Genomic DNA, 72,089 nt, shown 5'->3' on the forward strand with positions numbered 1-72,089 from the left:
AATTTGCTTATTTCTCAGAGGAGCATTGCAGCCTAAAAGTCTTCTCACCCTGGCATGTCAAGCTTGACATGTCACTCTCCGAAAGAGAAACTTTACCCCTTGGATTCTGATAAAAATGAAAAAGTAACTTTTTACTTTTTCCAACAAAAATGTTACTTTAGTCCCAAATTTTGCATTATCACAGGGGTAACAGGAGAAAGTGGACCATATAATTTGTTGTGCGATTTCTCCTGAGTACACTGATACACCATATGTGGTAGAAAACTATTGTTTGGGTCCACGGCAAGGCTCAGAAGGGAAAGAGTACCATTGCACTTTTGAAACTCAAAATTGACTGGAATCAATAGCAGACATCATGTCTAGTGTTGAGCGAGCACTAAAATGCAGTCTAGCATTTTTGCGGCGGCACCCCGGCAGTCCTTTTTTTTTTTTTTTTTTTTTTTTTTTTTTTTTAGGTAGTCTAGCATTTTTGCGGCGGCACCCCCGGCAGTCTTTTTAAAGCCTAACAAGTGCCCAAAACGATAGTGACAGTGCTCAAATGACATGGGGACAGCATGGGGATCGCCCCAGGAAGCATTTCTGACCCCCAGGTCACTGCTGTCAACAATGTGGTCAGAGGTATTAAGCCACTTTTAAGGGCGCACAATAAAACGTTCAAAAACGAAACTGAAACTGCTTTCCTGTGAAATATGTTAAGGAAGTTCCTTTCCAGGGTAAAGACTTGTGTATAAGGTAAAATAAATAACCAAAAAAAAAATACTCCTCCACACCTTGGGCTATGTTCACAAGTAGCATTTTTATGCGTTTTTGCACTTTTGTATTGCTTTCAACCGTGACAAATGCATTCACTGGGAAATGTCATTTTAACATTTTACAACCTTATCTGGCCATGTGCTATGTGAAAACATGCATACAGTGCTGAAAAGACATGGGAACAGCATCAGGAAGACCCCTGGAAGCATCTCTGACACCCAGGTCACTGCCTAAAAGTGTGCCCATCAGAAGTGATCCTTGCCGCATCAGAAGATGCAGACTTGCAACTATCCCCGTGCAAGAATTGTCCCAGGGCAGTGTTCAATTATACCTCCCCCATTCCTTCCAATGCAAGCGCAAATATGCAGCCAACCACCCACCCACTCATCCGCAGGCTGCAATACTATACTGCTAGCTTGCACTTGACATGGGACCTTTTAGTTTGGAGGAGGCCGAGACTGGCAACTACCTCATGGCTGCTTCGGCAGCAAGGTATCCATACTCAGTCCCCAGGCGCCCGGCGGCCGGGTGTCCATGCTCAGTCCCCAGCCGCCAGGGGGCGGCCGGGTGTCCATACTCGGTCCACAGCTGCCCGCGGTCGGGTGTCCACACACGGTCCCCAGCCACCTGGGGGCGGCCGGGTGTCCATAAACGGTCCCCAGCCGCCCCTATTTCTCCTGTCACCTTCCCACACACTTTTCTTAGCCTGGTCTGCTTTAGGGCAGCATTGGACGAGCCCACCAGAGAACCAGACTCCTCCAGTGGTCCTTGGCTTCTGCCACCCACCCACCCCCAGGCTGCAATACCATACTGCTAGCTTGCACATGAAATAGGGCCTTTTAGTTTGGAGGAGGCCGAAGCTGGCCACTACCTCATGGCTGCTTCGGCTGCGAGGTATCCATACTCAGTCCCTAGCCGCCCCTATTTGTTCCGATGTGTCTTATACATAAGATTAAGCGCTCATACCAAAACATTACCTGTGCCCTCCCCAGTGCATTTAGTGGGAAGGACAGCCTATTCCGCTGTAGTGTGTGCATGCAAACCCCTCTTCATGGTACATGCGAAGATGCCTCCCACCCTGCACCTGTTGTTGCAGACTTGCAACTATCCCCGTTCAAGTCCTTTTCCCAGGGCAGTGTTCAATTGTACCTCTCCCATTCCTTGCAATGCAAGCGCAAGTATGCAGCCTGCCATCCACCCCAAGCCAGGCTGCAATACCATACTGCTTGCTTGCACTTTAAATTGGGCCTTTTAGGAATGTGGAGGCAGAATCTGGCCACCACGTCATGGCTGCGTTGTCGGCCTGGTATCCATACTCAGTCCCCAGCCGCCCGGGGGTGGCCGGGTGTCCGTAAAAGGTCCCCAGCCGCCCCTATTTCTCCTGTCACCTTCCCACACACTTTTCTTAGCCTGGCCTGCTTTAGGGCAGCATTGGATGAGCCCACCAGAAAACCAGACACCTCAGGTGGGCCCTGGCTTCTCCATCAGGGGAGTTGAAAGTGAGGTGAGGAGCATGATGATGATGATAGAAGTTAGCATCTGCTTTGTTTTATTGGAATGCAAGCGCATGTATGTAGTAGCGGCTTGGCCTGAGGTGGTCAGCGTTTTGGCGCATATCCTACCTCCTCCGAGGATTGCTGGATGTTTTCCTGCTACTATCCCAGTTCTATGACTCCCGTTAAAACAAAGCTTCAGGAGCTAAATGATGGATGAGGTGGTGGCAAAGGAGAAAGAGCAGGAGGAACATCGACCATTCACATCAATATCAGGCCAGTCAACCACATATGTCTTGTAGGATATGTTTCTGTAACAAAAGGAGCGGTTCGGCTGCACAGTTATAGGGCATACAGTGAGTGCCATGACTACCAAAAATTTCGAGACAACTAAACCACTTATTTAATTTATAGCAACTAGGTCTCCTGTACACTGTTAGTAGTGAATGGAAGGATTTCCAAAAATTATGAGGAATTGCAATGCCCCTTGAAACAGATGTGGATTACAGCGTACTAAAAACCTTCTACCCATTATTGGGGAGTGGGTCTCCCTTAGTTTAAGCATTTGCATTGAAAAGCAAAAGCTGACTAAAATTAGGAGGAAATGCAATGCCCGTTGGAAGAGTTGTGGAGGTTAGAGGTAATTAAAAACAACATTTCAATGCACCTTGGAGGAGCTGTGGAGTTCAGAGTGGTTTAAGAAGACGTTTTTAATGCCCCTTTGAAGAGACGTGAAGGTCACAGTAGCTTAACAAGACGGTTTTAATGCCCCTCGGAAGAGACGTGGAGATCCCAGTAGCTTAACAAGATGATTTTAATGCTCTTCGGAAGAGACGTGGAGGTCACAGTAGCTTAACAGGACGGTTTTAATGCCACTCGGAAGAGACGTGGAGGTCCAGTAGCTTAACAAGACGGTTTTAATGCCCCTCGGAAAAGACGTGGAGGTCACAGTAGCTTAACAAGACGGTTTTCATGCCTCTTGGAATACTGGTGGAGGCCACAGTAGCTTAACAAGACGGTTTTAATGCCCCTTGGAAATGTGATGGAGGTCCCAGTAGCTTAACAAGATGGTTTTAATTCCCCTCGGAAGAGACGTGGAGGTAACAGTAGCTTAACAAGACGGTTTAATGCCCCTCGGAAGAGAAGTGGACGTCACAGAAGCTTAACTAGACGGTTTTAATGCCCCTTGGAAAAGTGGTGGAGGTCACAGTAGCTTAGCAAGGTGGTTTTAATGCCCCTCGGGAGAGACGTGGAGGTCACAGTAGCTTAACAAGACGGTTTTAATGCCCCTTGGAAATGTGATGGAGGTCCCAGTAGCTTAACAAGATGGTTTTAATTCCCCTCGGAAGAGACGTGGAGGTAACAGTAGCTTAACAAGACGGTTTTAATGCCCCTCGGAAGAGAAGTGGACGTCACAGAAGCTTAACTAGACGGTTTTAATGCCCCTTGGAAAAGTGGTGGAGGTCACAGTAGCTTAGCAAGGTGGTTTTAATGCCCCTCGGGAGAGACGTGGAGGTCACAGTAGCTTAACAAGACTGTTTTAATGCCCCTCGGAAGAGACGTGGAGGTCCCAGTAGCTTAACAAGACGGTTTTATTGCCCATTGGAAAAGTGGTGGAGGTCAAAGTAGCTTAACAAGACGGTTTTAATGCCCCTTGGAAAAGTGGTGGTTTTCACAGTAGCTTAACAAGACGGTTTTAATGCCCCTCGGAGGAGACGTGGAGGTCCCAGTAGCTTAACAAGACGGTTTTAATGCGCCTCAGAAGAGACGTGGAGGTCGCAGTAGCTTAACAAGACGGTTTTAATGCCCCTTGGAAAAGTTGTGAAGGTCCCAGCAGATCAACAAGACGGTTTTAATGCCCCTTGGAAAAGTGGTGGATATCACAGTAGCTTAACAAGACTATTTTAATGCCCCTCGAAAAAGTGGTGGAGGTCACAGTAGCTTAAAAAGACGGTTTTAATGCCCCTCGGAAGAGACGTGGAGGTCCCAGTTGCTTAACTAGACCGTTTTAATGCCCATCGGAAGAGACGTGCAGGTCGCAGTAGCTTAAGAAGATGGTTTTAATGCACCTCAGAAGAGACATGGAGGTCACAGTAGCTTAACAAGACGGTGTTAATGCCCCTCGGAAGAGATGTGGAGGTCCCAGTATCTTAACAAGATGGTTTTAATGCCCCTCGGAAGAGACGTGGAGGTTCCAGCAGCTTAACAAGTTGGTTTTAACGCCTCTTGGAAAAGTGGTGGAGGTCACATTAGCTTATGAAGACGGTTTTAATGCCCCTCGGAAGAGAAGTGGAGGTCCCAGTAGCTTAACAAGACGGTTTTAATGCCCCTCGGAAGAGACATGGAGGTCGCAGTAGCTTAACAAGAAGGTTTTAATTCCCCTCGGAAAAATGGTGGAGGTCGCAGTAGCTTAACAAGATGGTTTAATGACCCTTGGAAGAGTGGTGGAGGACACAGTAGCTTAACAAGACGATTTTAATTCCCCTCGAAAGAGACGTGGAGGTCACAGTAGCTTAACAAGACGTTTTTAATGCCCCTCGGAAGAGCCGTGGAGTTCACAGTAGCTTAACAAGACTGTTTTAATGCCCCTCGGAAGAGACGTGGAGGTCATAGTAGCTTAAGAAGACAGTTTTATTGCCCCTTGGAAAAGTGGTGGAGGTTGCAGAAGCTTAACAAGACGGTTTTAATGCTCCTTGGAAAAGTGGTAGAGGTCACAGTAGCTTAACAAGACGGTTTTAATGCCCCTCGGGAGAGACGTGGAGGTCACAGTAGCTTAACTAGACGGTTTTATTGCCCATCGGAAGAGATGTGGAGGTCCCAGTAGCTTAACAAGATGGTTTTAATGCCCCTCGGAAGAGAAGTGGAGGACACAGTAGCTTAACAAGACGGTTTTAATTCCCCTCGAAAGAGACGTGGAGGTCACAGTAGCTTAACAAGATGGTTTTAATTCCCCTTGGAAAAATGGTGGAGGTCACAGTAGCTTAACAAGACGGTTTTAACACCCCTTGGGAAAGTGCTGCAGGTCACAGTAGCTTAACAAGACTGTTTTATTGCCCCTCGGAAGAGATGTGGAGGTCCCAGTAGCTTAACAAGACGGTTTTAATGCCCCTCGGAAGAGACGTGGAGGTCACAGTAGCTTAACAAGACGGTTTTAATGCTCCTTGGAAAAGTTGTCGAGGTCACAGTACCTTAACAAGATGGTATTAATGCCCCTTGGAAAAATGTTGGAGGTCACAGTAGCTTAACAAGACGGATTGAATGCCCCTCGGAAGAGACATGGAGGTCCCAGGAGTTTAACAAGACAGTTTGAGTGCCCCTCGGAAGAGACGTGGAGGTCAAAGTAGCTTTACAAGACGGTTTTAATGCCTCTCGGAAGAGATGTGGAAGTCTCAGTAGCTTAAGAAGACGCTTTTAATGCCCCTCGGAAGAGACTTGGAGGTCCCAGCAGCTTAACAAGACAGTTTTAATGCCCCTCGGAAGAGAGGTGGAGGTCCCAGCAGCTTAACAAGACGGATTTAATGCCCCTTGGAAAAGTGTTTGAGTTCACAGTAGCTTAAAAAGACAATTTTAATGCCCCTTGTAAAAGTGGTGGAGGTCACAGCAGCTTAACAAGACAGTTTTAATGCCCCTCGGAAGAGACGTGGAGGTCACAGTAGCTTAACAAGACTGTTTTAATGCTGCTTGGAAAAGTGGTGGTGGTCACAGTAGCTTAACAAGACGGTTTTAATTCCCCTCGCTAGAGACGCGGAGGTCACAGTAGCTTAACAAGACGGATTGAATGCCCCTCGGAAGAGACATGGAGGTCACAGTACCTTAACAAGATGGTATTAATGCCCCTTGGAAAAGTGTTGGAGGTCACAGTAGCTTAACAAGATGGTTTTAATGCCCCTCGGAAGAGACGTGGAGGTCACAGTAGCTTAAAAAGATGGTTTTAATGCTCCTTGGAAAAGTGGTGGAGGTCACAGTAGCTTAACAAGACGGTTTTAATTCCCCTCGCTAGAGACGCGGAGGTCACAGTAGCTTAACAAGACGGATTGAATGCCCTTCGGAAGAGACATGGAGGTCCCAGGAGCTTAACAAGACAGTTTTACTGCCCCTTGGAAGAGACGTGGAGGTCACAGTAGCTTAACAAGACGGTTTAAATGCCTCTCGGAAAAGATGTGGAAGTCCCAGTAGCTTAAGAAGACGGTTTTAATGCCCCTCGGAAGAGACATGGAGGTCCCAGTAGCTTAACAAGACAGTTTTCATGCCCCTCGGAAGAGAGGTGGACGTCCCTGCAGCTTAACAAGACGGATTTAATGCCCCTTGGAAAAGTGGTTGAGGTCACAGTAGCTTAACAAGACGGTTTTAATTCCCCTCGGAAGAGACGTGGAGGTCACAGGAGCTTAACAAGACTTTTTTAATGTCCCTCGGAAGAGACGTGGAGGTCACAGTAGCTTAACAAGACAGTTTTAATGCACCTCAGAAGAGACGTGGAGGTCACAGTAGCTTAACAAGACGGTGTTAATGCCCCTCGGAAGAGATGTGGAGGTCCCAGTAGCTTAACAAGATGGTTTAATGACCCTTGGAAGAGTGGTGGAGGACACAGTAGCTTAACAAGATGATTTTAATTCCCCTCAAAAGAGACGTGGAGGTCACAGTAGCTTAACAAGACGTTTTTAATGCCCCTCGGAAGAGCCGTGGAGTTCACAGTAGCTTAACAAGACGGTTTTAATGCCCCTCGGAAGAGAAATGGAGGTCCCAGTAGCTTAACAAGACGGATTTAATGCTCCTTGGAAAAGTGGTTGAGGTCACAGTAGCTTAAAAAGACAATTTTAATGCCCCTTGTAAAAGTGGTGGAGGTCACAGTAGCTTAACAAAACGGTTTTAATGCCCCTCGGAAGAGACGTGGAGGTCACAGTAGCTTAACAAGACGGTTTTAATGCTCCTTGGAAAAGTGGTGGAGGTCACAGTTCCTTAACAAGATGGTATTAATGCCCCTTGGAAAAGTGTTGGAGGTCACAGTAGCTTAACATGACGGTTTTAATGCCCCTCGGAAGAGACGTGGAGGTCACAGTAGCTTAACAAGATGGTTTTAATGCTCCTTGGAAAAGTGGTGGAGGTCACAGTAGCTTAACAAGACGGTTTTAATTCCCCTAGGTAGAGACGCGGAGGTCACATTAGCTTAACAAGACGGATTGAATGCCCCTCGGAAGAGACATGGAGGTCCCAGGAGCTTAACAAGACAGTTTTATTGCCCCTCGGAAGAGACGTGGAGGTCACAGTAGCTTAACAAGACGGTTTTAATGCCTCTCGGAAAAGATGTGGAAGTCCAAGTAGCTTAAGAAGACGGTTTTAATGCCCCTCGGAAGAGACATGGAGGTCCCAGTAGCTTAACAAGACAGTTTTCATGCCCCTCGGAAGAGAGGTGGACGTCCCTGCAGCTTAACAAGAAGGATTTAATGCCCCTTGGAAAAGTGGTTGAGGTCACAGTAGCTTAACAAGACGGTTTTAATTCTCCTCGGAAGAGACGTGGAGATCAGAGGAGCTTAACAATAGTTTTTTAATGTCTCTTGGAAGAGACGTGGAGGTCGCAGTAGCTTAACAAGACGGTTTTAATGCACCTCAGAAGAGACGTGGAGGTCACAGTAGCTTAACAAGACGGTGTTAATGCCCCTCGGAAGAGATGTGGAGGTCCCAGTAGCTTAACAAGATGGTTTTAATGCCCCTTGGAAGAGACGTTGAGGTTCCAGTAGCTTAACAAGTTGGTTTTAATGCCCCTTGGAAAAGTGGTGGAGGTCACATTAGCTTAAGAAGACGGTTTTAATGCCCCTCGGAAGAGAAGTGGAGGTCCCAGTAGCTTAACAAGACGGTTTTAATGCATCTCGGAAGAAACGTGGAGGTCGCAGTAGCTTAACAAGACGGTTTTAATTCCCCTTGGAAAAATGGTGGAGGTCGCAGTACCTTAACAAGATGGTTTAATGACCCTTGGAAGAGTGGTGGAGGACACAGTAGCTTAACAAGATGATTTTAATTCCCCTCAAAAGAGACGTGGAGGTCACAGTAGCTTAACAAGACGTTTTTAATGCCCCTCGGAAGAGCCGTGGAGTTCACAGTAGCTTAACAAGACGGTTTTAATGCCCCTCGGAAGAGACATGGAGGTCCCAGTAGCTTAACAAGACAGTTTTAATGCCCCTCGGGAGAGACGTGGAGGTCACAGTAGCTTAACAAGACGGTTTTATTGCCCCTCGGAAGAGATGTGGAGGTCCCAGTAGCTTAAAAAGACGGTTTTAATGCCCCTCGGAAGAGACGTGGAGGTCACAGTAGCTTAACAAGACGGTTTTAATGCTCCTTGGAAAAGTGGTGGAGGTCACAGTACCTTAACAAGATGGTATTAATGCCCCTTGGAAAAATGTTGGAGGTCACAGTAGCTTAACAAGATGGTTATAATGCCCCGCGGAAGAGACGTGGAGGTCACAGTAGCTTAACAAGATGGTTTTAATGCTCCTTGGAAAAGTGGTGGAGGTCACAGTAGCTTAACAAGACGGTTTTAATTCCCCTCGGTAGAGATGCGTAGGTCACAGTAGCTTAACAAGACGGATTGAATGCCCCTCGGAAGAGACATGGAGGTCCCAGGAGTTTAACAAGACAGTTTTAGTGCCCCTCGGAAGAGACGTGGAGGTCAAAGTAGCTTAACAAGACGGTTTTAATGCCTCTCGGAAGAGATGTGGAAGTACCAGTAGCTTAAGAAGACGCTTTTAATGCCCCTCGGAAGAGACATGGAGGTCCCAGTAGCTTAACAAGACAGTTTTAATGCCCCTCGGAAGAGAGGTGGAGGTCCCAGCAGCTTAACAAGACGGATTTAATGTCCCTTGGAAAAGTGGTTGAGGTCACAGTAGCTTAAAAAGACAATTTTAATGCCCCTTGTAAAAGTGGTGGAGGTCACAGTAGCTTAACAAGACGGTTTGAATGCACCTCGGAAGAGACGAGGAGGTCACAGTAGCTTAACAAGACGGTTTTAATGCCCCTCGGAAGAGACGTGGAGGTCACAGTAGCTTAACAAGACGGTTTTAATGCCCCTTGGAAGAGACATGGAGGTCCCAGTAGCTTAACAAGACGGTTTGAATGCCCCTCGGAAGAGACATGGAGGTCCCAGTAGCTTACCAAACGGTTTTAATGCCCCTCGGAAAAGAGGTGTAGGTCCCAGCAGCTTATCAAGACAGATTTAATGCCCCTTGGAAAAGGGGTGGAGGTCACAGTAGCTTAACAAGACGATTTTAATGCCCCTTGTAAAAGTGGTGGAGGTCACAGTAGCTTCACAAGACGGTTTTAGTGCCCCTTGGAAAAGTGGTGGAGGTCGCAGTAGCTTAACAAGACTGTTTTAATGCCCCTTGAAAAAGACGTGGAGGTCACAGTAGCTTAAACAGACGGTTTTAATGCCCATTGGAAAGGTGGTGGAGGTCACAGTAGCTTAACAAGGCGGTTTTAATTCCCCTTGGAAGAGACGTGGAGGTCACAGTAGCTTCACAAGACGGTTTTAGTGCCCCTTGGAAAAGTGGTGGAGGTCGCAGTAGCTTAACAAGACTGTTTTAATTCCCCTTGGAAAAGTGATGGAGGTCACAGTAGCTGAACAAGACGGTTTTAATGCCCATTGGAAAGGTGGTGGAGGTCACAGTAGCTTAACAAGGCGGTTTTAATTCCCCTTGAAAGAGACGTGGAGGTCACAGTAGCTTCACAGGACGGTATTAGTGCCCCTTGGAAAAGTGGTGGAGGTCGCAGTAGCTTAACAAGACTGTTTTAATTCCCCTTGGAAAAGTGATGGAGGTCACAGTAGCTTAACAAGACGGTTTTAATGCCCCTCGGAAGAGACGTGGAGGTCACAGTAGCTTACCAAGACGGTTTTAATGCTCCTTGGAAAAGTGGTGGAGGTCACAGTAGCTTAACAAGACGGTTTTAATTCCCCTTGGAGGAGAAGTGGAGGTCACAGTAGCTTAACAAGACGGTTTTAATTCCCCTTGGAAAATTGGTGGAGGTCGCAATAGCTTAACAAGACGGTTTTAATTCCCTTTGGGAAAGTTGTGGAGGTCACAGTAGCTTAACATGACAGTATTAATGCCCCTCGGAAGAAACATGGAAGTCACAGTAGCTTAACAAGACGGTTTTAATTCCCCTTGGAAAATTGGTGGAGGTCGCAGTAGCTTAACAAGACGGTTTTAATTCCCTTTTGAAAAGTGGTGGAGGTCACAGTAGCTTAATATGATGGTTTTAATGCCCCTCGGAAGAAACATGGAGGTCACAGTAGCTTAACAAAATAATTTTAATGCCCCTTACAAGAGCCATAGAGTACAGCATCTTAAAAACATTATTCCCATTATTGGGGAGTGGGTCTCCCATAGTTATTGCTTATGCCTTCCAAGCAAAAGCTGCCAAAAATTAGGACAGAGGAACTTGCAATGCCCCTTATAAGAGCCATGGAGTACAGCATATTAAAAACATTATTCCCATTATTGGGGAGTTGGTCTCCCATTGTCTTTGCTTATGCCTTACAAGCAAAAGCTGCCAAAAATTGGGACGAAGGACCTTGCAATGCCCCTTACAAGAGCCATGCAGTACAGCATATTACAAACATTATTCCCATTATTGGGGAGTGGATCTCCCATAGTCTTTGCTAATGCCTCCCAAGCAAAAGCTGACAAAAGTTCGGATGGAGGAACTTGCAATGCCCCTTACAAGAGCCATGCAGTACAGCATATTACAAACATTATTCCCCTTATTAGGGATTGAGTCTCCCATATCTTTGCTTATGCCTTCCAAGCAAAAGCTGACAAAAATTAGGATGGAGGAACTTGCAATGCCCCTTACAAGAGCCATGCAGTACAGCATATTCCAAATATTATTCCCATTATTGGGGAGGGGGTATCCCATAGTCTTTGCCTATGCCTTCCAAGCAAATGCTGCCAAAATTAGGGGGAAATGCAATGCCCGTTCGAAGAGTCGAGGCAGTTAGATTTAATTAAAAACAACATTTCAATGCCCCTTGGAAGAGCTGTGGAGTTCAGTGTCGTTTAAAAGACGCTTTTAATGCCCCTCGGAAGAGACGTGGAGGTCCCAGTAGCTTAACAAGACGGTTTTAATGACCCTTTGGAAAAGTGGTGGAGGTTCCAGCAGCTTAGCAAGACGGATTTAATGTCCCTTGGAAAAGTGGTTGAGGTCACAGTAGCTTAAAAAGACAATTTTAATGCCCCTTGTAAAAGTGGTGGAGGTCACAGTAGCTTAACAAGACGGTTTGAATGCACCCCGGAAGAGACGAGGAGGTCACAGTAGCTTAACAAGACGGTTTTAATGCCCCTCGGAAGAGACGTGGAGGTCACAGTAGCTTAACAAGACGGTTTTAATGCCCCTTGGAAGAGACATGGAGGTCCCTGTAGCTTAACAAGACGGTTTGAATGCCCCTCGGAAGAGACATGGAGGTCCCAGTAGCTTACCAAACGGTTTTAATGCATCTCGGAAGAAACGTGGAGGTCGCAGTAGCTTAAGAAGACGGTTTTAATGCCCCTCGGAAGAGAAGTGGAGGTCCCAGTAGCTTAACAAGACGGTTTTAATGCCCCTCGGAAGAGACGTGGAGGTCACAGTAGCTTAACAAGATGGTTTTAATTCCCCTTGGAAAAATGGTGGAGGTCACAGTAGCTTAACAAGACGGTTTTAACACCCCTTGGGAAAGTGCTGCAGGTCACAGTAGCTTAACAAGACTGTTTTATTGCCCCTCGGAAGAGATGTGGAGGTCCCAGTAGCTTAACAAGACGGTTTTAATGCCCCTCGGAAGAGACGTGGAGGTCACAGTAGCTTAACAAGACGGTTTTAATGCTCCTTGGAAAAGTTGTCGAGGTCACAGTACCTTAACAAGATGGTATTAATGCCCCTTGGAAAAATGTTGGAGGTCACAGTAGCTTAACAAGACGGATTGAATGCCCCTCGGAAGAGACATGGAGGTCCCAGGAGTTTAACAAGACAGTTTGAGTGCCCCTCGGAAGAGACGTGGAGGTCAAAGTAGCTTTACAAGACGGTTTTAATGCCTCTCGGAAGAGATGTGGAAGTCTCAGTAGCTTAAGAAGACGCTTTTAATGCCCCTCGGAAGAGACTTGGAGGTCCCAGCAGCTTAACAAGACAGTTTTAATGCCCCTCGGAAGAGAGGTGGAGGTCCCAGCAGCTTAACAAGACGGATTTAATGCCCCTTGGAAAAGTGTTTGAGTTCACAGTAGCTTAAAAAGACAATTTTAATGCCCCTTGTAAAAGTGGTGGAGGTCACAGCAGCTTAACAAGACAGTTTTAATGCCCCTCGGAAGAGACGTGGAGGTCACAGTAGCTTAACAAGACTGTTTTAATGCTGCTTGGAAAAGTGGTGGTGGTCACAGTAGCTTAACAAGACGGTTTTAATTCCCCTCGCTAGAGACGCGGAGGTCACAGTAGCTTAACAAGACGGATTGAATGCCCCTCGGAAGAGACATGGAGGTCACAGTACCTTAACAAGATGGTATTAATGCCCCTTGGAAAAGTGTTGGAGGTCACAGTAGCTTAACAAGATGGTTTTAATGCCCCTCGGAAGAGACGTGGAGGTCACAGTAGCTTAAAAAGATGGTTTTAATGCTCCTTGGAAAAGTGGTGGAGGTCACAGTAGCTTAACAAGACGGTTTTAATTCCCCTCGCTAGAGACGCGGAGGTCACAGTAGCTTAACAAGACGGATTGAATGCCCTTCGGAAGAGACATGGAGGTCCCAGGAGCTTAACAAGACAGTTTTACTGCCCCTTGGAAGAGACGTGGAGGTCACAGTAGCTTAACAAGACGGTTTAAATGCCTCTCGGAAAAGATGTGGAAGTCCCAGTAGCTTAAGAAGACGGTTTTAATGCCCCTCGGAAGAGACATGGAGGTCCCAGTAGCTTAACAAGACAGTTTTCATGCCCCTCGGAAGAGAGGTGGACGTCCCTGCAGCTTAACAAGACGGATTTAATGCCCCTTGGAAAAGTGGTTGAGGTCACAGTAGCTTAACAAGACGGTTTTAATTCCCCTCGGAAGAGACGTGGAGGTCACAGGAGCTTAACAAGACTTTTTTAATGTCCCTCGGAAGAGACGTGGAGGTCACAGTAGCTTAACAAGACAGTTTTAATGCACCTCAGAAGAGACGTGGAGGTCACAGTAGCTTAACAAGACGGTGTTAATGCCCCTCGGAAGAGATGTGGAGGTCCCAGTAGCTTAACAAGATGGTTTAATGACCCTTGGAAGAGTGGTGGAGGACACAGTAGCTTAACAAGATGATTTTAATTCCCCTCAAAAGAGACGTGGAGGTCACAGTAGCTTAACAAGACGTTTTTAATGCCCCTCGGAAGAGCCGTGGAGTTCACAGTAGCTTAACAAGACGGTTTTAATGCCCCTCGGAAGAGAAATGGAGGTCCCAGTAGCTTAACAAGACGGATTTAATGCTCCTTGGAAAAGTGGTTGAGGTCACAGTAGCTTAAAAAGACAATTTTAATGCCCCTTGTAAAAGTGGTGGAGGTCACAGTAGCTTAACAAAACGGTTTTAATGCCCCTCGGAAGAGACGTGGAGGTCACAGTAGCTTAACAAGACGGTTTTAATGCTCCTTGGAAAAGTGGTGGAGGTCACAGTTCCTTAACAAGATGGTATTAATGCCCCTTGGAAAAGTGTTGGAGGTCACAGTAGCTTAACATGACGGTTTTAATGCCCCTCGGAAGAGACGTGGAGGTCACAGTAGCTTAACAAGATGGTTTTAATGCTCCTTGGAAAAGTGGTGGAGGTCACAGTAGCTTAACAAGACGGTTTTAATTCCCCTAGGTAGAGACGCGGAGGTCACATTAGCTTAACAAGACGGATTGAATGCCCCTCGGAAGAGACATGGAGGTCCCAGGAGCTTAACAAGACAGTTTTATTGCCCCTCGGAAGAGACGTGGAGGTCACAGTAGCTTAACAAGACGGTTTTAATGCCTCTCGGAAAAGATGTGGAAGTCCAAGTAGCTTAAGAAGACGGTTTTAATGCCCCTCGGAAGAGACATGGAGGTCCCAGTAGCTTAACAAGACAGTTTTCATGCCCCTCGGAAGAGAGGTGGACGTCCCTGCAGCTTAACAAGAAGGATTTAATGCCCCTTGGAAAAGTGGTTGAGGTCACAGTAGCTTAACAAGACGGTTTTAATTCTCCTCGGAAGAGACGTGGAGATCAGAGGAGCTTAACAATAGTTTTTTAATGTCTCTTGGAAGAGACGTGGAGGTCGCAGTAGCTTAACAAGACGGTTTTAATGCACCTCAGAAGAGACGTGGAGGTCACAGTAGCTTAACAAGACGGTGTTAATGCCCCTCGGAAGAGATGTGGAGGTCCCAGTAGCTTAACAAGATGGTTTTAATGCCCCTTGGAAGAGACGTTGAGGTTCCAGTAGCTTAACAAGTTGGTTTTAATGCCCCTTGGAAAAGTGGTGGAGGTCACATTAGCTTAAGAAGACGGTTTTAATGCCCCTCGGAAGAGAAGTGGAGGTCCCAGTAGCTTAACAAGACGGTTTTAATGCATCTCGGAAGAAACGTGGAGGTCGCAGTAGCTTAACAAGACGGTTTTAATTCCCCTTGGAAAAATGGTGGAGGTCGCAGTACCTTAACAAGATGGTTTAATGACCCTTGGAAGAGTGGTGGAGGACACAGTAGCTTAACAAGATGATTTTAATTCCCCTCAAAAGAGACGTGGAGGTCACAGTAGCTTAACAAGACGTTTTTAATGCCCCTCGGAAGAGCCGTGGAGTTCACAGTAGCTTAACAAGACGGTTTTAATGCCCCTCGGAAGAGACATGGAGGTCCCAGTAGCTTAACAAGACAGTTTTAATGCCCCTCGGGAGAGACGTGGAGGTCACAGTAGCTTAACAAGACGGTTTTATTGCCCCTCGGAAGAGATGTGGAGGTCCCAGTAGCTTAAAAAGACGGTTTTAATGCCCCTCGGAAGAGACGTGGAGGTCACAGTAGCTTAACAAGACGGTTTTAATGCTCCTTGGAAAAGTGGTGGAGGTCACAGTACCTTAACAAGATGGTATTAATGCCCCTTGGAAAAATGTTGGAGGTCACAGTAGCTTAACAAGATGGTTATAATGCCCCGCGGAAGAGACGTGGAGGTCACAGTAGCTTAACAAGATGGTTTTAATGCTCCTTGGAAAAGTGGTGGAGGTCACAGTAGCTTAACAAGACGGTTTTAATTCCCCTCGGTAGAGATGCGTAGGTCACAGTAGCTTAACAAGACGGATTGAATGCCCCTCGGAAGAGACATGGAGGTCCCAGGAGTTTAACAAGACAGTTTTAGTGCCCCTCGGAAGAGACGTGGAGGTCAAAGTAGCTTAACAAGACGGTTTTAATGCCTCTCGGAAGAGATGTGGAAGTACCAGTAGCTTAAGAAGACGCTTTTAATGCCCCTCGGAAGAGACATGGAGGTCCCAGTAGCTTAACAAGACAGTTTTAATGCCCCTCGGAAGAGAGGTGGAGGTCCCAGCAGCTTAACAAGACGGATTTAATGTCCCTTGGAAAAGTGGTTGAGGTCACAGTAGCTTAAAAAGACAATTTTAATGCCCCTTGTAAAAGTGGTGGAGGTCACAGTAGCTTAACAAGACGGTTTGAATGCACCTCGGAAGAGACGAGGAGGTCACAGTAGCTTAACAAGACGGTTTTAATGCCCCTCGGAAGAGACGTGGAGGTCACAGTAGCTTAACAAGACGGTTTTAATGCCCCTTGGAAGAGACATGGAGGTCCCAGTAGCTTAACAAGACGGTTTGAATGCCCCTCGGAAGAGACATGGAGGTCCCAGTAGCTTACCAAACGGTTTTAATGCCCCTCGGAAAAGAGGTGTAGGTCCCAGCAGCTTATCAAGACAGATTTAATGCCCCTTGGAAAAGGGGTGGAGGTCACAGTAGCTTAACAAGACGATTTTAATGCCCCTTGTAAAAGTGGTGGAGGTCACAGTAGCTTCACAAGACGGTTTTAGTGCCCCTTGGAAAAGTGGTGGAGGTCGCAGTAGCTTAACAAGACTGTTTTAATGCCCCTTGAAAAAGACGTGGAGGTCACAGTAGCTTAAACAGACGGTTTTAATGCCCATTGGAAAGGTGGTGGAGGTCACAGTAGCTTAACAAGGCGGTTTTAATTCCCCTTGGAAGAGACGTGGAGGTCACAGTAGCTTCACAAGACGGTTTTAGTGCCCCTTGGAAAAGTGGTGGAGGTCGCAGTAGCTTAACAAGACTGTTTTAATTCCCCTTGGAAAAGTGATGGAGGTCACAGTAGCTGAACAAGACGGTTTTAATGCCCATTGGAAAGGTGGTGGAGGTCACAGTAGCTTAACAAGGCGGTTTTAATTCCCCTTGAAAGAGACGTGGAGGTCACAGTAGCTTCACAGGACGGTATTAGTGCCCCTTGGAAAAGTGGTGGAGGTCGCAGTAGCTTAACAAGACTGTTTTAATTCCCCTTGGAAAAGTGATGGAGGTCACAGTAGCTTAACAAGACGGTTTTAATGCCCCTCGGAAGAGACGTGGAGGTCACAGTAGCTTACCAAGACGGTTTTAATGCTCCTTGGAAAAGTGGTGGAGGTCACAGTAGCTTAACAAGACGGTTTTAATTCCCCTTGGAGGAGAAGTGGAGGTCACAGTAGCTTAACAAGACGGTTTTAATTCCCCTTGGAAAATTGGTGGAGGTCGCAATAGCTTAACAAGACGGTTTTAATTCCCTTTGGGAAAGTTGTGGAGGTCACAGTAGCTTAACATGACAGTATTAATGCCCCTCGGAAGAAACATGGAAGTCACAGTAGCTTAACAAGACGGTTTTAATTCCCCTTGGAAAATTGGTGGAGGTCGCAGTAGCTTAACAAGACGGTTTTAATTCCCTTTTGAAAAGTGGTGGAGGTCACAGTAGCTTAATATGATGGTTTTAATGCCCCTCGGAAGAAACATGGAGGTCACAGTAGCTTAACAAAATAATTTTAATGCCCCTTACAAGAGCCATAGAGTACAGCATCTTAAAAACATTATTCCCATTATTGGGGAGTGGGTCTCCCATAGTTATTGCTTATGCCTTCCAAGCAAAAGCTGCCAAAAATTAGGACAGAGGAACTTGCAATGCCCCTTATAAGAGCCATGGAGTACAGCATATTAAAAACATTATTCCCATTATTGGGGAGTTGGTCTCCCATTGTCTTTGCTTATGCCTTACAAGCAAAAGCTGCCAAAAATTGGGACGAAGGACCTTGCAATGCCCCTTACAAGAGCCATGCAGTACAGCATATTACAAACATTATTCCCATTATTGGGGAGTGGATCTCCCATAGTCTTTGCTAATGCCTCCCAAGCAAAAGCTGACAAAAGTTCGGATGGAGGAACTTGCAATGCCCCTTACAAGAGCCATGCAGTACAGCATATTACAAACATTATTCCCCTTATTAGGGATTGAGTCTCCCATATCTTTGCTTATGCCTTCCAAGCAAAAGCTGACAAAAATTAGGATGGAGGAACTTGCAATGCCCCTTACAAGAGCCATGCAGTACAGCATATTCCAAATATTATTCCCATTATTGGGGAGGGGGTATCCCATAGTCTTTGCCTATGCCTTCCAAGCAAATGCTGCCAAAATTAGGGGGAAATGCAATGCCCGTTCGAAGAGTCGAGGCAGTTAGATTTAATTAAAAACAACATTTCAATGCCCCTTGGAAGAGCTGTGGAGTTCAGTGTCGTTTAAAAGACGCTTTTAATGCCCCTCGGAAGAGACGTGGAGGTCCCAGTAGCTTAACAAGACGGTTTTAATGACCCTTTGGAAAAGTGGTGGAGGTTCCAGCAGCTTAGCAAGACGGATTTAATGTCCCTTGGAAAAGTGGTTGAGGTCACAGTAGCTTAAAAAGACAATTTTAATGCCCCTTGTAAAAGTGGTGGAGGTCACAGTAGCTTAACAAGACGGTTTGAATGCACCCCGGAAGAGACGAGGAGGTCACAGTAGCTTAACAAGACGGTTTTAATGCCCCTCGGAAGAGACGTGGAGGTCACAGTAGCTTAACAAGACGGTTTTAATGCCCCTTGGAAGAGACATGGAGGTCCCTGTAGCTTAACAAGACGGTTTGAATGCCCCTCGGAAGAGACATGGAGGTCCCAGTAGCTTACCAAACGGTTTTAATGCCCCTCGGAAGAGAGGTGTAGGTCCCAGCAGCTTATCAAGACAGATTTAATGCCCCTTGGAAAAGGGGTGGAGGTCACAGTAGCTTAACAAGACGATTTTAATGCCCCTTGTAAAAGTGGTGGAGGTCACAGTAGCTTCACAAGACGGTTTTAGTGCCCCTTGGAAAAGTGGTGGAGGTCGCAGTAGCTTAACAAGACTGTTTTAATGCCCCTTGAAAGAGACGTGGAGGTCACAGTAGCTTAACCAGACGGTTTTAATGCCCATTGGAAAGGTGGTGGAGGTCACAGTAGCTTAACAAGGCGGTTTTAATTCCCCTTGGAAGAGACGTGGAGGTCACAGTAGCTTCACAAGACGGTGTTAGTGCCCCTTGGAAAAGTGGTGGAGGTCGCAGTAGCTTAACAAGACTGTTTTAATTCCCCTTGGAAAAGTGATGGAGGTCACAGTAGCTGAACAAGACGGTTTTAATGCCCATTGGAAAGGTGGTGGAGGTCACAGTAGCTTAACAAGGCGGTTTTAATTCCCCTTGAAAGAGACGTGGAGGTCACAGTAGCTTCACAGGACGGTATTAGTGCCCCTTGGAAAAGTGGTGGAGGTCGCAGTAGCTTAACAAGACTGTTTTAATTCCCCTTGGAAAAGTGATGGAGGTCACAGTAGCTTAACAAGACGGTTTTAATGCCCCTCGGAAGAGACGTGGAGGTCACAGTAGCTTACCAAGACGGTTTTAATGCTCCTTGGAAAAGTGGTGGAGGTCACAGTAGCTTAACAAGACGGTTTTAATTCCCCTTGGAGGAGAAGTGGAGGTCACAGTAGCTTAACAAGACGGTTTTAATTCCCCTTGGAAAATTGGTGGAGGTCGCAATAGCTTAACAAGACGGTTTTAATTCCCTTTGGGAAAGTTGTGGAGGTCACAGTAGCTTAACATGACAGTATTAATGCCCCTCGGAAGAAACATGGAAGTCACAGTAGCTTAACAAGACGGTTTTAATTCCCCTTGGAAAATTGGTGGAGGTCGCAGTAGCTTAACAAGACGGTTTTAATTCCCTTTTGAAAAGTGGTGGAGGTCACAGTAGCTTAATATGATGGTTTTAATGCCCCTCGGAAGAAACATGGAGGTCACAGTAGCTTAACAAAATAATTTTAATGCCCCTTACAAGAGCCATAGAGTACAGCATCTTAAAAACATTATTCCCATTATTGGGGAGTGGGTCTCCCATAGTTATTGCTTATGCCTTCCAAGCAAAAGCTGCCAAAAATTAGGACAGAGGAACTTGCAATGCCCCTTATAAGAGCCATGGAGTACAGCATATTAAAAACATTATTCCCATTATTGGGGAGTTGGTCTCCCATTGTCTTTGCTTATGCCTTACAAGCAAAAGCTGCCAAAAATTGGGACGAAGGACCTTGCAATGCCCCTTACAAGAGCCATGCAGTACAGCATATTACAAACATTATTCCCATTATTGGGGAGTGGATCTCCCATAGTCTTTGCTAATGCCTCCCAAGCAAAAGCTGACAAAAGTTCGGATGGAGGAACTTGCAATGCCCCTTACAAGAGCCATGCAGTACAGCATATTACAAACATTATTCCCCTTATTAGGGATTGAGTCTCCCATATCTTTGCTTATGCCTTCCAAGCAAAAGCTGACAAAAATTAGGATGGAGGAACTTGCAATGCCCCTTACAAGAGCCATGCAGTACAGCATATTCCAAATATTATTCCCATTATTGGGGAGGGGGTATCCCATAGTCTTTGCCTATGCCTTCCAAGCAAATGCTGCCAAAATTAGGGGGAAATGCAATGCCCGTTCGAAGAGTCGAGGCAGTTAGATTTAATTAAAAACAACATTTCAATGCCCCTTGGAAGAGCTGTGGAGTTCAGTGTCGTTTAAAAGACGCTTTTAATGCCCCTCGGAAGAGACGTGGAGGTCCCAGTAGCTTAACAAGACGGTTTTAATGACCCTTTGGAAAAGTGGTGGAGGTCCCAGCAGCTTAGCAAGACGGATTTAATGTCCCTTGGAAAAGTGGTTGAGGTCACAGTAGCTTAAAAAGACAATTTTAATGCCCCTTGTAAAAGTGGTGGAGGTCACAGTAGCTTAACAAGACGGTTTGAATGCACCCCGGAAGAGACGAGGAGGTCACAGTAGCTTAACAAGACGGTTTTAATGCCCCTCGGAAGAGACGTGGAGGTCACAGTAGCTTAACAAGACGGTTTTAATGCCCCTTGGAAGAGACATGGAGGTCCCAGTAGCTTAACAAGACGGTTTGAATGCCCCTCGGAAGAGACATGGAGGTCCCAGTAGCTTACCAAACGGTTTTAATGCCCCTCGGAAGAGAGGTGTAGGTCCCAGCAGCTTATCAAGACAGATTTAATGCCCCTTGGAAAAGGGGTGGAGGTCACAGTAGCTTAACAAGACGATTTTAATGCCCCTTGTAAAAGTGGTGGAGGTCACAGTAGCTTCACAAGACGGTTTTAGTGCCCCTTGGAAAAGTGGTGGAGGTCGCAGTAGCTTAACAAGACTGTTTTAATGCCCCTTGAAAGAGACGTGGAGGTCACAGTAGCTTAACCAGACGGTTTTAATGCCCATTGGAAAGGTGGTGGAGGTCACAGTAGCTTAACAAGGCGGTTTTAATTCCCCTTGGAAGAGACGTGGAGGTCACAGTAGCTTCACAAGACGGTTTTAGTGCCCCTTGGAAAAGTGGTGGAGGTCGCAGTAGCTTAACAAGACTGTTTTAATTCCCCTTGGAAAAGTGATGGAGGTCACAGTAGCTTAACAAGACGGTTTTAATGCCCATTGGAAAGGTGGTGGAGGTCACAGTAGCTTAACAAGGCGGTTTTAATTCCCCTTGAAAGAGACGTGGAGGTCACAGTAGCTTCACAAGACGGTTTTAGTGCCCCTTGGAAAAGTGGTGGAGGTCGCAGTAGCTTAACAAGACTGTTTTAATTCCCCTTGGAAAAGTGATGGAGGTTACAGTAGCTTAACAAGACGGTTTTAATGCCCATTGGAAAGGTGGTGGAGGTCACAGTAGCTTAACAAGGCGGTTTTAATTCCCCTTGAAAGAGACGTGGAGGTCACAGTAGCTTCACAAGACGGTTTTAGTGCCCCTTGGAAAAGTGGTGGAGGTCGCAGTAGCTTAACAAGACTGTTTTAATTCCCCTTGGAAAAGTGATGGAGGTTACAGTAGCTTAACAAGACGGTTTTAATGCCCCTCGGAAGAGACGTGGAGGTCACAGTAGCTTACCAAGACGGTTTTAATGCTCCTTGGAAAAGTGGTGGAGGTCACAGTAGCTTAACAAGACGGTTTTAATTCCCCTTGGAGGAGAAGTGGAGGTCACAGTAGCTTAACAAGATGGTTTTAATTCCCCTTGGAAAATTGGTGGAGGTCGCAATAGCTTAACAAGACGGTTTTAATTCCCTTTGGGAAAGTTGTGGAGGTCACAGTAGCTTAACATGACAGTATTAATGCCCCTCGGAAGAAACATGGAAGTCACAGTAGCTTAACAAGACGGTTTTAATTCCCCTTGGAAAATTGGTGGAGGTCGCAGTAGCTTAACAAGACGGTTTTAATTCCCTTTTGAAAAGTGGTGGAGGTCACAGTAGCTTAATATGATGGTTTTAATGCCCCTCGGAAGAAACATGGAGGTCACAGTAGCTTAACAAAATCATTTTAATGCCCCTTACAAGTGCCATAGAGTACAGCATCTTAAAAACATTATTCCCATTATTGGGGAGTGGGTCTCCCATAGTTATTGCTTATGCCTTCCAAGCAAAAGCTGCCAAAAATTAGGACAGAGGAACTTGCAATGCCCCTTATAAGAGCCATGGAGTACAGCATATTAAAAACATTATTCCCATTATTGGAGAGTTGGTCTCCCATTGTCTTTGCTTATGCCTTACAAGCAAAAGCTGCCAAAAATTGGGACGAAGGACCTTGCAATGCCCCTTACAAGAGCCATGCAGTACAGCATATTACAAACATTATTCCCATTATTGGGGAGTGGATCTCCCATAGTCTTTGCTAATGCCTCCCAAGCAAAAGCTGACAAAAGTTCGGATGGAGGAACTTGCAATGCCCCTTACAAGAACCATGCAGTACAGCATATTACAAACATTATTCCCCTTATTAGGGATTGACTCTCCCATATCTTTGCTTATGCCTTCCAAGCAAAAGCTGACAAAAATTAGGATGGAGGAACTTGCAATGCCCCTTACAAGAGCCATGCAGTACAGCATATTCCAAATATTATTCCCATTATTGGGGAGGGGGTATCCCATAGTCTTTGCCTATGCCTTCCAAGCAAATGCTGCCAAAATTAGGGGGAAATGCAATGCCCGTTCGAAGAGTCGAGGCAGTTAGATTTAATTAAAAACAACATTTCAATGCCCCTTGGAAGAGCTGTGGAGTTCAGTGTCATTTAAAAAGACGCTTTTAATGCCCCTCGGAAGAGACGTGGAGGTCCCAGTAGCTTAACAAGACGGTTTTAATGACCCTTTGGAAAAGTGGTGGAGGTCGCTGTAGCTTAACAGGACGGTTTTAATGCCCCTTGGAAAAATAGTGGCGGTCACAGTAGCTTAACAAGATGGTTTTAATACCCCTTGGAAAAGTGGTGGATGTCATAGTAGCTTAACAAGACGGTTTAAATGCCCCACGGAAGAGACGTGGAGGTCACAGTAGCTTAACAAGATGGTTTTAATGCCCCTTGGGAAAGTGGTGGAGGTCACAGTAGCTTAACAAGACGGTTTTAATGCCCCTCGGAAGAGACGTGGAGGTCCCAATAGCTTAACAGGACGGTTTTAATGCCCCTCGGAAGAGACGTGGAGGTTGCAGTAGCTTAAAAAGACGGTTTTAATGCCCTTCAGAAGAGACGTGGAGGTCGCAGTAGCTTAACAAGATGTTTTTAATGCCCCTTGGAAAAGTGGTGGAGGTCCCATCAGCTTAACAAGATGGTTTTAATGCCCCTTGGAAAAGTGGTGGAGGTCACAGTAGCTTAAAAAGACGATTTTAATGCCCCTTTGAAGAGTGGTGGAGGTCACAGTAGCTTAACAAGATGATTTTAATTCCCCTCGGATGAGACTTGGAGGTTACAGTAGCATAAGAAGATGGTTTTAATGCATCTCGGAAGAGACGTGGAGGTTAGAGTAGCTTAACAAGACGGTTTTAATGCACCTCGGAAGAGACGTGGAGGTCACAGTAGCTTAACAAGACGGTTTTAATGCCACTCGGAAGAGATGTGGAGGTCCCAGTAACTTAACAAGACGGTTTTAATGCCCCGCGGAAGAGACGTGGAGGTCCCTGTAGCTAAACATGACGGTTTTAATGCCTCTTGGAAAAGTGGTAGAGGTCACAGTAGCTTAACAAGACGGTTTTAATGCCCGTTGTAAAAGTGTTGGAGATAACAGTAGCTTAACAAGACGGTTTTAATGCCCCTCGGAAGAGACGTGGAGGTCACAGTAGCTTAACAAGACGGTTTTAATGCTCCTTGGAAAAGTGGTGGAGGTCACAGTAGTTTAACAAGACGGTTTTATTGCCCCTTGGAAGAGACGTGGAAATCCCAGTAGCTTAAAAAGATGGTTTTAATGCCCCTCCGAAGAGACATCGAGGTCCCAGTAGCTTAACAAGACGGTTTTAATGCCCCTCGGAAGAGAGGTGGAGGTCCTAGCAGCTTAACAAGATGGATTTAATGCCCCTTGGAAAAGTTGTGGAGGTCACAGTAGCTTAACAAGACGGTTTTAATGACCCTTGGAAGAGACGTGGAGGTCACAGTAGCTTAGCAAGATGGTTTTAATGACCCTTGGAAAAGTGATGGAGGTCACAATTTCTTAACAAGACGGTTTTAATGCTCTCGGAAGAAACGTGGAAGTCACAGTAGCTTAACAAGACAGTTTGAATGCCCCTGGGAAGAGACATGGAGGTCCCAGAAGCGTAACAAGATGTTTTTAATGCCCCTTACAAGAGCCATACAGTACAGCATCTTAAAAACATTATTCCCAATATTGGGGAGTGGGTCTCCCATACTTATTGCTTATGCCTTCCAAGCAAAAGCTGCCAAAACTTAGGACGGAGGAACTTGCAATGCCCCTTACAAGAGCCATGCAGTACAGCACATTACAAACATTATTCCTATTATTGGGGAGTGGGTCTCCCATAGTCTTTGCTTATGCCTTCCAAGCAAAAGCTGCCAAAACTTAGGACGGAGGAACTTGCAATGACCCTTATAAGAACCATGCAGTACAGCATATTACAAACATTATTCCCATTATTGGGGAGTGGGTCTAACATAGTCTTTGCTGATGCCTTCCAAGCAGAAGCTGCCAAAAATTAGGACGTAGGAACTTGCAATGCCCCTTACAAGAGCCATGCAGTAAAGCATATTTCAAATATTATTCCCAATTATTGGGGAGTGGGTCTCCCATAGTGTTTGCTTATGACTTCCAAGCAAAAGCTGACAAAAATTAGGATGGAGGAACTTGCAATGCCCCTTACAAGAGCCATGCAGTACAGCATATTACAAACATTATTCCCATTAATGGGGAGTGGGTCACCCATAGACTTTGCTTATGCCTTCCAAGCAAAAGCTGCCAAAAATTAGGACGGAGGCACTTGCAATGCCCCTTACAAGAGCCATGCAGTACAGCATGTTACAAACATTATTCCCATTATTGGGGAGTGGGTATCCCATAGTCTTTGCTAATGCCTTCCAACCAAAAGCTGCCAAACATTAGGAGGAAATGCAGTGCCCGTTCGAAGAGTCGAGGAGGTTAGAATTAATTAAAAACAACATTTTAATGGCCCTTGGAAGAGCTGTGGAGTTCATTCAGTGTGGTTTAACAACACACTTTTAATGACCCTCGGAAGAGACGTGGAGGTCCCAGTAGCTTAACAAGACGGTTTTAGTGCCCCTTGGAAAAGTGGTGGAGGTCACAGTAGCTTAACAAGACAATTTTTATTCCCCTCGGAAGAGACATGGAGGTCACAGTAGCTTAAAAAGACCGTTTTAATGCCCTTCGGAAGAGACGTGTAGGTCACAGTAGCTTAACAAGATGGTTTTAATGCACCTCGGAAGAGACGTGGAGATCCCTGTAGCTTAACAAGACAGTTTTAATGCCCCTCGGAAGAGATGTGGAGGTCCCAGTAGCTTAACATAACGGTTTTAATGCCCCTTGGAAAAGTGGTGGAGGACACAGTAGCTCAACAAGACGGTTTTAATGCCCGTTGGAAAAGTGTTGGAGGTCGCAGTAGCTTAACAAGACAGTTTTAAAGCCCCTCGGTAGAGACTTGGAGGTCACAGTAGCTTAACAAGACGGTTTTAATGCTCCTTGGAAAAGTGGTGGAGGTCACAGTAGCTTAACAAGATGGTTTTAATTCTCTTTGGAAAAGTGGTGGAGGTCACAGTAGCTTAACATGACAGTTTTAATGCCCCTCGGAAGAAACGTGGAGGTCCCTGTAGCTTAACAAGACGGTTTTAATGCCCCTTACAAGAGCCATACTGTACAGCATCTTAAAAACATTATTCCCATTATTGGGGAGTGGGTCTCCCATAGTCTTTGCTTATGCCTTCCAAGGAAAAGCTGCCAAAAATTAGGAGGAAATGCAATGCGCGTTCGAAGAGTCGAGGCGGTTAGAGTTAATTAAAAACAACATTTCAATGCCCCTTGGAAGAACTGTGGAGTTCAGTGTGGTTTAACAAGACGCTTTTAATGCTCCTCGGAAGAGACGTGGAGGTCCCAGTAGCTTAACAAGACTGTTTTAATGCCCCTTGGAAAAGTGGTGGATGTCGCAGTGGCTTAACAAGACGGTATTAATGGCGGTTGGAAAACTGGTGGAGGTCACAGTAGCTTAACAAGACGGTTTTAATGCCCCTCTGAAGAGACGTGGAGGTCCCAGTAGCTTAACAAATGGTTTTAATGCCCCTCGGAAGAGACGTGGAGGTTGCAGTAACTTAACAAGACGGTTTTAATGCCCCTCGGAAAAGACGTCGAGGTCACAGTGGCTTAAAAAGACTGTTTTAATAGCCCTTGGAATAGTGGTGGAGGTCCCAGTAGCTTAACAAGATGGTTTTAATGCGCTTTGCAAAAGTAATAGAGGTCACAGTAGCTTAATAAGACGATTTTAATGCCCCTTGGAAAAGTGGTGGAGGTCACAGTAACTTAACAAGACGTTTTTAATTCCCCTCGGAAGAGACGTGGAGGTCACAGTAGCTAAAGAAGACGGTTTTAACGCCCCTCAGAAGAGACGTGGAGGTCACAGTAGCTTATCAAGACAGTTTTAATGCACCTCGGAAGAGACGTGGAGGTCACAGTAGCTTAATAAGACGGTTTTAATGCCTCTCGGAAGAGACGTGGAGGTCCCAGTAGCTTAACAAGACGGTTTTAATGCCCCTCGGAAATAAACGTGGAGGTCCCAGTAGCTTAACAAGACAGATTTAATGCCCCTTGGAAAAATGGTGGAGGTCACAGTAGCTTAAAAATACGGTACTAATGTCCGTTGGAAAAGTGTTGGAGGTCACAGTAGCTAAACAAGATTGTTTTAATGCTCCTTGGAAAAGTGGTGGAGGTCACAGTAGGTTAACAAGACGGTTATAATGCCCCTCGGAAGAGACGTGGAAATTCCAGTAGCTTAACAAGGCAGTTTTAATGCCCAACGGAAGAGACATGGAGGTCCCAGTATCTTAACAAGACGGTTTTAATGCCCCTCGGAAGAGAGGTGGAGGTCCCAGCAGCTTAACAAGATGCATTTAATGCCCCTTGGAAAAGTGGTGGAGGTCACAGTAGCTTAACAAGACGATTTTTATGCCCCTTGGAAAAGTGGTGGAGGTCACAGTAGCTTAACAAGATGGTTTTAATGCCCCTCGGAAGAGACGTGGAGATCCCAGTAGCTTAACAAGACGGTTTTCATGCCCCTTTAAAGAGACTTGGGGGTCGCAGTAGCTTAACAAGACGGTTTTAATACCCCTTGAAAAAGTGGTGGAGGTCACAGTAGCTTAACAAGACAGTTTTAATGCCCCTTGGAAGAGACGTGGAGGTCACATTAGCTTAACAAGACGATTTTAATGCCCCTTGGAAAAGTGGTGGAGGTCGCAGTAGCTTAACAAGACGGTTTTAATTCCCTTTGGAAAAGTGTTGGAGGTCACAGTAGCTTAACAAGATGGTTTTAATGCTCCTTGGAAAAGTGGTGGCGGTCACAGTAGCTTAACAAGACGGTTATAATGCTCCTCGGAAGAGACGTGGAAGTTCCAGTAGCTTAACAAAACAGTTTTAATGCCCTCTCGGAAGAGACATGGAGGTCCCAGTATCTTAACAAGACGATTTTAATGCCCCTCGTAAGAGAGGTGGAGATTCCAGCAGCTTAACAAGATGGATTTAATGCCCCTTGAAAAAGTGGTGGAGGTCACAGTAGCTTAACAAGACGATTTTAATGCCCTTGGAAAAGTGGTGGAGGTCACAGTAGCTTAACAAGACGGTTTTAATGCCACTCGGAAGAGACGTGGAGATCCCAGTAGCTTAACATGATGGTTTTAATGCCCCTTGAATGAAACTTGGGGGTCACAGTAGCTTAACAAGACGGTTTTAAAGCCCCTCGGAAAAGTGGTGGAGGTCTCAGTAGCTTAACAAGACGGTTTTATTTTCCCTTGGAAGAGACGTGGAGGTCACAGTAGCTTAAGAAGACGGTTTTCATGCCCCTTGGAAAAGTGGTGGAGGTCGCAGTAGCTTAACAAAACGGTTTTAATTCCCTTTGGAAAAGTGGTGGAGGTCACAGTACCTTAACATGACGGTTTTAATGCCCCTCGGAAGAAACGTGGAGGTCACAGTAGCTTAACAATATGGTTTGAATGCCCCTTGGGAGAGACGTGGAGGTCCCAGTAGCTTAACAAGACGGTTTTAATGCCCCTTACAAGAGCCATACTGTACAGCATCTTAAAAACATTATTCCCATTATTGGGGAGTGGGTCTCCCATAGTTATTGCTTATGCCTTCCAAGCAAAAGCTGCCAAAAATTAGGACGGAGGAATTTGCAATGCCCCTTATAAGAGCCATGCAGTAAAGCATATTACAAACATTATTCCCATTATTGGGGAGTGCGTCTCCCATAGTCTTTGCTTATGCCTTCCAAGCAAAAGCTGCCAAAAATTAGGACGGAGGAACTTGCAATGCCCCTTACAAGAGACATGTAGTACAGCATGTTACAAACATTATTCCCATTATTGGGGAGTGGGTATCCCATAGTCTTTGCTAATGCCTTCCAAGCAAAAGCTGAGAAAAATTAGGACGGAGGAACTTGCAATGCCCCTTACAAGAGCCATGCAGTACAGCATATAACAAACATTATTCCCATTATTGGGGAGTGAGTCTCCCATATCTTTGCTTATGCCTTCCAAGCAAAAGCTGCCAAAAGTTAGGACGGAGGAACTTGCAATGCCCCTTACAAGAGTTATGCAGTACAGCATATTACAAACATTACTCCCATTATTGGGGAGTGGGTATCCCATAGTCTTTGCTTATGCCTTCCAAGCAAAAGCTGCCAAAAATTAGGAGGAAATGCAATGCCCGTTCGAAGAGTCGAGGCGGTTAGAGTTAATTAAAAACAACATTTTAATGCCCCTTGGAAGAGCTGTGGAGTTCAGTGTGGTTTAACAAGACGCTTTTAATGCCCCTCGGAAAAGTAGTGGAGGTCCAAGTAGCTTAACAAGATGGTTTTAATGCCCCTTGGAAAAGCGGTGGAGATCACAATAGCATAACAAGACGTTTTATTGCCCCTTGGAAAAGTGGTGGAGGTCACAGTAGCTTAACAAGATGGTTTTAATGCCCCTTGGAAAAATGGTGGATGTCACAGTAGCTTAACAAGATGGTTTTAATGCCCCTCTGAAGAGACGTGGAGAACCCAGTAGCTTAATAAGACGGCTTTAATGCCGCTCGAAAGAGACGTGGAGGTCACAGTAGCTTAACAAGATGGTTTTAATACCACTTGGAAAAGTGGTGGAGGTCACAGTAGCTTAGCAAGACGGTTTTAATGCCCCTTGGAAGAGACGTGAAGGTCACATTAGCTTAACAAGACAGTTTTAATGCCCCTTGGTAAAGTGGTGGAGATCCCAGTAGCTTAACAAGAAGGTTTTAATGCCCCTCGAAAGAGAAGTGGAGGTCACAGTAGCTTAACAAGACGGTTTTAATTCCCTTTGGAAAAGTGGTGGAGGTCACAGTAGCTTAACATGACGGTTTTAATGCCCCTCGGAAGAAACGTGGAGGTCACTGGAGCTTAACAAGACGGTTTTAATGCCCCATGGATGAGACGTGGAGGTCTCAGTAGATTAACAAGATGGTTTTAATTCCCCTTAGAAGAGCCATACAGTACAGCACCTTAGAAACATTATTCCCATTTTCGGGGAGTGGGTCTCCCATAGTCTTTGCTTATGCATTCCAAGCAAAAGCTGACAAAAATTAGGATGGAGGAAATTGCAATGCCCCTTACAAAAGCCATGCAGTACAGCATATTACAAACATTATTCCCATTATTGGGTAGTGCATCTCCCATATTCTTTGCTTATACCTTTCAAGCAAATGCTGCCAAAAATTAGGGCGGAGGAACTAGCAATGCCCCTTACAAGAGCCATACAGTACAGAATATTGCAAACAATATTCCCATCATTGGGGAGTGGGTATCCCCTAATCTTTGCTTATGCCTTCCAAGCAAAAGCTGCCAAAAATTAGGAGGAAATGCAATGCCTGCTCGAAGAGTCGTGGAGGTTAGAGTTAATTAAAAGCAACATTTCAATGCCTTTTGGTAGAGCTGTGGAGTTCAGTGTGGTTTAACAAAACGCTTTTAATGCCCCTCAGAAGAGAAGTGGAGGTCCCATTAGCTTAACAAGGCAGTTTTAATGCCCCTTGGAAAAGTGGTGGAGGTCGCAGTAGCTTAACAAGACGGTTTTAATGCCCCTTGGAAAAGTGGTGGAGGTCACAGCAGCTTAACAAGACAGTTTTAATGCCCCTTGGAAAAGTGGTGGGTGTCACAGTAGCTTAACAAGACGGTTTTAATGCCCCTCGGAAGAGACGTGGAGGTCACAGTAGCTTAACAAGACGGTTTTAATCCCCATTGGAAAAGTGTTGGAGGTCACAGTAGCTTAACAAGACATTTTTAATGCCCCTCGGAAGAGACGTGGAGGTCACAGTAGCTTAACAAGACGGTTTTATTGCTCCTTGGAAAAGGGGTGGAGGTCACAGTAGCTTAACAAGACGATTTTAATGCCCCTCGGAAGAGACGTGGAAGTCCCAGTAGCTTAACAAGATGGTTTTAATGCCCCTCAGAGGAGACATGGAGGTCCCAGTAGCTTAACAAGATGGTTTTAATGCCCCTCGGAAGAAAGGTGAAGGTCCCAGCAGCTTAAAAAGACGGATTTAATGCCCCTTGGAAAAGTGGTGGAGTTCACAGTAGCTTAACAAGACGATTTTAATGCCCCTTGGAAAAGTGGTGGAGGTCACAGTAGCTTAACAAGACGGTTTTAATGCCCCTTGGAAAAGTGGTGGAGGTCACAGTAGCTTAACAAGACGGTTTTAATGCCCCTCGGAAGAGACGTGGAGATCCCAGTAACTTAACAAGACGGTTTTAATGCCCCTCGAAAGAGACGTTAAGGTCACAGTAGCTTAACAAGACGGTTTGAATGCCCCTTGGAAGAGACGTGGAGGTCACAGTAGCTTAACAAGACACTTTTAATGCCCCTTACAAGAGCCATACAGTACAGCATCCTAAAAACATTATTCCCATTATTGGGGAGTGGGTCTTCCATAGTCTTTGCTTATGCCTTCCAAGCAAAAGCTGCCAAAAATTAGGAAGGAGGAACTTGCAATGTCCCTTACAAGAGCAATGCAGTACAGCATATTACAAACATTATTCCCATTATTGGGGAGTGGGACTCCCATAGTCTTTGATTATGCCTTCCAAGCAAAAGCTGCCAAAAATTAGGAGGAAATGCAATGCCCGTTCGAAGAGTCGTGGAGGTTAGAGTTAATTATAAACAATAATTAAATGCCCCTTGGAAGAGCTGTGGAGTTCAGAGTGGTTTAACAAGACGGTTTTAATGCCCCTCGGAAGAGACGTGGAGGTCCCAGTAGTTTAACAAGATGGTTTTAATGCCCCTTGGAAAAGTGGTGGAGGTCGCAGTAGCTTAACAAGACGGTTTTAATGCCCCTTGGAGACGTTATGGAGGTCACAGAGACAAGAAACACGGAGACAAGATGATGTAGTCCCGGGGTCTTTACTCACGGTTATCAGTTTCCAAGTTACACTGCAGATCATAACTTCCCACGTCTTGCTGTGCGTTCTCAGTGAGGGGCTCAGTCCACCCTCAGGTATCTCCAGAGCACTTTTCAGGACCCCGTTCTGTGTACCTTTTTTCTGGCCTCTCTCCTTGTACCTCACACCTAGCGGCACCTCTGTCCAGTGTCCTCGGGCCTTGGCGGGCGACGTGTGTTCTGTCCCCTAGTCCTATGTTGCTACCTTCCTGATGGCTGGTGTGGGCAGCTTGCTGTACTTAAAGTGCTGCAGCCTCCGGTTCCCAGTTGAGCCCTGTAGTCTCTGCTGGCTGAGGGATCCGGTTCCCTTTCTTCTGGCCTGACCCCCCTACCTCCTGGCAGCGGCGGGCGTACGGGTAGCAGCTGCACGGCCCGTACCCCTGGGGTCCCTTCTGTTCCTTTCCTGGAGCCTTCCTGCTCCCTCTGTCCTTCTTCAGGCTCTTGCCTCTTGACTAGGCCTGCCTGTGGAGCAGAGCTCGTACAGAGCCCCAGCTCCTGTCACTTCTCCACACTCTTCTCTCTTCCCTTCTCCCTTGAACCAAAATGGTTCCTTACTTTTATATACTCCTGCTCAGTGCGCCCAGGATCTACGTCCTCCACCCATCCACTACCTAGTTCCCCCTCTCTAGGTGGTTCCTCCCAACTCCAGCCAGGGATCAGGGACAGTTGTGCTTCCCCACAGGAGCATTGTCACCCTGTCCCCTGGAAATGTGGTGTAGTGGATGCAGTATTAGGGTCCTGAGCCATACTCCTTCCTTACCTGAGAGTGAGATACCACACCTCTGGGTGAGATGCAATACCTCTGTGGCGACCGAACCCTCAGGGGCGCCACACACCATCCTGGTAAAACACAGCACGTCCGCGGGCTGGAACAGAGTAAAAGACAGGGTAAATTAGGACATGCAAAACTTTTAGGATGCATCCACATATAAGATTGTAAAGAACACATCTTCCCTTTATGGGAGGCTCTTTTTCTTTTAACGTTACTAGTTATCAAAACATTATAAATGCACTTTTAATAACATTTTTCTTTCACACATAAGCCATTCTGGAACTCTTTTTCTCTGATATCTTATAAAACACTTTCTGCATATAAAACTTTTCATATAAAACATTTCTTCACATATATTAAACATTATAAACATTTCTTTTGCGTATAAAACACTTCCGTCATAGACATTCTTTATATCAACACATTTGTCATATCAAAAACAATTTTCCCATAAACTTTTCAAGTAAATTTTTTGTCAACCGGTCATAGTGATGTCTGCAACCAGGTGTCCATTTTGTAACAAGGTGCAAACTTGCAAACAGGAACATGAGGGACCCGTCCCAAACCCTCAACGGAAACCCGCGGGTGGCTGCAGGGCTTAGATGATCCAGATGCTGGACCTCGTCTTCAGCCACCTCCAATGGGTTATTGTTCTGAGGTGCTCGTTGTAGTTCTTATAAAACCAATAAGGGGCACCTGAAGAGGTGCAACTATTTACAAGAAGTGGCTGCTCCCAGTCCTCAGCCGGTTAGTCTCTGGACCCGTTCCGGGTAACTAAGTGCACACAAGAAAACATTAACTTTTTGCAGTGTCCCTGCATACCCTAACGGGTAACTTATTTACATTTTAGGTGCTCAGTTCCTCTTACAGTACTTAGTAAGGGTGCTCCCTGCGGGGAGGCTCTGGTGCATCACTGGCTGACCCAGCCTGGTCTTCAGCACGGTTGGACTCTGGCTCCATCCGGTGGACATTGAGGGCATACCAGCCCCTGACTCCTCGGTGCCTGGTGTAGGACACGGTGTCCCCGGGATACAGGTCTCGATCTGGGTGTCCCTCTGGCAGGCGGGACTCCACATCCCTCCTGTTTACAAAGAGGTCTGTGTCCGATGGCGGGTCCCAGACAAAACCCCATCCTGACTCAAAGTCGAACTTCACCACGGTCCCAGTAATTCTGGGACCATGAGCCGCTCGCTTGTCATGGCGGGTCCAGGCCTTGTCTTCCAGATTGCTGGCCTCAAGTCGCGCCCATCGCTCACGCCGTTGCTTCCGCTCCTTCTCAAACTTGAGCAGCTGTTGGCGGCAGAATTCCTTGCGGCGTGCTGCAGCTGCCCTGGTCTCCTGGGAGAACCCCATTAGATCTTCCCCTGAGTGCTCCCACTCAAATTGGGCCTCCTCATCCGGTACCTGGGAAGCGGCGACGGGCTGCGGAGCGGACAGGAGTGAAGGCCGCTGGTCCTCCACCTCCGTGGACCAGTCCCAGGGGGAGCGCCCACACACCCGTTCGGGCGTCGGAGGGGGCGGCTTTTGCAAGGGGCCGAGGAGCGGACCGGCGTCGCTGGTGGCTGGAGCTGGTTCCGGGGTCTGGAGGGCATTTGGAGCTTGCGCATCCTGGTACGCGCATGGTGGGCACGTGGCGGTCTCGCCCTGGTTTAAAGGGCCTGGCTCTGGCGTTGGGAGTGGGGCTGCTTCGGTGACGCCTGGGATCTGCGATTCCACCAGGGGGCCCAGGGGCAGTTCGACGCTTACAGCGTCCGGCACAGGAGAACTTCTCCTACCTGCTCCTGCGGCCGCTCCTGCGTCAGACGCGGTCTCCTGATCCCGATCCTCGGAGGCTGGGGCGCTGCCGGTGCTGGGCAGCGTCGCTGGCTGCCGGGCCGCATCCTGTGCTCCATCTCCTTCTTCCAGTCCGTAATGGCATCTCGCTGTGCCCTGGCTATCCTCCGGCCCAGATCTTCCTTGCCGGCGCGGAGGAATTTGGTATCCTCCCGGGGAAGCTTGGCCACTAGCTCCTCCAGGGTATAAGGTGCGTCGACCGGCAGCATGGCGCTGGCAGAGTCTCTGGAGCTGTCACGGTCCATCTCCTTTCCCGGGTGCGGCCTGCCTGGACTGGTCCAGACCACACCTTGTCTCTCAGTTTTCTTGCCTCCCCTCCCCTTTCGGGAGCGGTTCCAGGGCAGTCTGCTGTCGGTCACCTCCAAGGGCAGCCCCCCCATGTCGATGGACACATCCACATACATGATCACTTCTGGTGGGGACGGGCTCCGCTTTTGGCGCCATTCTGGGACCTGGCCCACGATGGGAGGTGACCTTTGGTTGTTGTTTGGCTGACACATAATGGCGTCCATTCTTCAGGGGTGGACGCCACATTCAGTAGAAAACACAGTCTCTTAGGCACACAATACCCGATGGTAACGGGTGAGTTACGTATCCTGCCGACTACGCCAAAGTTGACGCGCCCCCTGGGCCGTGGGGATACCCGGAACCGGGCCTGTATATGGCTGGGAGTTGTAGTCACCGTGGCGGCGACCCGGTCCATGACCCAGGGCGGTCAAACCAGTGGCAGTCTATGTGTATTTGATTTAAATGTCCGACTACGCCACCTGTGGATTGCGGTTATTGGTAACCGCCACTGCGGAGCAGTTCACTGAAGCTGGTGATATGCGCAGCAAGTGTAGTATAACTCCCCACAGGAAGAGTGTAGCTTCAGGGCAGCGCAGGTGAATGATGGTGGTGATTGTGCGGGGCATCCCAGTGCAGTGAGTGCGGGTGCAGTAAGAAACACGGAGACAAGATGATGCAGTCCCAGGGTCTTTACTCACGGTTATCAGTTTCCAAGTTACACTGCAGATCATAACTTCCCACGTTGTGCTGTGCTTACTCAGTGAGGGGCTCAGTCCACCCTCGGGTATCTCCAGAGCACTTTTCAGGACCCCGTTCTGTGTACCTTTCTCTGGCCTCTCTCCTTGTACCTCACACCTAGCGGCACCTCTGTCCAGTGTCCTCGGGCCTTGGCGGGCGACGTGTGTTCCGTCCCCTGGCCCTATGTGGCTACCTTCCTGATGGCTGGTGTGGGCGGCGTGCTTTACTTAAAGTGCTGCAGCCTCCGGTTCCCAGTTGAGCCCTGTAGTCTCTACTGGGAGGGACTACAGGGCTCTATTTTATATAGTGCCATTTTATGTACGGTGCTGTACATAAGGGTAAACTTTGCGCTGCGCGCTGTGTGCACCGCTGTCTTTGTCCATCTACAGATGTGTACAAGCGCACCTATGTGTTACTTTTCTTGGTCATGCCCCTCAGCACTCTCTTAAATGAGTTATTTGAGAGCCACAAGTGAATGTCGCAGCAGTGCGCATGATCAACCACAGCTCCATTTATCTTTTCACAGTTCCGTTTCTCGGGATCATGGTGGTCCCAGTGGTTAGGTCCGCAGTGATCAGAAAGTCATCCCCTATCCATAAGAAAGGGGATAACTTCCAAACTTGGGATAACCCATTTAAACAGGATTTCAAAATGTATTTTTATTTGCCCATAGGAATGTAGAAAATTATAAACCAATAATGACTCTACCTAACTGTAATACAGTCTCTCCAACAATAGGACAGAGGAAATGGCACTGTGCAGTCTATATGTATACAGAATAATACAAATACTGAAAATTACACTCCGTATACAGGACAGGAGAAGTGGTACTGTGCAGTCTATATACAGTATATACACAGAATAATACTGATACTGAGAATTAAAACCAGTATACAGGGCAGGAGAAGTGGTACTGTGCAGTGTATATATACAGAATAATAAAGATGCTGAGAATTGCACCCAGTATAGAGGGCAGGAGAAGTGGTACTGTGCAGTGTATATATACAGAATAATAAAGATACTGAGAATTACACCCAGTATAGAGGGCAGGAGAAGTGGTACTGTGCAGTATATATATACAGAATAATAAAGATACTGAGAATTACACCCAGTATAGAGGGCAGGAGAAGTGGTACTGTGCAGTGTATATATACAGAATAATAAAGATACTGAGAATTAGGCCACGGCCTCACTATCAGTGTTTAGTCAGTATTCGGTCAGTATTATTTCCACAGTATCTGTATTATTCTGTATATACAGTATACACTGCACAGTACCACTTCTCCTGTCTGTATGCTGGTTGTAATTTTCAGTATCTGTATTATTCTGTATATATACAGTACACTGCAAAGTACCACTTCTCATGTCCTATATATACTGTGTGTAAGGCCACGGCTCCAGTATCAGTATTTGGTCAGTGTTTTTCTTAGGAGTGGGAGCCAAAACCAGGTGAGGAACAATCAGAGAAAAGGTGTAATAGAAACAAGTCACCAATTTTGGATTTATCACCCACTCCTGGTTTTGTCTCCAACTCCTGAGAAAAAATACTGACCGAATACTGATAGTGGGGCCGTTGCCATAGGGAGAATTATACACAGCATACATTGCTCCAAAATATATGCTACAAACATCTAAAATATATATATACCCACACAAACACTGGGACCATTGTATATACATGTAGTAAATATTATAGTATATATATTATAGTATGAACTATGGAGCTGTGTATATAGTTATTTAGTGTGGTGCTGTGCCTGAGTACATAACTTTTAGTGGGAAGTCCACACCATATACAGAGCTCCACACTATATACTGTGTTATAAAACATGGTATGGAGCTGTGTGTATACTATGTAGTATAGAGATGTGCCTTTTATATAAAATGTGCAGCCCACACTATATGCTATACACACATATTATATTCACATCACATCTACACTACATATTACACACAGCACCTCACTACATGCTATATACACAGGTCCACACTATATACAGTACTTAATTATGCTGTCTACATCAGATAGTATAATCTGGGGCCGATGCATATACATTACATAGGATACACTGGGGATGATATATATACATTACATAGGATACAATGGGGCCGATGTATATACTTCTGAGGGGATGTGCTGGGGGCGATCTATATACATCACATAGGATACGCTGGGGCCGATGTATATACATCAGATGGGATACGCTGGGAACGATGTATATACATCACATGGGATACACTGGGGCTGATGTATATACGGATTATAATGAGGGAAATTTGGGCTACCGCCCGGGGTCCGAGGGTTCAGGGGGACCCATGGCCAGATTGCCCTCATGATAATGTTTTGTGCGGATGCAGGGGCAGGTTTGGCAGGGGGACCGCACTATACCTTTTAGACGCCGGCCACATCACAGGGAGGCAGACACGCACCCTGCACGCTGTGTGCTGCGTCTCCAGGACTGACATCACACAGCGGCGCCTGGAGCTTCTTTATCCTGTGGGAGAGGAGCTGGTGGATCAGGTCAGTGAATGGCGGTAAATATGAGGTCTGGAGAGGATGTCTGGAGTGAGGAGGGGGCTGCAGGACGCTGCTCCCCTCCTGATGAGTTTGTGACTCGCCCCCTGGGCCGTGGGGCACGCGGATCCGGGCGATAGGGGAACGATGGGGGTAGTAGTGGCGGCCCGGTCCCGCGGCTCAGGGTGGTCAGACCAATGGTAGTCTGCTACGTGCTTCAGATAATGTCCGACTACGCCACCCGTGGATTGCGGTTATTAGGAACCGCCGCTGCAAGGCAGTCCACTGGGGCTGATGATGTGTGCAGCTGGGATGGTGTGACTCCCCACGGGAAGAGTGCGGCCCCAGGGCAGTGTAGTGGATGGTGGGAGTGATGGTGGTGAGAGTCCCAGTACCGGTAGTGTTGGAGGCGCGAAGCAGCACACAGACAACAAGTTACAGTCTAGGGTCTTTACTCACAGTTCATTTGTTCCGGGTCACTTCTGTCAGCAGTGACCGCCCGAGCCGTGCTGCGTCCACCAGGTGTGGGGCTCGGTCAACTCCCAGGCAGTTCAGGAGCATGGCACAGGACCCCCTTTAATCCTTTCTCTGGCCTGCCTCACCAGTGACCCACTTTTGTCCAGCTGCCGCGGACTTGTGCGGTTAAACGTGGGCCCCGTCCTCCGCTGTCCTATATGGCGCCTTTCTAGCAGGTTTGATGAGGTGTCGCACCAATAGATGATCACGACGACCGGTCTTTGGCTGAGGGTAGTTTCTCCTCCACCAACTTGGGATCCGGTACCCTTAATCTTCCTGACCCTTCACCCTGGATTCTCGTGGGTTCTTAGGGTCCCTTCCACCTTCTTGTTCCTGAGCCCTTCTGTTTCTCTGTCTCTCCTTCTCTTTCTCTGTTCCTTTCTCGTGGAGCTGGGATGAGACTTAATCACAGCTCCCTTTCACCTCCTCTCTCTCTCTTCTCCGGCCTCTCTCTAGGCCCGCTCCTGAGTGGAGCTCCTACAGAGCCTCCACTCCCAGTCTTCTCCTCTGACTGAACGAACCAAGATCTAAGATGGTGCCCACCTTTTATACCTCCCTCTGACCATGAGCCCAGGTGACCAGCAACCAATGGGCTCCTTCCTATGCTCAGGAACCAACCCCTATCTGCCCCTACAGCACTGGGTGTTCCACCCCCCCTCCCCACTCCAGGCAGGGACATAGTCGGTCGTGCCTGCACTTCTGTCTAGTGGGAGCACCGTTGAGCTGTCCCTCGGAAATGGGGTGTGTGTGCTGTATGCAGCTAACTGAGCCCTGGTCCACACTCCATCCTTACCTGGGAGTGGAATATCACACCTCTGGGCTGAGGTGCAATACCCCTGTAGCGGCCGAACCCTCGGGGCGCTAGATTCCCCCCTGGTAAAGCACAGCACGTCCTCGGGCTGGAAAAGAGCAAAAACAGTTAATTACAGGACATGCAAAATTTTTTTAAAACTTTTCACATTAGAAAACAGGCAACATGGTTCAATTCCTTTTATGGGAAACGCTTTTCTTTTCTTGTCACACTATTATAAAACACATACTAATACTTCTGGAACTCTTTTGACTTATAAACGCTATTAGAAAACATTCACATTACTATCTAGCAGCATATAAAAACTTTTCATATAAAACATTTGCAGGAAAACATTTTTTACAACACATTCTTGGATCCTGGCGGCGGTGCAACTTGCGACCAGGTGTGCACTCTTCTTGTAAGTGCAGGAACTTTGGCAAACTTATAAACACGAGGGACTTGCTGTCCCGAGGTAGACGTGGTAGTCTTTTTATAAAACCAGTAGGGGGCGCTTGAGGATGCGCAACTATATACAAGGGATTGGCCGCTCTCAGTCCTCGGCCAGTTTTGGGAAGGGAATGGCTGCTCACAGTCCTCAGCCTGGTAGGGGATGAGGGGCACACAGGTAACAGTCTCTTAACAGTAATCAGTTCTCTGTACCCTGACGGGTAACTATGTACACAGGTACTTTGCTACTTACTAGTAGCGGTGTCCTCCATATGCTCCTTCTTCCTCCTCATATGGTTCTTCAGACCCGTCCGGGTCCTCTTGGCTCTCCTCATAGCCGCGGTGTTGTAGCTCCTCCTCAGTGAGCCGATGAACATGTAGGGCGTACGGTCCTTTTGCGCCTACGTGGCGGGTAAAAGCGACCACATCACCAGGGTACAAGTCACGGCCACGATGTCCCTCAGGTAGATGACTCTCAACGTCCCTGCGGGTCACAAAGACGTCGCCTGCGGTTTCTGGGCCCCTGATGAAACCCCAGCCGTTTTCCATGTGAAATTTGACTATGGTCCCGGTGATTCGGGGACCACGGGCAGCTTGGGGGTCTTGGCGGGCCTTACGTTTTTGTTCAGCACTCTGGGCCTGGAGCCGTTCCTCTCTGATGCGTCTCTCTCGTCGCTCCCGCTCAAAGGTCGCCAGTTGCTGATGACAGGCCTCCAGATGACGGACCGCGTCTGCCCGGGTCTCTTGAGAGAACCCGATCAAGTTCTCGCTGGTGGGGTCCCACGCAAATTGGACGTCCTCCAGTGGGGGTAGGGTGACCTCTACGGGTTCTGGAGCTGGTATCAGAGGCTCGCGCGGGGGCTGGGACTTCCATGGCTGATTGCTGGTCACTTCCGCCGGCCACTCCAGCGGCAGTCCATCCGGACCGGTATGATGTGCCAATAGGTCCACGCCCAGCGATGGTATAGTGGGGGGACCTGATCTGGGAGGAGCGCCCGGGGGCACTCGGCCTTGCGACAAGGCCGGGGGTCTTTTGGCTGCACTAGGTGGCAGTCCCATCCGGGACAGGGGCGCAGGCTTAGCGATGGTGCCCGGGTCATCCAGGCCTTGCGACCGGGCCGATGATGCTTCTTGCTTTACGGCGCCCGGGGTCAAGGGGCGTGGCGTGGCCACGGCGCTCGCCGCTTGAGGCCTAGCTGGGAGCAGTGGCGGCGCGGCAACAGGTGCGGTGAGTGGGGCTTCGGGTGCTGCGATGGGAGGCTGGGGCAGGCTTGCGGTTGCTGGGCTTGGGGTGGTGACGTCTCCTTCACTTGCCTCAGTCCTCGTGGCTCCCTCCGCGGCGTCGCCTCCGGTCCTCTCTCCTCCTGCGCCGTCCTCAGAGGCAGGCAAACTCCGGGGTGCGGTTGAGGCCTGTCGCTGGTGGGTCTCGGCCTGCCGGGCCAGTTCCTCTCTGCACTCAGTGAGTGCACCCCGCTGCGCCCGGACCATCCTCCGCTCCAGGTCCTCCAGTGCAGCTTGCGCACGCTCCGGGTCTCTGGGGAGCTGCGCTAGGACTTCTGCTAGGCTGCAGAGCGGTTCGGCCTGCAGCAGGCTTCGGGCCAGGAGGATGGTGCTGCTGAGGGCGTCCATCCCCGGGTGCGGTCTGTCTGGACTGATCCAGACCACCCCCTGCCCCGCAGTTTTCTTCTCTTTCCGCCCCCATGGGGGGTGGTCCTGGGGCATTCTACTGACAATCACTCTCAGGGGCAGCCCCCCCACGTTGACGGGCATTTCCACAGCCGTGCTCATGGTTGTTGGGGGCGGGCTTCCTCTTTGGCTCCATTCTGGGACCCGGCCCACGATGGGAGGCGGCCTCCTGTGGTTTTTTGGCGCGCACATTATGGCGCTCGTTCTTCTAGGGCGGGCGCTATCTTTAGTACAACGAAACAGTCTCTTTTCAGGCGCGCAGTACCCGTGGTTAGCGGGCACGAGATCCTGCCGACTACGCCAAAGCTGACTTGCCCCCTGGGCCGTGGGGCACGCGGATCCGGGCGATAGGGGAACGATGGGGGTAGTAGTGGTGGCCCGGTCCCGCGGCTCAGGGTGGTCAGACCAATGGTAGTCTGCTACGTGCTTCAGATAATGTCCGACTACGCCACCCGTGGATTGCGGTTATTAGGAACCGCCGCTGCAAGGCAGTCCGCTGGGGCTGATGATGTGTGCAGCTGGGATGGTGTGACTCCCCACGGGAAGAGTGCGGCCCCAGGGCAGTGTAGTGGATGGTGGGAGTGATGGTGGTGAGAGTCCCAGTACCGGTAGTGCTGGAGGCGCGAAGGAGCACACAGACAACAAGTTACAGTCCAGGGTCTTTACTCACAGTTCATTTGTTCTGGGTCACTTCTGTCAGCAGTGACCGCCCGAGCCGTGCTGCGTCCACCAGGTGTGGGGCTCGGTCAACTCCCAGGCAGTTCAGGAGCATGGCACAGGACCCCCTTTAATCCTTTCTCTGGCCTGCCTCACCAGTGACCCACTTTTGTCCAGCTGCCGCAGACTTGTGCGGTTAAACGTGGGCCCCGTCCTCCGCTGTCCTATATGGCGCCTTCCTAGCAGGTTTGATGAGGTGTCGCACCAATAGATGATCACGACGACCGGTCTTTGGCTGAGGGTAGTTTCTCCTCCACCAACTTGGGATCCGGTACCCTTAATCTGCCTGACCCTTCACCCTGGATTCTCGTGGGTTCTTAGGGTCCCTTCCACCTTCTTGTTCCTGAGCCCTTCTGTTTCTCTGTCTCTCCTTCTCTTTCTCTGTTCCTTTCTGTTCCTTTCTCGTGGAGCTGGGATGAGACTTAATCACAGCTCCCTTTCACCTCCTCTCTCTCTCTTCTCCGGCCTCTCTCTAGGCCCGCTCCTGAGTGGAGCTCCTACAGAGCCTCCACTCCCGGTCTTCTCCTCTGACTGAACGAACCAAGATCTAAGATGGTGCCCACCTTTTATACCTCCCTCTGACCATGAGCCCAGGTGACCAGCAACCAATGGGCTCCTTCCTATGCTCAGGAACCAACCCCTATCTGCCCCTACAGCACTGGGTGTTCCACCCCCCCTCCCCACTCCAGGCAGGGACATAGTCGGTCGTGCCTGCACTTCTGTCTAGTGGGAGCACCGTTGAGCTGTCCCTCGGAAATGGGGTGTGTGTGCTGTATGCAGCTAACTGAGCCCTGGTCCACACTCCATCCTTACCTGGGAGTGGAATATCACACCTCTGGGCTGAGGTGCAATACCCCTGTAGCGGCCGAACCCTTGGGGCGCTACATTTGCATAAGATTCCATAGTGTCAGTTCAGCGGCCGCTCTGATAGGGCTCTGTATAAGTTATTGCAGGACTTTCACCTTTGCTGCAGATCAGGTCACTCTGGGTCATCGGCTCCAGCATCACCAGATCTGCAGGAAAATTCAGAGTCCTGTAATAAATCCCACTGAGCCCCAGCAGAGCGACCACAGACATTGCATAGAGGATCCTGCACTGACTGATCAACCCTGAACCTGCAGGACATCACATACTGTACTGATCCATATATGATATGTGAGGTCCTGTAGGCAGGTGTGATCAGTACAGAGTATATCCCTGTACAAAATGTCACATCCAGTAAACAGATTAGTGTATGGTATACTGTGGTACAGACATCAGATGGGATATAACAATGTGTATAGTATAACATCTAATGTCTGTATCACGGTATATTATACTAGCTATTGAACCCGTTCTACACCCGGGTCACAAGCCTTTTTAGTGATACATTTCTGGCGCCATTTTTTTTAAGACACTGTGTCTGCGAATTCTCATAAACAGTATCTTCAATAAAATGGCGCTGGATAGCGTGGTAAGCGCATGCACTGACTCCGGCTCCACTTCATTGAAGTAATGTGCTACAAAATTAAAGGGATCCTTTCATCCAAAATAACGCTATTAACCTGCGTTCAGGCAAACAGCGTTATTATACTGCCCAGTAGCTGAATGCAGTGGGAGAAAATGATCTTTATTCTCCTCGCCAGCATTCGGTTTCAGTCATGAGGGCAGTGCCGGTTCGGTCACCACTCTGAGTATACAGAGCGTCCTCTGCAACCGAGCCCCCGTCCCTGACTGACACTGACTCTACATTGAGACCGGCTGTCAGTTAGGGCCAGGATTACAGCAGTTGCTCTGTTTACTCAAAGTAATGACTGAACCGGCGCCGGGCCAGACCCCATTACTAAAACCGAATGCTCCCCCATCCTGGTATATGCTCCCTCCCCATCCTGGTATATGCTCCCTCCCCATCCTGATCCCCCATCCTGGTATATGCTCCTCCATCTTGTCTGCTCTGATGTTCTTCCATCCATACAAAAAAAAAACAACACTCCTACTCGCCTTTTCCCCTCTCCCTTGCAGCGCATCCTCGAACACCGGCAAGGCTGGAGGAGTGTGGCACCGGAGTTCGCACCAGCGCATGCATGAACCACAACGCCACACTCCTCCAACCTCGCCGGACATCAAGGTATGTGTCCTAATGGCGCCGAAGATGGCAGTATGAAATCAGCGTTTACGCACCCCGTGATCTCCGGCATCACAATCCTTTATCCTCGTCCTCCTCCCTGTCACCTGTAACATCTGATGTGTTCTTCTGCCTCTAGCCAGACTGTGCAAACGCATTGCGTGCACAGTCTATAGAGGCTTCGGACAGACGGACACATCCCTGATTATATTATAGATAGTCATGTATTCTCATATAGACTCCACAGGGCCTAGGGCAAGAGGAGGAGCATGTGACCTGGGTACAGCCGTCAGGGGGGTGCCTTCGGGCCACCTCATGCGGTGGTCAGAGGTGTCTCCCAGGCAGCTGCAATTTGCCGCCCCCAGAGTGGGAGTCGACCATTCTCTGAGCTTGCTGTGGAACCGACAGTCGATCAGAGAAGGGAGCTATGTGAGGGCTCATACTGTATATAGGGAGCTATGTGCGGGCTCATACTTTATATAGGGAGCTATGTGCAGGCTCATATTGTATATAGGAAGCTATGTGCGGGCTCATACTGTATATAGGGGCTATGTGCAGACTCATATTGTATCTAAGTAACTATGTAGGGGCTCATACTGTATGTAGGTGGCAGTGTGTTGGCTCATACTATATGTACAGGGCTCTGCGGGGGCTCATATTGTATCTAGGCAGCTAAGTGCGGGCTCATACTGTATGTAGGGAGCTATGTGCGGGCTCATACTGTGTATAGGGAGCTATGTGCGGGCTCATATTGTATATAAGAAGCTATGTGCGGGCTCACACTGTATATAGGGAGCTATGTGCGGGCTCATATTGTATATAAGGAGCTATGTGCGGGCTCATACTGTATATAGGGGCTATGTGCAGACTCATTTTGTATCTAAGTAACTATGTAGGGGTTCATACTGTATGTAGGTGGCAGTGTGTGGGCTCATACTGTATGTACAGGGCTATGTGGGGGCTCATACTGTATGTAGAGGGCTGTGTGGGGGCTCATACTATATGTACAGGGCTGTGCGGGGGCTCATACTGTATCTAGGGAGCTATGCGGGGCTCATACTGTATATAGGAGGCTATCTGGGGGCTCATACTGTATAGAGAGGGGCTATGCGGTGGCTCATACTGTATCTAGGGAGCTATGCGGGGGCTCATACTGTATATAGAGGGATGTCAGCATACTTAATTCTGCTCAATATTAAGTCACACAATTAATATAATTTTTTTTTATTATTTTGTTAATATTAATATGGAGCAGAATTAATTTCAGCCTATTGGATCGGCCTCCATAACAGTCACGATCTCTCATGTGGCCCCTCGGGAAAATTAATCTCCCACCCTGCTCTACTATATATAGTGCTATGTTATGGAATTTTTTTCCCTCATTCTCTGTCTATAGATGTGATCAGAACATCTGTGTGTTGATCACATGACCAATCACATGACCTATCAAAGGGGATCATGTGACATGTCACGTGATACATCCGGTACCTGGGGGGGGGCCACACCTTTTAAACTGCCCGGGGCCCTGGCTACTCTTAATCAACCCCTGTGTATATACATCATATAGGATACGTTGGGGACAATGTATATACATTACATAGGATACGTTGGGGACAATGTATATACATCACATAGGATACGTTGGGGACGATGTATATACATCACATGGGATACACTGGGGCTGATGTATATATAGGTGCATCTCACTAAATTAGAATATCATCAAGAAGTTAATTTATTTCAGTTCTTCAATACAAAAACTGAAACTCATATATTATATAGAGTCATTACAAACAGAGTGATCTATTTCAAGTGTTTATTTCTGTTAATGTTGATGATTATGGCTTACAGCCAATGAAAACACAAAAGGCATTATCTCAGTGAATTAAAATAATTAACAAAAACACATGCAAAGGCTTCCTACGCATTTAAAAAGGTCCCTTAGTCTGTTTCAGTAGGCTCCACAATCATGGGGAAGACTGCTGACATGACAGATGTCCAGAAGGCAGTCATTGACACACTCCACAAGGTCCCAGAGTTCCAATTTTCATTTGGAAATCAAGGTCCCAGAGTCTCGAGGAAGAGTGGAGAGGCACACAATCCAAGCTGCTTGCAGTCTAGTGTGAAGTTTCCACAATCAGTGATGGTTTGGGGAGCCATGTCATCTGCTGGTGTAGGTCCACTGTGTTTTATCAAGACCAAAGTCAGTGCAGCTGTCTATCAGGACATTTTAGAGCACTTCATGCTTCCCTCTGCCGACAAGCTTTTTGGAGATGGAAATTTCATTCTTCTGCAGGACTTGGCACTAGTGTTGAGCGAGTATGTTCTACTAACCCTTTCGCCGAGTATGCTCAGGCCGAGCTCCGAGTATTTACTGCTCGGTGATAAGGTTAATACCGCTTAGATTCTCTATAGGGTTAAGGTCAGGCGAGTTTGCTGGCCAATCAAGCACAGTGATACTGTTGTTTTTAAACCAGGTATTGGTACTTTTGGCAGTGTGGACAGGTGCCAAGTAGGGTTGAGCGAGTATGTTCTGACCGAGTATGCTCGGGCCGAGCTCCGGTGTATTTACAGCTGCTCGGTGATAAGGTTAAATCGCTCCCGTGTGCATGATTTGCAACTGTTTGACAGCTTTATTACATGTGAGGAATGTCTATTTCTTACACATTCCTCACATGTAATAAAGCTGTCAAACAGTTGCAAATCATGCAAACTCGCCTGACCTTAACCCTATAGAGAATCTAAGCGGTATTTTCAAGAAGAAGATGAGACACCAGACCCAACAATGCAGACGAGCTGAAGGCTGCTATCAAAGCAACCTGGGCTTCCATAACACTTCAGCAGTGCCACAGGCTGATCGCCTCCATGCCACGCCGCATTGATGCAGTAATTCATGCAAAAGGAGCCCCGACCAAGTATTGAGTGCATTTACTGAACATACATTTCAGTAGGCCAACATTTTGGATTTTAAAAACATTTTTCAAGCTGTTGTTATAAAGTATTCTCATTTACTGAGATAATGAGTTTCGTGTTTTCATTGGCTGTAAGCCATAATCATCAACATTAACAGAAATAAACACTTGAAATAGATCATTCTGTTTGTAATAACTCTATATAATATATGAATTTCACTTTTTGCATTGAAGAACTGAAATAAATTAACTTTTTGATGACATTCTAATTTAGTGAGATGCACCTGTACATCATATAGGATGCTGGGGCTGATCAGTATACATAATGTAAGATACACTGGGGCTGATGTATATACGTCATGTAGGATACACTGGTGATGATGTACATACATTACATAGGATATGCTGGAGACTATGTATATACATCATATAGGATACGCTTGTGCCAATGTATATGCATCATATAGGATACCTTGGGAGCGATGTACAGAGATCATATAGGATACGCTGGGGCCGATATATATACATCATATAGAATACACTGGGGCTGTGTCATGGTGTGACTGTGGGATAGCACGTGTGCTCCTATTCTGACCCTCAGGCTAGGGGTCCCTAGCTATATCTGTTCCCAGGATTACTCCTGAATGTGGAGATGCCCGAGCCTCGTTCCTTACTATGCTCCTAAGCAGCACTAGTTTGTACAGTGTATGGGGGGAATACAAAACAAGATAGGACAGAACTGAAGCACAGTCACACAACACGCTCTCAGGGAAATACACAAAGGAATATAAAGTCTAAAACCCGAGAGGCAACAAAGTAATATAAAGACACCTAGGGAAAAAGGAAAGGGTTACCAAACACCGCTTGCAACAACTTTAGCAATAACCACTAAACCAGTATATGTTCACCTTTCCAGAACAGGATAGAGAAAAACTATACTGACATTGCCAGCAAAGCAAAGCCAGCTTAAATGGAGAAACAGCAGACACGACTGGTTCTCCTGTAGCATGTGATCAAAGGCAGTCAGCAACCTCAGCCCAGCAAAGACTAACTTTTGCTCACTTGCCAAGGAGCTGCAGCTCTAAGAGTCGATGCCCTAGTCACCCTGCACTGACCATAGCTATCAATGGAGTTACAAGGAGCAGTATATGAATCTGTGGAATCCACAGACTTGGACGCCGCCATCACAGTTGGTGATGTTGGAGAAAACCTCCTTGTGACATGCTGATGTACAAACATCATATAGGATACACTAGGGCTGATGTATATATAGTACATCTTAAAGGATATACGTGTGCTAATGTACAGTATATACATCATATAGGATACACTAGGGCTGATGCATATACATTATATAGGATATACTGGAGCTAATGTACAGTATATACATCATATAGGATACACTGGGGCTGATGTATATACATCATATAGGATACACTAGGGCTGATGTATATACATCATATAGGATATACTGGTGCTAATGTACAGTATATACATCATATAGGATACACTGGGGCTGATGTACAAACATCATATAGGATACACTAGGGCTGATGTATATATAGTACATCATAAAGGATATACGGCTGCTAATGTACAGTATATACATCATATAGGATACACTAGGGCTGATGTATATATAGTACATCTTAAAGGATATACGGCTGCTAATGTACAGTATATACATCATATAGGATACACTAGGGCTGATGTATATACATCATATAGGATACACTGGGGCTGATGTATATACATCATATAGAATATACAGGTGTGATGTACAGTATGTACATCACATAGGATACACTGGGGCTGATGTATACACATCATATAGGATACATTAGGGCTGCTGTATATACATCATATAGGATATACTGATGCTAATGTACAGTATATACAGTACAGACCAAAAGTTTGGACACACCTCATTTAAAGATTTTTCTGTATTTTCAAGACTATGAAAATTGTACATTCACACTGAAGGCATCAAAACTATGAATTAACACATGTGGAATTATATACTTAACAAAAAAAGTGTGAAACAGCTGAAAATATGTCTTATATTCTAGGTTCTTCAAAGTAGCCACCTTTTGCTTTGATGACTGTGTTTCACACTCTTGGCATTCTCTTGATGAGCTTCAAGAGGTAGTCACCGGAAATGGTTTTCACTTCACAGGTGTGCCCTGTCAGGTTTAATAAGTGGGATTTCTTGCATTATAAATGGGGTTGGGACAATCAGTTGTGTTGTGCAGAAGTCTGGTGCATACACAGCTGATAGTCCTACTGAATAGACTGTTAGAATTTGTATTATGGCAAGAAAAAAGCAGCTAAGTAAAGAAAAACAAGTGGCCATCATTACTTTAAGAAATGAAGGTCAGTCAGTCCGAAAAATTGGGAAAACTTTGAAAGTGTCCTCAAGTGCAGTTGCAAAAACCATCAAGCGCTACAAAGAAACTTGCTCAGATGAGGACCGCCCCAGGAAAGGAAGACCAAGAGTCACCTCTGCTTCTGAGGATAAGTTTATCCGAGTCACCAGCCTCAGAAATCGCAGGTTAACAGCAGCTCAGATTAGAGACCAGGTCAATACCACACAGAGTTCTAGCAGCAGACACATCTCTCCAACAACTGTTAAGAGGAGACTTTGTGCAGCAGGCCTTCATGGTAAAATAGCTGCTAGGAAACCACTGCTAAGGACAGGCAACAAGCAGAAGAGACTTGTTTTGGCTAAAGAACACAAGGAATGGACATTAGACCAGTGGAAATCTGTGCTTTGGTCTGATGAGTCCAAATTTGAGATCTTTGGTTCCAACCACCATGTCTTTGTGCGACGCAGAAAAGGTGAATGGATGGACTCTACATGCCTGGTTGCCACCGTGAAGCATGGAGGAGGAGGTGTGATGGTGTGGGGGTGCTTTGCTGGTGACACTGTTGGGGATTTATTCAAAATTGAAGGCATACTGAACCAGCATGGCGACCACAGCATCTTGCAGCGGCATGCTATTCCATCCGGTTTGCGTTTAGTTGGACCATCATTGATTTTTCAACAGGACAATGACCCCAAACACATCTCCAGGCTGTGTAAGGGCTATTTGACGAAGAAGGAGAGCGATGGGGTGCTACGCCAGATGACCTGGCCTCCACAGTCACCAGACCTGAACCCAATCGAGATGGTTTGGGGTGAGCTGGACCGCAGAGTGAAGGCAAAAGGGCCAACAAGTGCTAAGCATCTCTGGGAACTCCTTCAAGATTGTTGGAAGACCATTTCCGGTGACTACCTCTTGCAGCTCATCAAGAGAATGCCAAGAGTGTGCAAAGCAGTTATCAAAGTAAAAGGTGGCTACTTTGAAGAAGCTAGAATATAAGACATATTTTCAGTTGTTTCACACTTTTTTGTTAAGTATATAATTCCACATGTGTTAATTCATAGTTTTGATGCCTTCAGTGTGAATGTACAATTTTGATAGCCAAGAAAACACAGAAAAATCTTTAAATAAGAAGGTGTGTCCAAACTTTTGGTCTGTACTGTACATCATATAGGATACACTGGGGCTGATGTATATACATCATATAGGATACATTAGGGCTGATGTATATACATCATATAGGATATACTGGTGCTGATGTACAGTATATACATAATATAGGATACACTAGGTCTGATGTAGAGTATATACATCATATACAGTAGGATACACTAGGGCTAATGTAGAGTATATACATCATATACAGTAGGATACACTAGGGCTGATGTACATACATTACATGGCCTTAGCTTGTTAACTCACCCATAGCCTGGAGATGAATCAGTGTAGCATGCAGCCCTCCCAGAGCTTGAAGATGAGCCTGCAGGAAAGTAAGGAGCCGACGCGCAGAGAGCGGCAGCCCCTCCCACCAAGAACATCCTGATAACACTATCTGGCACTAGGCCTGTCAAAGAGTACGCCACTGCGGTGTACTGAACGCTGTGCGTGTGAGTCATGCATGGGCGCGCATGGGCGGGTACACACGACATAGACATGAAAAAATATTAAAAGGCCAGCAGCTGCAAAAACACCACAATGTAGTTGAGGGCTGCAGCCCAGTGAGCATGTGCCTGTTGGGGCAGATGGCCTGTGCGGGCTTGTAGTAGTGGCATGGTTCTAGAGGTCAATATATCTTTGAACATAAGTATGAGATATACAACCAATACCATTTTAATGGCAACTCTCATATAAAGATGACTAGCCCAGGGGATGGGGATGACTTGGTACCCGGGCCTTTGCCTGGCCTAGGGGATGTCGTGGTGCTCGGCTCCCGGGCCCGTACCCTGAGGTCAGCTTTAAAAGGGGATGGTTTGTTAATTTTATGAAAGTTCGTGACGCCACCTGTGGTTCCTGGTGAGAATCACCAGCGCTGCGGCAGTCCACTGAGGCCGGTGATAAGGCAGCTCGATGGTATAGCTCCCCACAGGTGGAGCTACGCCTCAGGGCAGCATACGGAGAGGGGGATGCAGGACAGGTGAGACCCAGCCGGGTCAGAGCAAGAACGGGGACGGACACGGTAGTCACTTCAGTACCTTTTACTGATGGAAATTCAGGCACATCCCAGAGCATTGTAGGGTGAAGGGTGCATATCAGGATCCTCCCCAATGAGCGGGTGTAGGGCCTCCTGTTTCTTGCCTCTGTGTAGTAAGTTTCTGACCTGCCTGAAGCTAGGCCTAACTTTACCTCTGTCCTGCACCGGCTGACGTTGTGATAGGGCCTTCTTTTGGAGTCCACGCTCCCAGCTTACGGGGCCTAAGTGTCTCCTGGCTCTGTTACGTATCAGCTCTCTGGTGAACCTGAGACCTGTAGTTCTCCAGGGATTCCAGTTATGCCTTACTGGGTCGTAGAGATCACGGTAATCTCGGACCCAGTGTCCGGTATATGTTTCGGGGTGAGCTGGGTAAGCTCCTCTGCCCCCACCTCTACTCACTTTCCACTTGCCTTCGGCCACGCTAGGGCCCTCACTAGGCTACTCACACTAACGGCAGCTTGCCGCGCTTCACCCATCTTATGGCGCCGGCACACCTTAAGCTCTAACTGAGCTCCCTGAATCTAGCTAGCCTCGTGCTCCACTGCTGACTGACCTGTTTCTGTGTCTCACCCTGCAGGAACTCTCCACAGGAACTCTACTGCCTAGCTCCACCTTCCCTATTTATATCCCTAACGGGCTTAGGTGGAAGGTGGAGATGTGTGAATGTTTATGGGGGCCTCTTGTGGAGGAATCCGGTAATACACCCTTCTAGGATCTGTGGTACCAAGCGCAGCTGGGCGCCACATTTATATATATATATATATATATATATATATATATATATATATATATATAGACAGTGTCGGACTGGGGTGTCTGGGGCCCACAGGAGGAATTAATCCTCAGGGCCCACCCTACAGCTATATGTAAATACCTGATAGCCGATATCCCCGTTATAGTGGAGCGTCTGCTGTAAATCACAGGGGCTCCTGCACATCTACTGTGCACATGCTATAACTAGGATGTACAATTACGGTAGTTTGCAGTAAAGGGGTTCTTTGGTTAAAACAAGTTATCACCGATCCAAGGGCTCCACAGGATAGGTGATAACTGACTGATCGTTTGGGTCCGAACATTGGAAACCGCACCAAACAGAAGAATGGGGAAGTTTTATCCCTGTCAGGATGCTTATCCCCATTTTAAAATGCAGCGGCAGGTGGGACGTCTGACTGCAGCTCCCTTCATTCTCTTTGGGGTTTCCAGAAAAAAAACAAGAACAGCCACTGAGGGAATGAATGGATCAGTGGTCAAGTCGCACATGAGCTCCAGCTAATAGGGATAAAAGCTCCACATTCCCAGCATTCAGACCCCCACTAATCAATAACTTATCACTTATCCTGTGGAGAAGTGATTACTTGTTTTCATCGGAGAACCCCTGTAAGTGCATCTTGTTCCAAGTATTTAATTAATCACTAATGGAAATAAAGAATCTTCTCCTAATTAATATCAGAGAGAACAAATGACTGCCATACACAACACAATCCACTGTACCAACACAAATAGTACCACATACAAGGGAGAAATACTGCCACACCATGACTGGACTACATATTACTACCACATAGTGACCGAATAATACTACATGCAAGGGAGAAATACCACCACACCATGACCAGACCACATATTACCACCACATAGTGACCGAATAATACCACATACAAGGGAGAAATACCACCACCACCAGATGAGATATTAACAGCAAATAGCGTCCAAATAATTCCCCATCATTTCTCCCTCCTACCTCCATAATTGCTCTTCCCCATCCCAATCATTGCTCTCCCCCACCTTCTCCAACATTGTCATATCTCCCCCACCTTCTCCATCATTGCCATATCTCCCCCCACCACCTCCATCATCATTGCCATATCTCCCCCCACCACCTCCATCATTGCCATATCTCCCCCCACCTTCTCCATCATCATTGCCATATCTCCCCCACCTGCTCAGTCATCATTGCCATATCTCCCCCAACCTGCTCCGTCATCATTGCCATATCTCCCCCACCTACTCCATCATCATTGCCATTTCTCCCCCACCTGCTCCATCATCATTGCCATATCTCCCCCACCTCCTCTATCACTAATGCCATGTCATATCTCCCGCTACCTCCTCCATCACCATGCCATGCATATCTCCCCCACCTCCCCCATTACCATGCCATATATCCCCCACCATGTCATATCTCCCCCCACCTCCTCAATTACCATTGCTTTCCCTCAAAAAAAAACAACTTACCTCTCAGCTCGCTCCCCCGCAGCACCGTCCTCTGCTTCCTGCCCGGCATCTTTCTCCCTGACACAGGCCCATGCTGCATGATGATGACGCGCCCCCTGGGCCATGTTGTGTAGCGTTGCGCATGCGGGGAATACCCGGAGCCGGATCTGATAGGGGTAGTAGTCCTCGTGGCGGTGACCCGGTCCGTGCCCAGGGTGTCAAACAAAGTGGCAGAACTTAGAATAAGATGTTATAGAGTTCGACTACGCCACCCGTTGAATGCGGTTATGAAACCGCCGCTGCAGGGCAGACCGCTGAGGCCGGTGGTACGGTTGTGCAGCGTGGATAGTATAACCCCCAACGGGAGGGGTATGGCCTCAGGGCAGCAGACGTGGATGATGGGGATAGCAGAATTGCACGCAGGCACCAGGAACCACTCAGAGATGGTGCGATGTAGTTCAGGGTCTTTACTGGTGGCAAAGGTAGACCCTCCCGGGAGTACTGGCTAGCGATCGGGGCCTGGTCAGTCCGTGAGCAGATAGGATCTCCCCTGGCCAGGCGGAGTTGTAGGCCTCCCCAACTAATTGTACTCTTCCTGGCTACCTTGCTAGAAGCGAGTAGAAGTAGCCCACGTCCCTGAGTGTACCGTGTGGTGCTCACCCGTATGGCCGGTGACTCGGGGCCTTCTGGTAGCCTCCGCTCCACGCCGGCGGTGCTGGTCCCTTGCGTGTGACCGTGCCTTCGGGTTTCTTGGCCAGAGGACCTGAAATCCCCTGCCGGTCGGTTTCTGCTGCTGGGTATGGATCAGTCCCCACAGCCTCGGACTCCGTGTCCGGTGAGATCTCTTCAGTCAGGATGAGCTCTACAGCTTCCAGTCCCTGACCCCTTCTATCACTGCTCCCACAGAGCTCCTGATCTTGCTCTCCCTGTATCTGCTCCACTCCAGACCAGACTGTGTCTTTGTCTGGGACTCCTCTTCTTCTCCTTCTTCTTCTCCTAACCCTGCCTCAGCCCCAGTTTATATAGGGGAAGTTCTTCCCCTCCCAGGACTGGGCAGGAGGTGTGGCATGCTTAGGGTACCTGACCAGGAGACCTCCCACCTGCTCTCAGACGTAATATTGCTATTACTGTGGTAACCAGACCCCTGGGGTTCCACATTCCCCCCTAGTAAAATTTAGTACTCCGGGACTAAACATATTTTTGAAAACATAACAGCGTATAAACAGGAACAATACAATAAGGAAAAACACGTTAGGGTGGTCACGGCGTGTCCGCAACCGGGTGCAGTTTTTGAAGCAATAAGGGTGTCCATTTCACCAAAGAACAGGGAGCCGTAACCAGGTGGGGGTCTGTCCTGCCCCGAGTCTTTAACAGTCTTTAGTCCATTCCTGAGTTACGCTCCAAACATATATACAAAGAATTCCGGTTAATCCATAAAAGACACCTATAAAATAACTGGAAAAACATAATTATTTACAAGCAACAGTAAACAGGTAAATACCACTAAAACAGTCTGAACACTTTAGATCCTCCAACGTACGGGCAACTGGCCTCTAGTGGCCCTAGTAGACCTACGGAGCTTACTGACTGGTCCTGAGCTACAGGGTGTAGGAGCTGTCGAAGGTAAGCTGGGCAGCTGTCTACGGGTTCTTTGGCTCACTAGGGGCACGGCAGGCTCACTATAAGCAGAGAGTCGATTCTCCTGGTCTGCTTGTGTGGGGTCTTCTGCCTCCTAGACCGGCTGCTCTTCCAGCTCTACCTGTTTTTCCGTAGGCACTTGGGATGCTGGCTGGAGGAAGGTGAGGACGGGTACCACAACAGCGCCATTCACTTGTGTCCAAGACCGAGGGAAGTCTCCGAGTACAGTACTGACCATCTCTTCCCTTTCCTCTGCGGGTCGAGGGTTTTCTTGATCTTCTTCAGGGTTTCGTAGCTGCTCGGGACACTTCTTCAGGTGATCTCGGGAGACAATGGCTGTGGTTTCTCCTCCATCCTTACTAATTGTGCAGATTTTTGGGTTTTCATGGCTCGATGGCAGTACGGTGTACGGGTCCTTCTCCCACTGGTCGTCCAACTTGTGGAGCCGTCTCTTCCTTTTCAAGACCTGCTCTCCAGGTACCAGGGGAACAGCGGGAGCATACTGGTTGTAAGTCTTCTCCTGTCTTTCTCTTGCTTGACAGAGACTTCGCTCAACGCTCTCCTGTACTTTCCGGTACTGCTGCTGCCTCTCTGTGTCCCAGTCTGCTTCTGGTGAAGTGTCCTCGGGTGTCAGGACTCCCATATCCAGATCAACAGGCAGCTTACCAGGTCTTGCTCTCATTAGGTAAGCCGGGGTACAGTTGGTAGAACCTACAGGGATGTGGTTGTATAGGTCCACCAGATCAGGCAGTTTCTCAGGCCACAGACTGCCTTCTTCCAGGGGCAATGTTTTCAGAAGGTCTATCACCACCTGGTTCATCTTCTCGCAGAGTCCATTGGTTTGCGGATGATAGGGTGTTGTTCTTATCTTCCGGCAGCCATACAGAGTGCAGAACTCCTGGAAGACTTCCGCTTCAAAGGCAGGTCCCTGGTCCGTCAGCACCTGCTCTGGGTATCCGTGTGGACGGCAGAAGTGCTGCTGGAAGGCTCTAGCTGCTGTTTGAGCCGTTAAGTCCTTGACGGGGACTACAACCAAGAACCGGGAGTAGTGATCCACGATGGTTAACGCATAGACGTAGCCACTTCTGCTGGGGGTCAGTTTTACATGATCTAAGGCTACCAGTTCCAACGGCTGCCTGGTGACGATGGACTGCAGGGGAGTCTTCTGGCTGGCACGGTCCTTCCTTCTTAGGTTGCATGGGCCACAGTCTCTGCACCACCTCTCGATGGTTCCTCTCATGCCTACCCAGTGGAACCGCCCGCGCAGCAGGAACTCCAGCTTCTTCCATCCGAAGTGCCCAGCTCCATCGTGGTATGCCTCCAGTACCATAGCCGCGTCTCTTCTTGGCACCACTACTTGCCAGATCAGTTCATGCGTCCGGGAGTTAACCATTCTTCGGCACAACTTCCCCTTGTAAAGGAACAGTCGACTCTCCTCAGCCCACAGTTGCTTGGTTTCCTCCGGAGCGTCTGGGTCAAGGCGAGCATCTGGCTGAGTCAGCATCTCCTTCACCAGTCGGACGGCGGGGTCACTGTCTTGCGTTTCCGCCCAGTTGTAATGAGGTAAGGGGTTGAACGTAGCGGATTGCTTACCCCTTACACGGTGGGAATACTGGGTAGTCCCATGACGGTGGAACGCGGGGAGTTCAACTTCTTCCAGTTCCTCTGGATCTTCCCCTACGTCCGGTAGGTTTGGCATTCTGGACAAGGCATCCGCGTTGGTATTGGAGCGTCCTGCCCGGTATTTGATCGTGAACTCATAGTTGGACAGGCGGGCCATCCATCTCTGCTCCAGGGCACCGAGTCTTGCAGTGTCCAGATGTGTCAACGGGTTGTTATCCGTGTACACGGTGAACCGGGAAGAGGCGAGGTAGTGCCTAAAGCGTTCGGTGACTGCCCACACCACTGCCAGGAACTCTAGCTTGAATGAGCTGTAATTCTCAGGGTTTCTTTCGGTGGGTCGCAGTTTTCGGCTGGCGTAAGCAATTACCCGTTCTCTTCCCTGCTGGATCTGGGACAGTACGGCTCCTAGCCTGATGTTACTTGCGTCGGTGTAGAGGATAAAGGGCTGGCTGTAATCAGGGTACGCCAGGATTTCATCCCCCGTGAGGGCCATCTTCAGCTGGCGGAAGGACTCTTCTTCCAGCTTCTCCCATCTGAAGGGCGGCTTCTGGTTCTTGGCCTTCCTGGACTGGCCTATCAGGAGGTCCTGCATAGGAGCTGCCTTTTTGGTGAAACCGGGAATGAACCTTCGGTAGTAGCCTACCAACCCGAGGAACTGCCGCACTTCCTTTACGCTGGAGGGTCTTGGCCATTCCTTAATCGCGGTGATCTTATCAGGGTCGGGAGCCACTCCGTCAGCACTCACCACGTGTCCCAGGTACTGCACTTTTGGTTTTAGCAGGTGACACTTCGACGGTTTCACCTTCAGACCGTAGTTTGCCAGGGCTTCAAACACTTCCGCCAGGTGTTTCAGGTGGTCCTCGTAGGTTTTGGAATAAACTATAACATCATCCAGGTACAGCAGGACCGTCTCAAAGTTCCGGTGTCCCAGACAGCATTCCATCAATCGTTGGAAGGTTCCTGGTGCGTTGCAGAGTCCGAACGGCATGCAGGTAAACTCGCTAAGTCCCATCGGAGTGGTGAATGCGGTCTTCTCCCGGTCCGCCTCTGCTACAGGAACCTGCCAGTACCCGCTAGTGAGATCCAAAGTGGAGAAGAAGTTAGCAGATTTTAAAGCAGCCAAAGACTCCTCTATCCTTGGTAAGGGGTACGCAACCAAGACTAGTGGAGCTGCCCAGGGGCTACAGCTATCCCTGATTACCCCAGCCTCCTTCATGTCTCTAAGCATCCCCTTGGCGTGTTGGTAGTGTGCAGGGGGTACGGGACGATATCTCTCCTTTATGGGAGGATGGTCTCCCGTGGGGATGTGATGTTCCACTCCCTTTACTCGCCCGAAGTCTAGCGGGTGTTTACTGAACACTCTCTCGTATTCCTGGATCACCCGGTAGACTCCCTGCTTTTGGTGAGCGGGTGTGGAGTCAGTACCCAAATGCAGTTGCTGACACCAGTCCTCCATTTGTTGCTTAGAGCCGTTACCTTCCTCTGGATGAGATGGAGGCAAGGGTTCCACGGACTGTACAGAATTTTGGTTGATGGTATACAATTTGGCTAGCGTAGCATACCGGGGCAGGTACACTTCCCTCTTCCCGATATTTATTATGCGAACGGTCACCCTCCCATGGCGTACATCAACCACCCCCCGTGCCGTCAAAATGGTGGGCCTACTGTCTGAGTAGACTGGTTCTACCATTGCCTGGTAATCTCTACCTCTCAGACCAATAGCTGCCTGGCACCAAATCATCATTTCACTTTTCGGGGGCATGGCAATAGGGACAGGGTCACACATTCTCACGCTACCAATCTCACCACCGGAGAGTTCCACCTGTTGCCGTCGCATCAGTGCCCGGATCTCTTTTTGGAGCACTCGCTGCTGGCCGGAACTGGCGTTCTTGGCAACCTGCTGTAAAATGAGAATCACCTCTGCAAGACTAATTTTCAATCACATTAGTTCCTAGAGTTATCTTTGGGTGACTCTCGCGCTTGTCAATGTCCACAATGATCAGTCCCTGTGCTGCCAGTTCGACTTTACCGATTTTAATGGTCATCTCTTTAAATCCGATCTGTGGCACGGGCTGACCATTGCTGGCGATGATACTCAAGTCGTCGTCAGGGTAGCGGGTTATATCCGAGTCATTCCAGTACTGCTTGAAGAGCACGTACGGGATGGTGGTGACCTGTGACCCGGTGTCCAGTAGGGCACTCATAGGAATGCCATCCAGTACCACAGGCAAGACTGGATGTCCTCCCACGTATTTGTCACGCCAGTTCGATGGGCCTGGTGATCTTATTCCTAGGGGTTGGCCCTCTACCCCAGGTTGTGCCAGTTTAAAGGACAGTACCTTGCCATATGTCCGGGTTGATTGCAGCGGCGGCAGATGGGTTGTCCATCCTCGTTGTATCGGTCGCTGGGTTTTCCTCTGGCCGGTGGGGTCCTCCTTGGTCGGCGCCACGGGATGTCCTCCGGTCCGGATGCCAGCTGGATCTTCCCTGGAGTAGAAACCTGTAAAGACTGCACAGTTCGGGTTAGCGCAGCAACGCTTTTAGTTAGCTCTTGGACCTGATGGTGCAGGTCTGTAGCCGGGTCATTGTTTAAAGCCTGCGCATCAGCTCCCACAGGCCCTGCCGACAAGGGCACCGTCTCCTGGTGGTAAGTGGTAGTAGGGCGTCTGTGGGTCACAGCGCCACTTGGTGCCGGTTCTCGGAGCACCCGGATGGCTCTGTCCTTGAACTGTGCAAAGTCCAGATGAGGGTCCTGTAAGGCCATTGCCCGCAACTGGGTTCGGTGGGCATTGCAATGTAGACCCTCTATAAATTGTTCAGTCAACAGCTTGTCTTCGTTTCCCACGCCGTCAGGGTCGGCCTGCTTAATGGCTCTCAGGGCCTCTTGTAGGTTTAGTGCATAGTCCCTTATATTCTCATGTGCTCGCTGCTTGCACCCGTAGAATCTAAGCTTGATCTCGGCTGAGGTACGGGTATCAAAGGTGTCCTTCAGCCGGGCTAGTATCTCTGCGACAGTCCTCCTCCTCCCAAGTGGCCAGGACTTTACCTCCCTTTGGGCTGTTCCTGTTAATTGAGCCACCAGGATGCTCACTTTTTGCTCCTCTGTGAGGGGGTACACCTGGAAGAGGCTATCCAGCCTTTCTCTGAAGTCATTTAGGGTATGTGACTCCCCTGAGTACTGGGGTAGCCAGGCTGCCCCCGGGATATAGGGCATGGTGAAAGGCATGACCGCAGCAGCGGTGGCGCTGGCGGTGGCAGTGAAGCTCTCCTCCGTATCCGACATCCTCCTCCCCTCTAGTGGACCGTGGCCTACCTTGCGATGATCCTCTTCCGTAGGCCGCGGCTCCGCAGTGGATCGTCAGGGTTGAGGACCTTCCGTCGCGCTCCTGTGACGTCGGCGTCTGCAGGGCTCCTTCCAGGACCTTACGCAACGTCCGGACGGGAGGCGGAGCTTCAGTTCTCGCGCGCTTTCGGAGTCCACGCCCCTCTTCTTCCCGCGCGGCGTCCTCAAGATGGCGTCCAATGGCGGGAAAACTCCACGGATGGCGGGAAGAAGGCAGAAGATGGCGTCGGATGGCGGGAAAACTCCACGGATGGCGGGAAGAAGGCAGAAGATGGCGTCGGATGGCGGGAATCTTCACCACAGGTAAGTTTAACAGTCTTTTTCAGGCACGCAGTACCCGGTGGTTGCGGGCACGAAATCCTGCCGACTACGCCAAAGTTGACGCGCCCCCTGGGCCATGTTGTGTAGCGTTGCGCATGCGGGGAATACCCGGAGCCGGATCTGATAGGGGTAGTAGTCCTCGTGGCGGTGACCCGGTCCGTGCCCAGGGTGTCAAACAAAGTGGCAGAACTTAGAATAAGATGTTATAGAGTTCGACTACGCCACCCGTTGAATGCGGTTATGAAACCGCCGCTGCAGGGCAGACCGCTGAGGCCGGTGGTACGGTTGTGCAGCGTGGATAGTATAACCCCCAACGGGAGGGGTATGGCCTCAGGGCAGCAGACGTGGATGATGGGGATAGCAGAATTGCACGCAGGCACCAGGAACCACTCAGAGACGGTGCGGTGTAGTTCAGGGTCTTTACTGGTGGCAAAGGTAGACCCTCCCGGGAGTACTGGCTAGCGATCGGGGCCTGGTCAGTCCGTGAGCAGATAGGATCTCCCCTGGCCAGGCGGAGTTGTAGGCCTCCCCAACTAATTGTACTCTTCCTGGCTACCTTGCTAGAAGCGGGTAGAAGTAGCCCACGTCCCTGAGTGTACCGTGTGGTGCTCACCCATATGGCCGGTGACTCGGGGCCTTCTGGTAGCCTCCGCTCCACGCCGGCGGTGCTGGTCTCTTGCGTGTGACCGTGCCTTCGGGTTTCTTGGCCAGAGGACCTGAAATCCCCTGCCGGTCGGTTTCTACTGCTGGGTATGGATCAGTCCCCACAGCCTCGGACTCCGTGTCCGGTGAGATCTCTTCAGTCAGGATGAGCTCTACAGCTTCCAGTCCCTGACCCCTTCTATCACTGCTCCCACAGAGCTCCTGATCTTGCTCTCCCTGTATCTGCTCCACTCCAGACGAGACTGTGTCTTTGTCTGGGACTCCTCTTCTTCTCCTTCTTCTTCTCCTAACCCTGCCTCAGCCCCAGTTTATATAGGGGAAGTTCTTCCCCTCCCAGGACTGGGCAGGAGGTGTGGCATGCTTAGGGTACCTGACCAGGAGACCTCCCACCTGCTCTCAGACGTAATATTGCTATTACTGTGGTAACCAGACCCCTGGGGTTCCACATTGACATCATCAAGCAGCGCGAGCCTGTGTGAGGGAGGAAACGCCGGGCCAAAAGCAGAGGTGAGGACGGATCCCTGCAGCTACACTGCCATTTTTCTCCTGTCGGCAGTGGAGCTGGAGGGATCGCTCCTTGCCTGCCGCACAGGATGAGGGCAATCTGCCCATGGAACCCCTGGAGCCTGGGGGTCCGGGAAGCAGGCCAGATTGCCTTCATCAGCCGCACTGCGAGGGCCCCCCTGACCCTCCAGGCCCATGCAGTGCGGAGCACCGGCAGGCATGTTAACCAGGGGCACCCGTGTGTCCTGCTCGGGGGCCCGCTGAGGACCCGGGCCCACCGGAGAATTCTCCGGTGTCCCGGTGCCCCAGTTCGACCCTGTATATAGACACACTTGCACATTGGTGTGTACATACAGTACATGTGCATGTGTGTGAGTATATACAGTATGTGTATATGTGTATAGTGGTGTTGCTTGAAGTTTATAGGCCCTGTAAGGCAGCGCTAGTCATCATGCTGGGGGACACTCACTGCATCGGGTCAATTAAAGCACACCAGCCACGTTTTCCAGTATTTCACAATCCAGCAGTTTATTACACTTCACTACTGCTTATTACCGAGTCCAACTCAGTGGCTCGCCGACATACACATATAATGTCCAGGAGCCTTTCAAGTGGCAGACAGGCCCACTTGGCTCCAGTTACACCCTTCAGCAAAGTCACTTATATCAACGTCCATAAAATGCAGTGCTTTACCTTTGCCGGGTTTTAGCTGCTTCAGTCAGATTCGTTCTGCCACCACTGTGGCTTTACGGCTTCCCAGATGGGAGTCTCCAGCCCTCGTTCCTTCAAACGCTACTGGTATGTTTTCTCACCTAACTTCCAGCCTCTGCCTTCCAGGACTCTTGCCTTCCAAGCCTATGGCCCTCCAAGGCTACTGGTATCGCTTACACGTAAGGATCCAGCCTCTGCCTTTCAGGCTTCACTAGGCCTCACTAAGCGTCTCCAGGCTAACGGTGTCCCACACACGGGAACAGGCCTCACGCCTTTCATACCTGTCTCAAATCTACCAGGGTTTATATATCCTCTAGGGCACACACAGGACCTGTGCTGATGTCACAGTCATGTGATCAGACCTTTTGTATGCACAGGACCTGTGCGATGTCACAGTCATGTGACCAGTCACCTGGGGAGGTACATGATCGGCCAAAACACACCCTGGACCATTACAGTAATGCCGCAAGCCGCTGCATTACAGCCCCAATGAAAAATTTCCAACATGGCCCCCAACCATTACAGATCTTTAATAGTACTGGTGTTCTCTTATGGGCCAAAAGGATATTTTGGCCCCATAGGCTGCAGGGCTAAGTGCGACTACCACTCATGTACCTACTATAATTATGTCTCTATGTTAGTATCTGGACAATCAGACAGGCATTTACCATGTAGCCTATAGTTATTCTGTCCTATTCTGTAGTAGATGTGTAGGTGCTGTAATAATCTGGCAATTCACCTATATCTCTGCTCTGTACAACAGCTGCATTTGCTCCTTGGTCTGGAATATGTGAGCTGCGGGGACTTTTACAGCTATTACTGATGAAGGGGCAGCTTGACATCCCCAGTGCAAGGTAAAGTTTTATTTTTATGTAATTATACACGAATAGAAATATACAGTATATATAAACAGCAGTTCTGTCATCAGTATTGATTGCTCTTTGATGGCAATATGGTTTAGACTAAAGCAATATATTAGTCATCAGAACCTGGACAGAATCCTGACCGGCCACTTTATTACACTATGGATAGGGCAGGATTTCTTGTATTTCTGTAGACAGTCACTAATTTCTTGTCTCTCTGTCAGATTCTATGCCGCTGAACTCGTCTGTGAAATCCAACATCTCCACTCAAAGGGCGTCATCCACAGAGACCTCAAGCCCGAGAACATCTTGGTGGCTGAAATGGGCCATATTAAGATCACAGATTTCGGTCTCGCAATTGACAACATGCTAGGAGACCGAACAGCCACTGGATACGCTGGAACACAAGGCTACATGGCTCCTGAGGTGAGAAGAACAAGGATTTTCTCTTTTTTTCATACTATAATTGTATGTCTGCCTGGATCACACACATAATCCAACAAATGTCCATTACAGTAAATGGGACATTCTGACATTGACATCTGGCATGCCATACACATTAGATAGGCAGCTTGGCTCAGCTGAGTGTACATGCGTTCTGAATGGGAGAGGGGAGTATGACCATGCCAGACACAATGGATTGGGCACTGAAATTCAGCATCCAGTGTTTGAGCTGAATTGGGATGTCTCCATACACATTAGATGATCTCTCCGGAATCTGTGAGTCCAGCCACAATACATGATCATGCTATATGTTTTGCCAGCATTAGAGACCCAAAGAGTTACAAGTCAGCCAACAAAGGTTCTGGAGCTCAGAAGAGCAGCGTGGCTCCTTTCCGTCATTAGTGTAGTAATCATAATATTCAAGTGATGCCACAACCAGAGGAATCATCCACTCTCACTATATTACATAGTCTTACAATTATTATAGTGAGAACTTTGTTACACTGAAGATATGGAACTTTTTGACCAACTCTTTATCTATTTTCTTCTTATGTAGATTTTGGCTGGGAAGGAGTATAATGCCGGAGTAGACTGGTATTCTTTTGGTGTCATCTTAAAAGAAATGGTTACCGATGAGTGCGCCTACCATCAGACACTCAACGATAAATCCTCCGGCATCAGGAACATCATTAAACAGGTCAGTTGTCTTAACAGTCATTAGTACTATGATGTATACAATGTTATAGTTGTAGAGATGAGCAAACCTTTTGAAATTCAAATTAACCAGCTTGTTCCAAATTTTTCCCAAAAATGTTAAAATCGCAAGTACTCAACATAAATGGGTAAACTTGTGGTGACCATTCTTTACTGCTGTGCTGTCACACACTATCTGTGCAGTCTTTTACTGTTTTATGTCTTTCTCTCTCAATCTCTACTGCTAAGCTGTGATGTGCTCTCCCTATCCAGATTCACCACAAAATGACTCCTACATTCATTGCTTTGGCTTTCATACAGGCTATGATAGTCCCTCCTGATTGTGCTATAAGATGTGATGTGACACCTTAAAGCATTATGGTGAAGCCTGGATGGCTTACATCAGAGGTCCTATAAGTCTTCTCTGGCTGATGTAATTTTTAGTAATACTGTATGAAAATTGGCTGCAATTGTTTTAGGTGATTCCCAAGAAGCAAATCACAAATTGTTGAAATTCACCGGATTCAGCAGATTCACAAAAATTCAACACAAATTCAGTTTGCATCAAGTCGATTTGCTCATCTCTGCATAGTAGTCATCATTTTCTCTCCAGATTACATTCATGGATTTTGGTTTTATCTTTATTAGCTCCTTCAGAAAGATCCTGCCAGTCGCTTAGGAGCCAACGGTAACATCAGAAAGCACAGGTTTTTTCAGCGTATCGACTGGGTCTCTGTGGAAGCCCTGAAACTGTCTCCACCATACGTTCCTGTAGTAAGTATATGAGCAGATATGGTTTCTTTGTATTGAAATCTTTGTGTCTATTCTTTTACTAGTTTTCAATCAACACAACTTGTTTTTAATGGAGACTCGGATATAAAGTCATAATTTTAATGTTATAATTCCTTTTTTCCTTTATAGCCATCTGAGCCTCCCCGTCGTCATAAACCATTCCATCTGGAGAAACTAGAAGCAGCAGAGGCCACAGCACTTATATCAACAAACGACCAGGCATTGTTTGAGGGATTTTCATTTGTCAACTTGGAAACCCTTGACCAGACCCCAGCTCTATAGTCATCAGAGCGAGCGGACCACCTGAGCCTCCGGAAGACTGAAAATCAGAAGACTGGACATCACTGGAACAGTGCAAGAATGAAGGTGACCATGGAGACGTCGAGGGACCCTGAATGAAGACACAGAGAATGACGGCGCCAGCAGATCCACCTATGAGCTGGCGGTAAGTATAAGCGCCATAATATCTGCGCTTTATTCCAATCATAGGCATGTGCCAAACATTTTTCATTGACCGGTAATAGGATTTCCTCCTGCTCATTTTAGCTCCAATTTTTGGTGCTGTCTTGGGCAATGATGAAATACTGAGGTGCGTGATGGCCGGCTATTAAGGGGTGGAGGAGGCCGGATTTTTTTTTTTTTAACAACATCTTGCACTTGCCTATGATAAATTTACCATTACCGGCAGTTGGATTTCCTCATACTTATGACAGTGTTGTCATAGGAGTGGGGAAAAAGGTGAGAGATGGCCGGCTATTAAGGGGTGGCAGGAGGCCAGATTTTTTTTTTTTTTAAAATGGTAAAATTTGGCCTGTGGAGAACACAAGCGCTTACAGCTAGTGGACTTGCACATCCTCCAGATGTAAGTGTAAAATGACAGCTGCAGTCTTAAAAAGTACATTTTGTTAAGACCCTCAAGGTGGCAGAAACGGCAGATCCACCTATGAGCTGGGGGTAAGAATAGGCGCCATAATATGTAAACACAGATCGCCAAATGGAGGACTATTTCATCAAAGTCCCATGAAGACACCCATGCCAATGTCATTCCAGTCCATGCCAGGGGTACCCATTCCAGAAGCCATTGAGCCTTCTCATGGAACATCTATATAGTTAAACAAAACAAAAAAACCTGAAAAGCTTTTAAGGCAACTAAAACCTCTAACATTTTTCTTATATCTGTAAATAACAACAGAATGAAGTGGGTTAAAAGTGTATTTTGAATATTTCCATTTTTTAAGGAACCTAAACAGGAAAGGGTTCTTTACAGTCAGAGCAGTCAGACTGTGGAATTCCCTACCACAAGAGGTAGTAATGGCAGACACTATAACAGCTTTCAAAAAAGGGGCTGGATGATTTCCTCGATACACATAACATTGAGGGTTACAGTTAAATTAGACAAAATGTTACAACTATAGAAGTACATTTAATACCATAATAGTAATTACATAATTAGTATCATAATTAGGTTTGATCCAGGGTTCCAGGACTGATCGCCTTTTTTCGGGGTCAAGAAGGAATTTTTCCCCTGTGACACAAATTGGATGGAGGTGTCCTGGGGTTTTTGCCTTCTTCTGGATCAACAATGTAGGCATAGGGTAGTATTAGTAGTGACAGGAAAGTTATAATAATACTGTAATAAGATAGCAGGATGTTATTAATAGTGACAATATCAAATAGTCACATTTATAAAAATAAAAACAAATTAAATAATAACTGCAGTAGTACAATAAGTAGTGTAAGATTAAATATATAACTAGTAATAGCATAATTAGGTTTGATCCAGGGTACTAGGACTGATCGCCTTTTCTCGGGGTCAAGAAGGAATTTTTCCCTGTGATGCAAATTGGCTGAATGTGTCCTGGGGTTTTTGCCTTCTTCTGGATCAACAGATTTAGGCATAGGGATTCTAGTAATACCATTATTAGAATCACAAGAGTAATACAAAATATAAAATTAATTAAAAAAAATAAATTATAAACTAATAAAATATACTACCAATTTCCACAGTACACAATTATATTAACAATAGCACACAATACGGATATACAATTAACCCCACCAATAACCTAATTATACTTCCCACCTGTAACGGGTCTGGGAGGCGGAACCTCAGAGCTACTATACAAGGAGGCGGTCCTTGTAAGGGAGCGGGTGGCGACCAGGGAAGACGGGCTGGAAGTCTCAGCAGGTGAACGGGACAGTCTCTGAGTGAACGGGACAGTCTCTGAGTGAACGGGACAGTCTCTGAGTGAACGGGCTGGAGATCACGGCAAGTGACCGGGGCAGTCTCTAGGTATAGGGTTGGTACGACCTGTGGCGGCTGAAGATAGACGTGAGCTCCCAGGTGAGCAGGCGAGAGTCTCTGGATGAACGGGTGGTCACAGCATGTGACGGCGGAGCCTCCAGGAAGACCAGCGGACAGGCGACAGATGAGCGCTCCCAGGTGAGCGGGCAGAAGTCTCTGGACAGGCGGGTGGTCACAGCACGTGACGGCAGAGCCTCCGGGTAGGCAAACAGACAGGTAGCAGAAGAGCGCTCCCAGGTGAGCGGGCAGGAGTCACAGGACAGGCAGGTGGTCACAGCACGTGACGGCGGAGCCTCCAGGTAGGCTAGCAGGCAGATAGCAGATGTGCGCTCCCAGGTGAGCGGGCAAGATGGTCCATAGACAGACTGACAGGAGTTGGAAGGCAGACCGTCGGACCTCAGGCAGGCAGGCAGGTAGCTGATGTGCGCTCCCAGGTGAGCGGGCAGGCTGGTCCTTAGACAGACTGACAGGATTAGTAAGGCAGACCGTCAGACCTCAGACAAGCTGGCAGGTATCTGATGTGCGCTCCCAGGTGAGCGGGCAGGCTGGTCCTTAGACAGACTGACAGGATTAGTAAGGCAGACCGTCGGACCTCAGACTAGCAGGCAGGTAGCAAGTAATCAGGCAGGAATCTGGCAGGTAACTGGCAACGGGACCTGAGGGCTGAAGCACAGGTGAGACACAGGTGCAAACAACATTGCTCGGGCACCTCCATTTTGGAGGAGGTGCCTTATATACGGTAAAGTCCTCCGGCCATTGGCCGGGGACTCCTTAGGACGGCGCGCGCGGCCCCTTTAAGAGGGAGGGAGGGCGCGCGCGCGCGCCCTAAGCACAGTGGCCGGGAAGGAGCGCGCGCTGCCAGCAGAGCGGGAGAGGGACGCCGGGCTCGGAGCAGAGCGGTGAGGGGAACAGCGTCCCTGCCTAGCAGAGGGCAGGGACGCCGGCACTACACCACCCACTTGCCTAAAAACATACAAACATTAATTACAAACCACCCGCCTATCACCTACTATCCCTACAGCATCAAGGGGTTTATGAGGCTATGTGCCCACGATGCAGAAATGCTGCAGATTTTTTCCGCTTCTCCCTGGCAGGAAAAATGTATGCGGATTGTACATGCGTTTTTCCTGCCAGGTAGAAGCGTTTGTCAAGCGTTTTTTCATGCATTTCTGTATGCGGGTTATCAAGCGCTTTCCATGCTATTTTAGCATCACTTGGAAAGTGCTTGACAACTTGGTCACACTATATAAATCCATGCAACCGACATGGATTTTATATAGTGTGACCAAGTTAGTTAAAAAAAAAGAATAAGAATGGTAAAAAATAAAAAAATAATTTTATACTCACCTTCCGATGTCCTCCTGATGTTCTCTCCGATGGGTCTGGTGTCTTGGGCGGCTCGCGGTGGTGTGAAGCACCTGCAGTGACATCATTGATTCATGTGACAGGTCACATGACTCAATGACATCATGGCCGGTCCTTCACAACACCGCGACCCATAGAGCAGACAAGACGGAGGGGAGAAAACACCAGGAGGACATCGGAAGGTAAGTATAATCTTTATTTTTTAGTTTAAATTCTTTTTTAACAGGTTCTATGGTACCTGGGTCTGGATGAGTCTCCTCTCATCCACACCCAAGTACCATCTGCACATAGAAACGCATAATATCCGTGTATACAAACGTACTGACACGGATATTATGCGTTTCAATGCAAGTCAATGGCGGCAATTGATGCGTATTTTTCCGCAATGATAATCCGCAGCGGAAATTTCCGCAGCATGTGCACAGCACATGCGGTTATCATTGGGGACCATGGGGCACGTATTACCAAGCGGTTTTAAGCGTTTTTGCTGCGGAAATTCAGCTGTAAAAACGCATAGTGGGCACGCAGCCTAACAGTGTGATACTTAGCCCAGTAGCTGTCGTCAGGCTGATTCTGGGCTGCTTGGCACTTGGTGTTGCTATGAGAAAAGTAGAGGAAAGTGACACAAGGAGAGAGGGCACTTGAAGTGAGTACTTCTAGAGCACAAGGCGACTGAGGGGATGCTGCAGTCAGACAGCAGTCAGAGAGTAGGTGAGGGAGGATGGGACAGAGGAGCAGCACAGAGAGGCTACAGGCTGAGAGGTAGGTAGCTGAGGGGCTGAGGAGGACAGCTGCGGTGAGCAGGGGTGTGGGCAAGGAAAAGAGGTAGGAAGCTGAGGGGCTGAGGAGGACAGCTGCGGTAAGCAGGGGTGTGGGCAAGGGGAAGGGGTAGGAAGCTGAGGGGCTGAGGAGGACAGCTGCGGTGAGCAGGGCTGTGGGCAAGGGGAAGGGGTAGGTAGCTGAGGGGCTGGGGAGGACAGCTGCGGTGAGCAGGGGTGTGGGCAAGGAGAAGAGGTAGGAAGCTAAGGGGCTGAGGAGGACAGCTGCGGTGAGCAGGGGTGTGGGCAAGGGGAAGGGGTAGGAAGCTGAGGGGCTGAGGAGGACAGCTGCGGTGAGCAGGGGTGTGGGCAAGGAGAAGAGGTAGGAAGCTGAGGGGCTGAGGAGGACAGCTGCGGTGAGCAGGGGTGTGGGCAAGGAGAAGAGGTAGGAAGCTAAGGGGCTGAGGAGGACAGCTGCAGTGAGCAGGGGTGTGGGCAAGGGGAAGGGGTAGGAAGCTGAGGGGCTGAGGAGGACAGCTGCGGTGAGCAGGGCTGTGGGCAATGGACTTAGTCTAAGGCATGATTAAAGTAGTTTTTACAAAAAATTTTTTTTTGCTAAAATATGAAAACAGTAGGCTCCTTTTCAGCTCCTGTTTAAAAATGCCAGAGCATGTCTCAAAGGTATTAATTAGATACCATAGTATATGAGCTCTTGACTGGTAGTGAAACTGTGAATTTAACATTTTATTATATGGAGGTAACCAATTCTGGTTTTCCAAAGTTAGAAAAAGTTGTTACAGGGGACGGTTCATGGAGTTTTTGCAACTTTAAAAAGGGCTCTCAGAAACACTCTTGGCGCTAGCCACTTAGCTTAGCTTTGATGAATGATGAACTGGGTCCACAGACTCTTCAGCTGGACATCTCCACCAGCCCCAGCCTCACTAATATGCTTGGATGCATGCACCACACTTGCGTCAACAGTGCCATCCACAGTGTAAGAGTGGTGACGCCTGATGAAAGAGGTTGCAGTTGGGGCAGTTTCAGACCAGAATGTAACATTTTTATATCAGTAGGACCTTTGCAGCATTTTGGTTCTCCACTAGTGGAATTACCGGTGCCATACAAATGGCACCTTTAAAAACACAATCCAGGGCAATATACAGAATGGACTGACCCAGGCTTTTTGGTATGAAATAGTTACTGCTGTTCTCCTTCATTAGATTCAAGAGGCAGCAGACCTAGGTGATCACAATTATTTGACACGTTGAAAGTGTAAACTGTTATACACACCTTCTAAATAAGAACACCATCCCAACTGTGAAACATCAGGGTGGCAGCATCATGTTGTAGGGTTGTTTTGCTGCAGGAGGGACTGGTGCACTTCACAAAATAAATGGCATCATGAGAAAAGAAGACACAGGCGTGTCTCTGATTAACTCAGATGTTGCTAAAAAAATCAGAATCTTACAAACACATGACATCATCATATGGGCAATCCAGAATTGTTTAAAGGCATTGTAATCTTAGTGTATGTAAACTTTTGACTTTGTAGTAAGTAATAAAAATGCCTTAAAACATTCTCTCTCTCTCATTATTCTGACATTTGGCAAATATTAAAAATTTTGGTAATACTAATTGATCTAAAACGGGAAACGTTTATTCTGATTTCATGTCAGATATTGAGAAAAACATGCATATGTGTCTTTTTAGATAGTGTACTGTATGTAAACTTCTGGTTTCAACTGTATCTGCAAAGGCAAGTTGTCAATTTAATAGGTCTCTAAGAGACACCCATATCTAGGGACAGTCTCCTTCTACTAAGAAAACACTGATTTGGGTGGTCATATCATTCCACATTGATCATTAGCCAGAGGCACCACAGTCGCCGCAGTCTTGGTTAAGCAATCTCATCCATTCATAGAAATCACTGATGCGAATGACAAATATATTCTAATTTGCCTCATCTGACACAAAGTTTTTTTTATAGGGGTTTACATCCCAAACTATACTCCTCCACTGCAATTAATGACATAATAAATGTGTTGATGTGTTGCCAATTACCAACTAGTTCCTTTCTACCGACTAGTATCATCTAATGATTATCTTCTTTTTAAATGAGATGAACACAACCTGTGACCTGGAGAACCAAATGCATCCCACAATGCTATTCTGTGTGTCACCCAAAACATCTGGTCACCGATATACAGTGCCTTGAAAAAGTATTCATACCCAGTGAGCCTTTCCACAATTTTTCATATTTCAACCACAAACTTAAATGTATTTGA

This window comes from Phyllobates terribilis, unplaced genomic scaffold (assembly GCF_046119375.1).
Source record: "Phyllobates terribilis strain yellow unplaced genomic scaffold, ASM4611937v1 Scaffold_5__5_contigs__length_657084704, whole genome shotgun sequence".
Taxonomy (NCBI): domain Eukaryota; kingdom Metazoa; phylum Chordata; class Amphibia; order Anura; family Dendrobatidae; genus Phyllobates; species Phyllobates terribilis.